This window comes from Anastrepha obliqua, chromosome 1 (assembly GCF_027943255.1).
Source record: "Anastrepha obliqua isolate idAnaObli1 chromosome 1, idAnaObli1_1.0, whole genome shotgun sequence".
NCBI classification, from domain to species: Eukaryota; Metazoa; Arthropoda; class Insecta; order Diptera; family Tephritidae; genus Anastrepha; species Anastrepha obliqua.
The window spans coordinates 41029768-41101856 of record NC_072892.1 but is presented as its reverse complement, the minus strand read 5'-3'; the positions used below and the strand labels follow the sequence as shown (position 1 = coordinate 41101856).

Sequence of the window (72089 nt, the reverse complement as noted above, 5' to 3'; positions counted from 1 at the left end):
CTGAAATAGTGAAATCCTGAAAATCTAACTATTGGACAATACGTTTTTGAAGGAGTACAGAGTTTCAAGTACCTGGGGATACTACTAAAAAATGGTAATAGTGCTCGAATGCATCCCAAATCAACTCGTTGCAGCAAACAGAGCTTTCTATACCCACCTGAAACTATCTAATAAAATCCATACTACTCTCGCGCAGCTGTAAATCCAGTATTTAGAAAACAGTAATATCACCAGTTTTGACGTATGGCTGTTAGTCATGGGTAATGTCAATCAAGGATAAACAAAATCTTCGAACTTTCGAAAGAAGGGTCTGGTCCAATTCGGCTTGAAGATGGTTGTTATAGAATCAGATACTACGAGATGCTACTGCGGATTTGGAACGGGGAAGATGTTGTTAAATTCATCAAATCACCATGACTCCAATGGTTAGGTCATGTCATGCGCATAAGAAAGGAACGACCTGAAAAATTCTTCTTAAATTACAACGTGCATACCACCAGATGTAAAGGAAGGAACGCTGGTTCGACTACGTCATCGAAGATATCAAGAAGCTGAAAATACATAACTTGTGGTCTGCTGCCTTGAATCGCGTAACTTGGAGAAGGCTAGTAGATGAAGCAAAAGTTCACCCCGAGCTGTAAGGCTGCCTGATGTTAATGATGATTGTGATATTCGAAGTCATTATATTCATAAATAAATATATTTTTTTTAATTATGCGCTGGTCTGTATTTGTATTAGACTAAATATAAATAAATAAATTACAATAAATAAGTATAAGATGAGGAACAAAATAAAAATTTTCCGTTTTCTACCTATACAGCAGCCTGTTTCTGCGCCACATAGAGTAAAGTGTGAAAAATTCTGCAAATATCGTAAAAAAGATATTCTTTCCTTTGGGGCTACAAACCCTCATTCGCATATTATTTGCTATTATTCTCAAGCTCGGAGAAAGACTTTCGCACTTTAAGTAGCTGATTGGGTTAGCCTTACGGTCACACTTGTGGCAAATTCCAAAAATAGCTTAAACGAAATACATTTTTTAGTAATCTTCATAAAATCTTGCAGCGTGTATACTATATATATATGTATTGAAAATCTAAAACACACTCGAATTTTCAATAACTATATGAATTTATGGGGCTACATATGTATTTGTGTATACATATGTATTTTTGTAAGTATGAATGTATGCATGGACTCATAGATATCTTTGGCATTTGTTGTACTGTGTAATAGTTGTAGAAATACACATTTTTTCTGAATTTTATGAATTTAATGTGAAAATTTGCAAACAAGGTGAGGTGTTGCCGACGCGCCAAACACTCTGGCCGAGTGTCGTTGCTATTGTCAGCAACAGCAATTGCTCGCCAACCGACTGTTGTTAGTACTCATAGTTTGGCTCTTGTCTGTTGTTTGTTGGCCACAAAAGTCTGGAACGAAAACCGCAAATGTTGCAGCAGCCACAGCTAAATGCCTGCGATTGCTGCTTTGCAATTCTAATTGATAGTTTCGCTGTTGTTGTTTTTGCAGCATTTTCAGAATTTTAGATAAGCTCAACACAACGCGTTCACTATATTGATTGTTTTTGTTTTGCATTTTTTTTTTGTTTTTTTTTTCTTTTCGTTTAAAAATGTTTTATACAACTACATATTTCGTGCCACACCCCCTCGCTGCTGCGGCACGCAAACTGATTCATATGCTTACTTTCAATGACAATGTATTCCAACAATAAAAATACCACTTTCCTACACTAACATGTATATATGTACTCATATACCCTGTAGTAATACACCGAATTAGTCAGAAAAAATACTAATCGGACTAGTCCAAAAAAGACCTAATTTGTTTCGACTACCAAATGATTTATTCTTGCCTATTCTATTTAATCTCAACCTCATAGCGTTGTAAAGCTCATACAGCTCATTGCACCATCGCCTACGGGAAAAACCAGAGCTGTTGACGTAATGAAAAAGGTTGATGGGATTTAGCACTAGGTTGAAGCACTGCCCCATGCTGTCGAAGGAAAGGAGCACCCAGAGACCTTAGTCGTCTAGTCAAACTCGGGCATTTACAAAGAAAATGCTCAACAGTCTCCTCCTCTGAAAGGCTTCCATAGCTTCTGCAATGGGAATTAAATGGTAAACCTAGCTTTTCCGCGTGTTCGCCGGCTTAGCCGCGTATGTGGGTTGTTTGTGGCCAAAATTTTTACCCAGAATCTTCGCAGCCATAACCGAATCAAATCTTCACTTGAGGCATCACGTAAAAGTCGAATTAGCTTAAGTTTTGGTCTATAATTGGTCTAGTAAGTTTTGTCTAGTTTGAACTAGTATGAGACTGGTATATTTTTGAACGAAATCTGTAGATGACACCGCCACGTAAAAAATACCAATTGCCTGACTAGTTGGGCTTGCGACTAGTACATTTGACTACAGGGTAAGTGTATGTGCATGCATATTTTTGTGTGTATGTGTAAATGCACGTTTATTTGTTGGTTTAGTTACTTGCCAACCTTTAGCTGTGGGCTATTGTTTTGCAAACTTGTTGTTGTACTTATAAATTCTTAGAATCGTCGTCTTTTATTTATTAATAAGTATTGAACGCTTTTGAGTGGGAAAATTTTTCCAGTACTCATAATCTTGTATTGAACTGCATTAAAATAAAATAATTCCAATGGCACAGAGTTATTGTTGCTGGTGTTCTGTCATTCCAACTAATATTAATACGTGTACATATGTATGTGTTAGTGAAGAAAAACGATTTCAAAAGCCAGTTTCTATGCCTGCTGGTTATATTTTGATAATTTTTAATTTATAAGTCTTGTTGTAATGGTGAGCAACAAATATCATTTGGCTACTTATGAAGAAAAAGTCAGCAGCACCTGTTGTCGAAATTATAATTCGCTGTTATAATAGGCAGATACTCGTAAATAAAGTGGCCACCAAGAGGCAACACTTTGAAGACAAAACAAGGAGTACCCCTAATGGTTATATAGATTTTTTGTCGGTTTCATGTCATGAACCAATTGATGCACCTTAGGTTATTCTTCACCTCCTTATCCTAGTATAGGGTGATCAATTAAGAGGAGTTTTTTTCATTTGCGTTTTTTTTACAGATCGCGCGCGAGTTGTGGCAAACTGTCATCGTGGATTTGTTGAACAGCGTTTGGCATTTCATCATGGAAAGACTCACACCGCAACAACGTCTACAAATTGTTCAACTGTATTATGAAAATCAGCGTTCTGTGACAAGCCACTTGCCATACAGCTCGTGAAACAATGACTTTATTGAGAAGTCAATTCGGAGAGCAGCTGATTTCACGTTTAGGACCTGTGAGTTGGCCACCAAGATCTTGTGATATCACACCTTTGGACTTTTTTCTTTGGGGATTCGTGAAGTCCAAGGTCTATGCTGATAAACCAGCTACGATTGAAGCTCTGGAAGCCAACATTACGCGTGTTATTCACGACATACCAGTCGAAATGCTCGAACGAGTGATTGAAAATTGGACCATCAGAATGGACCACCTTAAGCGTAGTTGCGGCCAACATTTGAATGAAGTCATATTCAAAAAGTAAATGTCAAGGAATGTCCTTTCAAATGATAAATAAAGGTTTTGAACATAATTTGCATTTTTTTTTTTAACTATTGAAAAAAGCACCTCATGATTGATCACCCTATATAAACGACGTAATTAAGAATTACAGAACCTGCAATTTCCAATACAAGAGAAAGATATTTTCTTCTTCCAGGTGTCGTCGTTTCAGGTAAAAAATATTAAAACAGAGCTAACAAGTGATTTCGGAATGATTCATAAGAAATTAAAGGCAAACAATGGTAAATTGGCTTTAATTCCGACACCACTTTGATATTGGGTCTTAGCCAAGACTTTTCCTCAAAGCCTTCCACTTAATAAGCGAACCGAAGCCGCTTTGTTTTTCGGAATGAAGTCGGATTGACAAATGCCTCATGACCTAGTGTTTGATAAATATAATAATATCCAAAAGAGTGAATGTAGGCATAAGAGATCCATTGTGTTACGCAAAAGGTACTGAAATGGACGATTATGCGGTCTGTAATCGGGTCGAAGGGTGAGTTTGTGTGGTGTGAAGTGTAAGTTTTGCGAAAAGATGAGTTTGGAAAGTGATTTCTACGATTTGTAATCTATACTCGGCTGTAAGTCCTTACAGAGTATATTAAAAAAATATCAAAGACTAATTTTAATGAAGTCTGTCCTCAGTAGGATACTGCAAGCTGCACTTACGGGTCTGTATAAAAAGTAAAAACCTTATTAATCTCCTCCCAAACACTAACTAGTCCCATCCAATCATATTCTAAACATATGGGTAGAGTACTTTGATCTGAGGATTCGTAATTCCAGAACTCGATTTTAATGTTCACAGAGTCCACAGGAGCACTCCACAGGGGGGAGTATTATCTTCACTCCTCTTAGTAAAAGCTTAAAAAAACTTAATGGAGGTGGGGTAAAAGTGGTCGCGTACGCTGATGAACGTATGGCTCGGTAATTTGCTGGAAAGCTCTAGAGAGAGAATACAACATCAAATTACTTGGCAGAATACAAAGATCAGCCTGTGCAATAACAGGCGGTGTAATCAGACCATGTCCTAGGGAGGCCTTGAACGCTTTAACACACGTTATTCCGGTAGATCTATATATCAAGAAGATGACAACCATGAGTGCATTTAGGTTAAATGAAGCGGGTCACTGGAAGGAAAAAGTTCATGGCCGTGCCAGTCTATTACTGCGACAAACCCAGTACACCTCGAAGAGAGCTGACTACATCGTCCCGACGCTAACTTTCAGTAGAAATTTTGTCACTCCCTTTCCATCTAGGAATGAATGGAATAAGGGATTCTCACTAAACAATTTCGACACTACAGTCTATACGGATGGCAGTAAAATGGATTGTGGTGTTGGAGCCAGTATATATTCTCATAGACTTAAAATTGAAATATCTGTGCGTCTCTCTAATGATTGCAGTGCCTTTTAGGCGGAAGTACTGGCAATTGGGGAAGCTTGTAGGCTACTAATCGCAGATACCTCTTTTAAGAGCAATATCGCTATTCTTTCGGATAGCCAAGGCCCTGGGTTCGGCTACAACAACCTCTCAAGTGGTGGAACAAAGCTGGACTAGCCGTACCACCTTGAGCGAAAACCATAAAGTTACCTTAATCTGGGTCCCGGGACATCGGAGCATTGAAGGTAATGAAAAAGCGGATGAACAGGCAAGGAGGGGATATGCCATGAATAACGCTCTGTAGAATCAGTATTCACACCATTAGGTGCAGTCAAGAGTGCAATTTCCCTAAAATACCTCCGAATCGCGGATTGTAGATGGAGAGATCAGACGAAATGCAAAATTAACAGAACGTTATGGCCCACCTACAACCTTAAGCAATCGTCGCCTGGAGACTAACGGCAATCGTAACTGGCTTTTGGTCTGTGGGAGAAGAAGCAGCCAAAATGAGCATCCCTCACAATACATACTCTCACAGTTGTAAACAACCGAAGAAAAAGGAAACAATCTTCCATTTCCTCTGCGAATGCCCTGCCCTATGGAAGGACAGAATTTTAAAATTGGATAAACCGCTTTTCAAGAGTCTGGGACAGCTGTCTGGCTTAGATGTCAACAATCTGACATATGCAGATGATGATGATGATGACATTATAGCAACATCCATTGATGATTTTAAAGGACCAAAGGACCAACAGTGCAGAACATGAGCCAGAGTCTTAAAATGGGTCTCTACATTTTCGAAATTGTTCAGGAATTCAAATACATTCGTGTCAAAATCGACAATAAAAACAACATAACGACTGAAATTGATCAAAGAATACTTGCCACAAACCGATGCTGCTTGGCGTTACAAAGACACCGAAATCATCTTCTTCTTGGAAGACAAGCAGAAATAACAATTTATCGCACTCTTCTCGTACCAATACTTATATACGCTAGTGAAACTTGCACACTAAACAAGGCCGATGAGTAAAAACTCAACGTTTTTGAGCGTAAAATCCTACGAAAAATATTTGGTCCTGCTTGCGAAAACAGCATTTGGACAATACGATTCAAAGACTGTATGAACACCAGGATATTGTCACGACAATAAAGCTGAACCGCCTACGATGAGCTGGTCACGTTATAAGGGCAGACAAAGCATACCCACCGAAGAAAGTCTTTCTAGGTACGCGCAGATGAAAAAGAGACAAAGGAAGACCAAAACTCCGATAGATTGATAGTGTAGATCAGGTCATTGAGTTTTTTGGCAAACATTGTTGGAGAACTTAAGCGAGGGATGAATCAAGCTATAGACAGTAAGTCAAGACCTGGATCGGGCTGTTGAGCTAACGATGATGATGATGATGAACTATCAGTACCTGTAGATTGACTTTAGTCACAATTTCGTTCAACTTTGCAACAGAAGAGTCTATTAATCTAATATTGCTCTAAGCCGTAAGTGCTCCATGACTCAATAAAATCAATTAACTAAGTTAACGAGGTAGGTTTTGCTACCAATATGAGTAATAGTTGAATTGGATTGGACAACTGCAAAGTCTCACATTCAGTAGACTGAGCTTGAGCCGCGGTTCGTAAATATGAGTACACGGTGTTTAAGCGAGTTACACGTAATTACCTTCCCACTACGCGTCCAGTTGTACTTGCCGACTAGATAGCTGAATTTCTCAGAGGGCTTAGAAAATGGTAAATTGCAAGGTGCATATTACAGACATTCATCGCATCCTAGTAAGAAAGACTCACCTTTATGAAAATGTGAGCACTACACTGGTCGGCGCTAACAAACCACCCCCTAGCTAAACAGCTAACATGATAAAAAAGTAAAAGAAAATAAAATGAGAGCAAGACTCATTATTAAATGCATTACATCAACAGCTCACTCCGATGCTGATGACGAGTACGCCAACGCATCGCGTCACGCTTTACTTCTACGAGTAAGAAGTATCGCAAGAGTCATCGAGCCACAAAACTCTATAAATTTATCAAGCTATACATATTTAGGCGTATCCACAAACCTTACGATTTATCAAGCTCAAATAAATAAAGCCGTAGACAAACTCACCCCGCAGCTCAGTTAACACTATCGCTATTCTCGGTTGCCCCAATCTTCCTAAGCTATTAATACGACTTCTGATGAGCATACCAAAGGAGAACTGCACTATGATAATTTTTATATTATACATTTTTTGGAGCACTGAAACTCGTTTTCTGTAAGAGCTAAAAAAGCAAGAACCGGGTAGAGTCAACTCTACCTAATGACTCTTACTAACCTATCTAAACTTTTTGAATGCGTCATCGAAGATAAAATATATTTCTCAGTTAAGAGTTCAATTTGCCCAAATCAACACGGGTTTATATCAGGTCGTTCCACACTTACAAGTCAGGTTGTCTTTAGTTAGTATTGTGCCAAGTTGATTGTATTTACACTGACTTTTCTAAAGCCTTCGACAAAGTTTCAAATATGGTGTTGATCGACAAGCTCGGTTGCCTGGGTTTTCATTACACTTTTCTGCAATGACTTAAATCCTATTTGAGTCAAAGGCGTTGCGTTGTCACACTCGATGATTTTCAATTTGAATTTTTTTTCGCTACTTCTAGCGTACCACATGGCAGCATTCCAGGTCCATAGCCGTTTATTCTGTTTATAAATAAAATCGAATCTTGCTTTTCGCTCGCCAACTTTCTATTATACGCTGACGATCTGAATTCTCATTCAGTCGTTAAGAATACTGCACATATGTTGAAATTCCAATCGGAACTTGATGAATTATATTCTTCAAAAATCACCCAGTTTATTAAAAACTTAATACAGCGTCTCTGGATGAATCTTGCAAGGATCTTGGCGTTATTTTTGTTATTAAATTTTCATTCACCATTCATTTTAATTTGTTCGTTTCAAAGGCATACGCAATGTTTGGTTTTGTACGACGTAATTTCTCTGGATTTTCCGATCCGTACAGAGCGCATGCAGAAGGTATTTCTCAAATTTCCCTTACACAGGGAACCCTGGAGACGGTTTCATCGCAAAATGAGAGGATTGGGGTTGCCTTGAGAGCCTGTGGTCTTCCCTTAGAAAAATGGGCCTTGCATCAACTCAGCGAGCGCTGTGTTAGTGCACAAAAGTGCAAAGTCGCAAAATCCTTCTGGCCAGGATTGGATGGGGGACGTTGACGGGAACTTCTAAATCTAAGAAAGCTGCAACTCTCTAATTTAGTATGTATCCTTACCGCACATTATCCGTTAGGTGTCCATGTGGTGAGACTTGGGGTTACCTCAAATCCTTTCTGCAGAAGCTGTCTGGAGAACGAAATGGAATCATCTCAGCACCTTCTTCTCAGCTGCCCTGCTCTCGTCGGGCAAATATTTAAATGTCTGATCTCTGCCTTTTTTGCTACACCTGCAGATATTGCGGGTTTAAATATCACACATCTGGTTGGTCGTCATCCTCTAATTCCAAGGCCCCTTCTTCTTTTCTGCACCTGTCTAGTTCCTTTCCTTCTCCTTTGCCCTGTCACAACGGACGATTTCTGAATATTTGTCTCGCAAGGGAAACCATTTATCCTAACACTGCGTTTCGTTCATTGGGTTCCTCGGATCCTATACCTTGGTATAGTGCACGTTTAGCACTGCTCAATTTGAAATCGCTCGACAAAAGAAGGTCAATATTATCTTTAACTGTTATTTTTTGGAGTTTCTGACTGTCAGTCACTTTTAGAAAGAATAAATTTTAATGTTTCGCTGATGTATCTACGTGCTTCGTTGCCTTTTTATGCAAATAATGCTAGAACGAATTATACCCGTAAGACACCTATTTTACACGCGCAAAAACCCATACACATAAGAGCAACAATTTTATCACCCAAAGAAGGGAAATCTATACTATTTACATCCCTGATCAAAAAGTTCCCGGAACAATCGCGAGATGACCCTCTAACTTAACTGATTTGAGTTCAGTGTTTTTGTTAGGTTGCCACAAACTTTGCCTACCAAATTGTATCGCCATTGCTTGACATTTGTAAAAGTTACGCCGTCTTCTGCAAGTGCCTTCGAGTTTTTATATTTCTAAGAATGGATTTGAATTTGCAACAAAAGTTTGTATGTAAAGAAAACCGCCATTTACGAGTGGCATAGACGCTTTAAAAACATTGTGAGTCCATCGAGGATGACGAATGTAGAGGCCAGGCGTAAACATCGAAAACTGATGACAACATCAAGTGAAAGAAAGGTTGATCAGTAACCGCACATTAAACATCAGACTGGCGGAGCACTTGAACATTACGTGTGGGTTCGTTCAGAGTTAATGATTTGGGCTTGCACCGTGCTGTTGCAAAGTTAGTCCTAAAGGACCTGAAGGGGACCGCGTTGATATCGCCAAAGACTTGATTTCCAAGGCTCAATCCGACCCAACATTCATCAAAGGCATCTTTTCTGTATACGAAGCGAAGTTTTATTACACGCAATCCAGATATTAAGCGACTGAGTGCAGAGCTTCGAAAGAACCAAGACCAAAAAACTGCTACATTTTCGATCAAAAAAGAAAGTGATACTCACGGGTTTTATGGTTTACAACGGTATTGTCCTCCACGAACTTTTGTCAGAAAGTCAAACAGCTAATAAGTACTATTATTTGGCAGTTATCCGTGAATTTTTGACCAAGGTCGAAAAAAAACTATCCAATAGCCGCATTCACCTGGTATGGCTCGCTGCTATTTTTATCTGTTCGATCGAGTCAAAAAAAGTGCTACGGGGAACGTGTTTTAAGTAAGTATTTAAAAAAATTCAAGACAGCTCGGGTGGCTAAACAGTAAATAAAGTTCCAGAAATGTTTCGCCAGCAGTTATGTCAGTTGCGTTGTAGATGAGAGTGATTCCTTTGAAGGCAATATCTTTTTTGAGGAATAAACTTGTATTTTGAATTTTATGAATATATTCCGGGAACTTTTTGATCAGGGTGGTATATCTACTTCTTAACCTTACCTACTCGCATACAAAACTCTTAAAACGTAGCAACCTATGAATGTCGATACATATGAAAAAAAGCAATAAATATGTTGTGACTTGTGGAAGCGCCTGAGATGTGGGTGCAGAATGTCGTGACCCCGATGTGAATGCGTTTTTAAATGTGCGCTTAAGTGAATTTTTTGCGGTCATAAAAAGTTAAAAATAAATAGTTTTATAGGTAAAAAGCAACAAAAACAAGGCATTCAGTGTACTACTCTTTTCGCACTGCAGTTTCGAAATCGTATTTGAGCAAAATTTGTTAAAAAAAAATCCCGCAGATCTTTAAGAGAGCGAATTTAGTTGAAGGTTTTTTGTTTTTGTTGCGTTTTCATTTCGCTTTTTTTTCACTACATTTACTCTTAACCTTTTTCTCTCCTACTTTTTGTCCATTTCTAATTCTTTAAGTGCAAATGTACTAAGCAGCACAAAAATTATGCAAGACTAAGTAAATAAGAAAACTGGCCAGTTAGTATTTAAATGTCGCTATTCGCGTGTATGCATTTGTTTGTTTGTGTTTATAGGCATATGTGTGTGTGAATTTATATGCATTGTCAACCAAATTTCCCTCCATCGCCGCATTTTCCAGCGCGAAACGGAAAAAATGCCAAAAATTACAAAAGCCAAAAAGGAGAAGCAAAACACAAAAACAAAAATCACAGTTCTCCGCCAGCTCCTTGTGGTGGACTGCAAAAGGCGTTGGATTGTAGTCAAAGCGCCCTACGTCACAAACAGTCACAACTGCCAACTCCTTACTAGCTGACATTCCCTCTACCAGTCACACACCTCGCCACACATTTCTCACAGCATTCGCTCATCTCCTTACGTTTCTACAAAGCATGGCTCCTCTTCACAATCCCTTACTTTGCTGATTTTTTCTGTATATTCTGCTTCTGCTTCTTTTTTTCGTTTAGTTTATTGCTGTTATTGTTGCTGTTTTTGTTGTTGTTGTCGCGCATTTGCATACAATGAGGTGCACAGCATGTTATCTCTCTTATTGTGACCTACACCAATATTTCTGGGAATGCTGCTGTTCAATACCGCAGCCCACCCTCACTCCATCCGCCTCCGTCGTTTAGCTGGCGCAATGAGCTTGGCGCGAATAGCTTGCGACCACCGTCCAACGAGCAACGGCCAACGTCGGCGACGATCGACGTCATCACCATCAGCAACGCCATCGCCAACTTCACTCTCGCCGGGTAATGCCGTTCAACTTCCAACTATACGTAGCCACTCTGTGACGCGTAAGCATCCTTAGGCTCTTGGGTGCGATTGTCCGGTGTCCATCTGCCAAACAGATGCCTGGATGCCCTTTTTTCTTGTTTATTTAATTTTTTTTTTTACAAATTTTACCCTTTGATTCATTTTTTCCTCTTTTCATTTGGATATTTGTATGATCTCTGGGATCATCGTCATTGTGGTCTACGTCTCATTCCCTACACCGTAGTTGTCTACCGTTCGACTGGCTTCTACTGCCTCAACGTCATCTTAGCAATCCGCGTATCTGTCTTTTGGTTTGTCTGTCTGTCTGTTCCTGGCGTCTCTTTGCGTCATGAAGGAGCCCACAAGAAAAAAAAGATAAAACATTTGTCTGCGCATGCGCAAATGCCACCAATGCCACGAGCACGTTGAGCGCTCCCAAGCGCCCCCAATACTGTTTATTTTGTCATACAAATGCAATGCAACGTATATTTTGTTGTTGTTATCATTTTATTTTAATTTTCGCATTTATGCAACGCGTAACAATTGGAAGCTGTGCTGTACCGAACTCTTTGGCTCTTGCGCTCTGTCTGTCCAATGCTTCTAAATATTTCGATTTTCCGCCATCGGTTCGTAAACACTCTTATGTGCCATTGTTATTGTTTTTTTTTATGTACATAGTTTACGAATATTTGTCTGCAGTTTTTGGCCACTTTTGGTGGCAAATGCAGAGCAGTTGTCGAATTTTCACCATTTTTGGTTAGACCGGGCATTCGAAAATATCCCAGGAAAATCTACTTCACTTTGAATAACTTGTTTATTTTAATGCACTCCAATTTCAAAATACTAACATATTTGAGTATTTAGATTTCATATCATTAACTTCACTGAAGCTCTGAGAAGATAATAAATAATTGTCATATCACACTCCACTTGTGGAAGTAGCAGAAATAATGAAAGCCCAGGTACAAAATTATCCTAGGAGCAGTACTGGGAATATTGAAATTGACTTTACTGACACACAGGAACCATTGACTGGCGTAGGCGTACAATATTTACATATTCAGGCTAAAGCCAAATTCTTCACTAGCAAACGTTAACACCACATAAGACAGGTAGTAGTCACGCAAACTGACTCTCCGCCGGCAAACAACGAACTCAACGAAATTAAAGAAATGATGAAGCAATTAATGTCCCAAATTTCAAAACATGATTACCCTGCTTGTTTCGAAAATAAAGGACAAAATAAATCATCTGAAACTAGTTCTTTGGAATGCAAATGGCCTTGGAAATTAAATTAAAACAAAATAGATATCCTACTAGTTTCAGGATCATACTTTACGGAAAACAACTATATACAAATTCCATACTACATACCGCTATTAGAAATAATTTTGTTGTTTCACCGAGGTTCGAACCTACGGTCTCTCTGTGAATTCCCAGTGGTAGTCACGCACCAACCCATTCGGCTACGGTGGGTAGACAGCTATAATATTACGAAAATCAGTCAAATGTGTCGAAATGGACCCATACAAAAAAGGCAACATCCAAGCTACAACTGTCCAGATTGAAGACCAAATGGGCCCCTGATAATATTAGCTGCATATTGTCCACCGAAACACAACAGCTCGACGACGCAATACTTAGACTATCTTACAACTCTCGACAGCAGGTTTAGTATTTGCGGAGGTGACTATAACGCAAAAAACACAGCGTGGAGATAAAGACTGGCAAACACCAACGGAAAAAATCTAATGGCATGCATTACAAGTAAAGTAAAAAAGTAAAAGCGACTTCATAAGTACAGGTGACCCTACCTGCTGGCCTACCGATATGAATGAAAAGCCAGATCTTATTGACTTTTTTATTTACAAAGGTGTATATAAAAATCACCTCACAATTAAACCTAACTTCGACTTGTCATCATCATGCCCTCAAAATTATACAATAAAATCACAGATTACGAAATTGTCCTAGAAACTATTAAAAGCACAATTGACTGCAATGTACCACTTAAAAATGAGAAACAAATCGACGGCGCTATTTCGCTTTTCACCAATGCAATCATACACGCAATAACCTTATCAACACCAACAGTCAAACACACAACCAAAAGAGAATATATTCCGAACTACATTAGACAGAAGATAATACTTAAAAAAAAGCTAATGAAATACTGGCAAACTACAAGACATCCAGACGACAAAACAATCTTAAACAAGATGACTAAGGATATTAAACAGATGTTAAACGAATTTGAAAATAAAAAGCTACAATCTTATTTGGCAAGTTTAGACTTTACAAAAAATGACTAATTTCTACTATGGAAAACGACGAAGAACATTAACAAACCAATATGCAATTCTAACTGAAAACTGAAAATAATACGTGAGCTTGCAAAACACTTCAAAAATACTTTCTAAAATCCAAAAAATATGCAATAAAATAACTATCTGATACATTTGAATTCAAAGATGGAATAATCAGAAAAGTGACCATACATGAAATACAGACAAAAATTAAGAATATAAACAACAAAAAATCTCCAGGCTACGACAGAATTAATGGAAAATTTGTAAAGAAGCTACCCGGCGATGGAATGAAATATCTAAGGAATATTTTTAGCTCCTCATATTTCCTTTGCCTTGAAAAGTTTCTGAAATAATTGCTGTGCTAAAACCAAACAAAGATGTCAACAAGCCTTCAACATACAGGCCGATAAGTCTCTTGCCTATTTTGTCGACGCTATTTTAACAATTGATTTATAACCGTCTTGATCCCCTACCAGGTACACAGAGTAACACACAAAATAGAAAAGGAAGTTGACAACAAAAATTATTGCGTCGCAGTCTATCTTGACGTAGCTAAGGCTTTTGGCAGTGTATGGCATCCGAAATTTATTGTACAAATTACAAAATAATACTTCCAACTGATTATTACCATTTTTATGGATTTACCTTAATGAAATATACATATAAATATCCGGACGAATACTCTGACTTACTCCGTATGGAACCAGTATTCCACAACGAAGCGTTTTGGCCAAGTGATAATAGCATGATTGCAACCTTTGCTGATGGCACCGTTTTAATGACCTCTAACAAAAACATAAATGTTGCCACAAATAAACCACAACAGCAACTTATCTCAACGATGACCCGATTCAATACATGGAGAAACGAAGTTAGAACAAATAAAACTATCCAAGTAATATACTCAAATAGAAAATGTGATCCACAAATATTGACTATAAATAATAAAGTCATTAAATATGACAATGATGGTTCCATGTGTAGAAGTCCACGCAAGTGGGGAAAGTTACTGATCGCCATTCACTTGGGAATGGCCAGGACGATTCTTCTGCATATGGTTCAAGCAGCTCACAACGGCCGGGATTAGCCCACGTATCCTCTGGGTAGCTTCCGAACACCCGTTCGGGAGTGAGCTAAAGTGAGAAGGCGAAACATTCCAGGATAGCTGGTTGTGCGTTGGGTTTGGGACCCGCCACTTAAAAATCCCCCCCAATGAAAACTTTAAAAAAGCCTCGGATGAGACCTCCCTATACTGATGACGACCCCTGCAAACGAACTAAGGACTATGATTTGAGGGCATGCACCTGGAATGTCCGGTCCCTTAATGGGGAAGGTGCCTCTGCCCGGCTGGTTGATGTCCTCGTGAGAGTAAAGGCTGACATCACTGCCATCCAAGAGATGCGATGGACGGGGCAAGGAAAGAAAACCATAGGGCCTTGCGACGTCTACTACAGCTGCCATGTAAAGGAGCGCAAATTCGGTGTCGGATTTGTTGTGGGAGAGAGACTTCGTCGCCAAGTACTGTCGTTCACCCCGGTGGACGAGCGTCTCGCAACAATCCGCATCAAAGCACGTTTTTTCAACATATCGCTAATTTGCGCCCACGCCCCGACGGAAGAGAAGGACGATGCGACCAAAGATTCTTTCTACGAGCGCCTGGAACGTTCCTATGAGCGCTGCCCCCGCCACGACATAAAAATCGTGCTTGGCGACTTCAACGCCAGGGTGGGCAAGGAGGGAATTTTTGGTCCCACAGTCGGAAAATTCAGCCTGCACAACGAAACATCCGGTAACGGACAGAGGCTGATCGACTTCGCCGGGGCCCGAAACATGGTAGTCTGCAGCACCAGATTCCAGCATAAGAAGATTCACCAAGCCACCTGGCTGTCTCCTGATCGAAAAACACGAAACCAGATCGATCATGTTGTGATAGATGGAAGACACGCTTCTAGTGTATTAGATGTACGTACGATCCGAGGACCCAACATTGACTCGGATCACTACCTTGTTGCAGCCAAACTGCGCACCCGCCTCTGTGCAGCAAAAAACGTGCATCTACCTACGCAAAGAATGTTCGACATCGAAAATCTGCAATCACAACAGACAGCCAGAAGATTCGCCACTCGACTCTCACTCCTGCTCTCGGAGAGCACTGCCCAACAAACCGGCATCCACGAACAATGGAGCAACATTTCTCGTTCTCTACGTACCGCCGCCGAAGAAGAAATCGGATTCCGGCGAGCCCGAAAAAACAATTGGTACGACGAGGAATGTCATGCTGCCGCAGAAAGAAAGGATGCCGCCTATAGAGCCACGCTGCGATCGGGCGCAACGCGAGCCATGTGGGATCGCTACAGAGAGCTGAAAAAGGAAGAGAGACGTACTATCCGAAAGAAGAAACGAGAGGCCGAAATACGTGAGTGCGAAGAGCTTGAGATGCTGGCCAACAGGAACAACGCCCGAAAATTCTACCAGAAAGTTCGGCGGCTTACAGAAGGTTTCAAGACCGGGGCGTTTTCCTGTAAGAACAAAGACGGCGAACTGGTGACTGACGTACAGAGCAATCTTAGATTATGGAGGGAACACTTCTCGAACCTATTGAACAGTGACAGCTGCGCATGTCACCGAGAAAGTGAAGATCCCGATACCCCAATCGTTGACGACGGAATTGTCGTTCCGCTACCCGATCATGACGAGGTGAGAATAGCGATAATGCGGCTAAAAAACAACAAAGCCGCGGGCGCCGACGGACTACCGGGTGAGCTATTCAAACATGGCGGCGAGGAGCTGGTAAGGTGCATGCATCAGCTTCTATGCAAAATATGGTCGGATGAAAGCATGCCTGCCGATTGGAATTTAAGTGTGCTCTGCCCAATCCATAAGAAGGGCGATCCTGCAATTTGTGCCAATTACCGCGGGATTAGTCTTCTAAATATCGCCTATAAGGTTCTAGCGAGCGTATTGTGTGAAAGGCTGAAGCCCACCGTCAACCAACTGATTGGACCTTATCAGTGTGGCTTCAGACCTGGAAAGTCTACCATCGACCAAATATTCTCAATACGCCAAATCTTGGAAAAGACCCATGAAAGGAGAATCGACACACACCACCTTTTCGTCGATTTCAAAGCTGCATTCGACAGTACGGAAAGGAGTTACCTGTATGCCGCGATGTCTGAATTTGGTATCCCCGCAAAACTAATACGGCTATGTAAGATGACGTTGCTCAATACCAGTAGCGCCGTCAGAATTGGGAAGGACCTCTCCGAGCCGTTTGATACCAAACGAGGTTTCAGACAGGGTGACTCGCTGTCGTGTGACTTCTTTAACCTGATGTTGGAGAGCATCGTACGAGCCGCAGAACTTAATCGCTCAGGCACAATTTTTTATAAGAGCGTACAATTGCTGGCGTATGCCGATGATATTGACATTATCGGCCTTAACAACCGCGCTGTTAGTTCTGCCTTCTCCAAACTGGATAAAGAGGCAAAGCGAATGGGTTTGGTGGTGAACGAGGACAAAACGAAGTACCTCCTGTCTTCAAACAAACAGTCGGCGCACTCGCGTATCGGCACCCACGTCACTGTAGACAGTTATAATTTCGAGGTTGTAAAAGACTTCGTCTATTTAGGAACCAGCATTAACACCGATAACAATGTCAGCCTTGAAATCCAACGTAGAATCTCTCTTGCCAACAAGTGCTACTTTGGACTAAGTAGGCAACTGAGTAGTAAAGTCCTCTCTCGACGAACAAAACTAACACTCTACAAGACTCTCATCATGCCCGTCCTAACGTATGGCGCAGAAGCTTGGACGATGACAACATCCGATGAAGCGACGCTTGGAGTGTTCGAGAGAAAGATTCTGCGTAAGATTTTTGGACCTTTGCACGTTGGCAACGGCGAATATCGCAGACGATGGAACGATGAGCTGTATGAGCTTTACAACGACATAGACATAGCGCAGCGAATAAAGATCCAGCGGCTACGTTGGCTGGGTCATGTCGTCCGAATGGATACAAACGCTCCGGCTTTGAAAGTATTCGATGCGGTACCAGCTGGTGGTAGCAGAGGAAGAGGGCGGCCTCCACTGCGTTGGAAAGATCAGGTGGAGAAGGACTTGGCTTCACTTGGTGTGTCCAACTGGCGCCGGTTAGCACGAGAAAGAAACGACTGGCGCGCTTTGTTAAACTCGGCCAAAATCGCGTAAGCGGTTATAGCGCCAATTAAGAAGAAGAAATATGACACAAAAGCCAAATATTTAGGCATAATAATTGATGCAAAACTGACCTGGAGGAGCAAAAGAGAAATGAAGTTAAAAAATCTACTGGCTACTACGAAACAACTCGCGACTTTCACTTGGTAATAAATTGTAAATCTACAAAACTCTTACATACTACTTTGGGCAAAAAGTAAGGCGAATTTATTTGTCAAACTTCGCGGTATTAAAATTTCGCTCTACTGTGGGCAAAAAGTAAGGTGAATTTGGTTTTAAAATGAAAAATCGTCATTTATTCTTGTAAATCAATTTCATCCCCTTCAAAATAATCCCCTCTCGATGAAATACACTTATGCCAACGATTTTTCCAATCCCCGAAACATGCCAAATAGTCCATTTCCGGTATAGCCATCAGCACCTTCTTCGACTCAGCTTTTATCTCCTCAATCGACTCGAAACGCGTTCCCCGGAGTGGTCTCTTGAGTTTTGGGAATAGCCAGAAGTCACACGGAGCCAAATCAGGCGATTACGGTGGTTGCGGAACGATATGCGTGGAATTTTTGGCGAAATGGTCACGAAGAACGAATGCAGTGTGAGACGGTGTATTATCGTGATGCCAAAACCAAGAGTTGTTGGCCCATAATTCTGGTCTTTTTAGACGAATTGCTTCACGTAAACGACGCATAACGCTCAAATAATATTCCAATCTGGTAATATGCCATCTAACTATGAAGCACAGCAAGCAAATCAAAGCTTAAAATATGCAACGACTACAATCAAGAATCTTAAGGACAATCACAAAGGCATGCTGGTACATAACCAATGACGATATACGCAGGGACCTCAAAATTAAATTTATTGAAAACATCAATCGAGAATGCAGCTCATATCATATTCACAGACTACTAACACACACAAACGAAGAAATGCTGAAAGTTCCACATTCAGAACTGCAAAAACCAAGCTAAAAAGAAATAACTCCGGCAACCCTAGCAGATCCTTCATTCCTTAAATAGATATCAGCTATAATTCTTATGTGAACCTATTCTCAGTTCTAAGTCATATAATTCTTATGTATATTGCCCCTATTGTGCTTTAAAAATAAATGTACCATATTTTAAATACTAATTTCATGTTACGCTTATATTTCCACTATTGTTATAAAAATCACTAAGTGTCGAAAGTTGCAAGATGTAATAAATTGGAATAAAACAAAAACAAAAAAACATAACCGTGCTATATTTTTGAATCCCAAGTGCTCCTATGCCCAGCTGGTACAAAAGCACAACCGATGTGCAATTACTAAGCAGTTAACCCATGGCCGTAGTGGGCTAGCTTAGGTGGACTGCTCTTGACCCCCTCGTGATCAAATTTTTTTTAATAAAAAAAGTGTATTTGTGTTGAATTCATGCTAAAAGTAATATATATACATATAAATATATATATAATTTGCGCTTACACCTTTTTTGAGTGCTTGGCCGAGCTCTTCCTCCTATTTTTGGCGTAGGTCTTGATATTGTTCCATAAATGGAGTTTCAAGCCCACTCCGAACAGCACATATTTTTTATGAGGAGCTTTTTCATGGCAGAAAACCTTTTTCTTCGTTTTAATCTTTAATATTTATATCAAATTTTATTATTATTTTTTTTATTTCAGATTAAATTTTATTCAAAAATATTTTTGGTTATTAACAGATAGTTTTTTCTGATTCCTGTATACTACTCGTATGCCAAAATATCGCCCAATTAAGCTCAAGCACGCTTGATTAAATTATTTTAAATTTTTCTAATTTCGTCGACTGGATGATGCCATCGAAAAGCTGCAATCACAACAGACAGCCAGAAGATTCGCCCCTCGACTCTCACTCCTGCCCTCAGAGAGTACTGCCCAACAAACTGGCATGCACGAACAATGGAGCAACATTTCTCGTTCTCTATGTATCGCCGCCGAAGAAGAAATCGGATTCCGGCAAGCCCGAAAAAATAGTTGGTACGATGAGGAATGTTATGCTACCGCAGAAACAAAGGATGCCGCCTATAGAGCCATGCTGCGATCGGGCGCAACGCGAGCCATGTGGGATCGCTACAGAGAGCTAATAAAGGGAAAGAAACGTATTATCGGAAAAAAGAAACGAGAGGCCGAAATACGTGAGTGCGAGGAGCTCGAGATGCTGGCCAATAGAAACAACGCCCGAAAATTCTACAAGAAAGTTCGGTGGCTTACAGAAGGTTTTAAGACCAGGGCGTTTTCCTGTAAGAACAAAGACGGCGATCTGGTGACTGATATCCGGAGCATTCTTAAATTACGAAGGGAACACTTCTCTAACCTATTAAATAGTGACAGCTGCGCATGTCACAGAGAATGTGAAGGTCCCGATACCCCAATCGTTGACGACGGAATTGTCGTTACGCTACCCGACCATGACGAGGTGAGAATAGCGTCAACCAACTGATTGGACCTTATCAGTGTGGCTTTAGACCTGGAAAGTCTACCATCGACCAAATATTCACAATACGCCAAATCTTGGAAAAGACCCATGAAAGGGGAATCGACACACACCATCTTATCGTCGATTTTAAAGCTGCATTCGACAGTACGTACAATTGTTATTAACAACCGCGCTGTTACTTCTGCCTTCTCCAAACTGAATAAAGAGGCAAAGCGAATGGGTCTGGTAGTGAAGGAGGAAAAAACGAAGTACCTCCTGTCTTCAAACAAACAGTCGGCGCACTCGCGTATCGGTACCCACGTCCCTGTAGACAGTTATAATTTCGAGGTTGTAAAAGACTTCGTTTGTTTAGGAACCATTAACACCGATAACTATGTCAGCCTGGACATCCAACGTAGAATCTCTCTTGCCCACAAGTGCTACTTTGGACTAAGTAGGCAACTGAGCAGTAAAGTCCTCTCTCGACGAACAAAACTAACACTCTACAAGACTCTCATTATGCCCTTCTAAACGTATGGCGCAGAAGTGTGGACGATGACAACATCCGATGAAGCGACGCTTGGAGTGTTTGAGAGAAAGATTCCGCGTAAGATTTTTGGACCTCTGCACGTTGGCAACGGCGAATATCGCAGGCGGTGGAACGATAAGCTGTATGAGCTTTGCGACGACATAGACATAGCGCAGCGAATAAAGATCCAGCGGCTACGTTGGCTGGGTCATGTCGTCCGAATGGATACAAACGCTCCGGCTCTGAAAGTATTCAATGCGGTACCAGTCGGTGGTAGCAGAAGAAGAGGAAGGCGTCCTTTGCGTTGGAAAGATCAGGTGGAGAAGGACTTGGCTTCACTTGGTGTGTCCAATTGGCGCTGGTTAGCACGAGAAAGAAACGACTGGCGCGCTTTGTTTAACTCGGCCAAAATCGCGTAAGCGGTTATCGCGCCAATTAAGAAGAAGAAGAAGGATAATACCAGTTACAATAGAAGCATCAGAATTTTTCGAAAAAATGTTGTTTAGTCGATAGTTTTGTAGTCCTGTAGCCATGCACATCACCAACACAAGCATACTCATTCGTATTACACCCAAAATTACTCCAATATAACTCAAGTTAATTAGACGTAAAAACAAGTGAACATTTTACTGCTTTAAAATTTATGAGAGTACTCTATTTTTACAATATTGTAACTATCCACATACATTACTCAGCTCAAATGGCTTTGAAAGCATACAGGGCGTATTTAACAAATATTTGCATTCATTTATTAAATTACATAATCCACTCCCACCAGTAAGTCAATGCCACACACAGACTAAAGCAGCAGTAGTGCCGTGAACGGAACAAACACAGATGGGGAAATATGAATTATTTAGTTACTGCGTGTGTATATGTATGAGTGAGTATGTGAGTATTTTGTGTAATTGCATAACACTCAGATGGATGCGGGCGCAATTGTGGGGCAGATTAGCGAGGTTAGTTATGAGTGAATAATTTCCTTAGCAAATTTTTTCTTCTACTATAATTTACGCGCCCGCGTCCAGTTAAAATTTATTTACTTGCCTTGAACTGCGTAATATGTATTTTATTTTCTACAGATGACGACCGTACCGGCTGTTGGTTGTTCACTAAAGGAAAGTTCAACTAAAAGTAAAATAGTTCGAAAAATAGCAGGTATTCTGTATTTTTTTTTTAGGCGGCCGCCGTAGCCGAATGGGTTGGTGCGTGATTACCATTCGGAATTCACAGAGAGATCGTTGGTTCGAATCTCGGAGAAACACCAAAATTAATAAAAACATTTTTCTAATAGCGATCGCCCCTCGACAGGCAATGGCAAACCTCCGAGTGTATTTCTGCCATGAAAAAGCTCCTCATAAAAATATCTGCCGTTCGGAGTCGGCTTGAAACTGTAGGTCCCTCCATTTGTGGAACAACATCAACACGCACACCATAAATAGAAGGAGGAGCTCGGCCAAGCACCTAACAGAAGTGTACGCGCCAATTATTTATTTTATTTTTTTTTTTATTCCGTATTTTTTTACTTTGTTTTTCAACTTTCAAATGAAAATTTGTATGTTAGAAAATTTTGTTAAAAAATCATTTATTTCAGCAAACTGCTCAAATGCCTTGGCCACGACACATGAAGCGCCACTTGCAGAATGCCGATACAATTTTCAAGTTGTTGCCGACGCTGTGCTTTTTACATAAATACATACATACTTACATATGTTTCAGCTTTTGCATCAGTTGTTGTTGATATGTTGCCCGGCTGCTCTGTTGCTCTTTTCTCAGCGTAATTTAAAGTAAATCGGTGCGCAACTCCTTCGAATTGTTGGCAGATGAAGCTGCGCCACAATGATGATGAGCAATTCAGCAACACAGGAGGCGTATATCCACACACAAATTCCCATATAGCATTGGCGCATGCGTAGCCAACAAACCAGCGCTCCTGCGCCTGTGCCATAACATACGATGACCAATACGAGTGCATATATGAAATAGTTACATGAATGCGCGCGCGCACATTCAATTGCCATTCCATTCCATTGCTGGCGAGTGCGCGCGCGCTCATATGTCTTCTGCTCACACACTCACTCGCGCTCAGTTACTTCGTAATAATCAATTATTTCTGTGTAATTTATGGTAATGTTCAGCCATGATGGATTGACTGCTCTAATGTCGCTCTAAATCTCTGTGTGCGCATTACCGTAGTGCAGGCGCACAAGCGCGTCGATGCGGTACATCTTTTCGCGCTTAAACGTTTACGAGCGCCGGTGTACCATAAGCTGGTGTATGAGTATGTACGACGAGGCAAAAACCACAAAACAAAATGATTACGCACAGTGGGCAATGAGAAGTGTTCGCAATACGATTCTCAATTGTCAAATATATTGGAACGAGGTCAATACTCACCACGACACCCACTCCGGGCAATTCATATTGGGAGCTTAGTATCAGCCGAAGTACTTACTCGTCTCTTACTCATCTCTAACTCGTACCCTACTCGTCTAACTATATACGAGGGCCGTTTGGAAAGTTCATGCAGAGTCAGAGAGATGTCTCTTGGAAGGACACACATCAAATCTCAGCCAGATCGGTCCAATTTTTTGTGTTTGGCATTCGTTTGAATCGAGAAAGTCAAGTGAGCTTAAGAACTTTTATTCTTTCACGGAGTTTTCAAAAATCCCCTCAATTCTATTGTATTCCTCATTCGCTTTTAAATCAACGTTAGTTTTTCTTTTGTTACAGAGGCCATTGGCGACCTACTGAATGTTTATCTGGTTGTTTTCACCAAACTAATAGGCGTTTTCCTTGATTTTTCTATATTCTGGGTCACGTACGGAGAGAGACTAAAAGAGGCATACTCTAAAGGACTAGCCTTTTTTCGGTGACTCGGTGATTTTAGCGACATTTGGTTGCCTCCGAAAAGGAACATCTTCGAAGCCAGGGAATGTTTATTTTCAAGCTGAATAATGAAATTCCGGAATATATTTTTTATAATTGCGTTATTCTCTCAATCGAGATATGGAATTGAAATTCCGAGGAAATATATAAATTTTCCATAATTAGCCAAATTAACTCTCACCTGCTAGAATTAGTCATGCAAGCCATAGTGAATGACCATCATAGAATAATTCTGGAATAGACTACTGTAAAGCTAGCCGAGGTAGTCGTTTGTAGGAAACTGTTAATGGCATGGTTGCTCTTCCTTATAAGAAGACATGCACTGAGAAACATTCAAAGTTACTTTCCAAAACTCGCTAGCCAATGGTATTCACGTCTTCTTTTTTGAATTTAAATTTGAACAAAAATACTGTCACTCCAAAAATCCCAGAAAGCAGTCACATGCTCAGGAAATATTATATTAGCTCGTATATGAGTAGGCGTGGGCTTTCTGCACCTCAAAAGATACAATTTTTAACGCGATGCCTGTAACCGCCGAGACAAAAATTCTCCTCATATGAGTATGACAAAATAAAATATGTTTTTTTTTTAAGAAAATTTTCGTAAGGCCGCGTTTATATAGAGCAACTTTTGCTGAAGCAAGCAAAAGAGCATTGAGTTGCTCGTGCTCGGGCAACTCGCTTTGAATTTTCCTTCTTCTGGTTGTTGTTATTGCTGGTTGGAGACTAAAAACTAAAACAATTGCAAGCAACTTAGTTGCTCTGTGTGAACAACAGCAAATTTCAAGCACTAAAAGTTTCCCTGTCTCAGCTAATTATAAACTTATATATGTAAGCGACATCGAAGCGAACAAGCATTTGCTCTCAATAATTTCCAAAACTCCTTGTACCTCGTTTTTAGCTAAAGAAAACCTATATGGTGACGTTCTTTATATTTTTAGTTGTTAATAAATACATAGCCAAAAAAAAAATGTTAATGCCATAAAAAAGTAATGCCCTTATGCATAAGTATGGGCGGGTATAAAGGCCTTTAAAGTGAAGATTTGAATTAGTTTGCAGCATTTGAAATAGTTTCTAATAATTTGTAAACAAATTTTTAATTTTTGTAGGACAACCAGGTATCTACGCCTCACCAAAAAAGGTGCGGTTTATATATATATGTATATATATAATTGGCGCGTACACCCTTTTTGGGTGTTTGGCCGAGCTCCTCCTCCTATTTGTGTGTGTGTGCGTCTTGATGTTGTTCCACAAATGAAGGGACCTACAGTTTCAAGCCGACTCCGAACGGCAGATATTTTTATGAGGAGATTTTTCAAGGCAGAAATACACTCGGAGGGTTGCCATTGCTTGCCGAGGAGCGACTGCTATTAGAAAAATGTTTTTCTTAATTTTGGTGTTTCACCGAGACTCGAACCTACGTTCTCTCTGTGAATTCCGAATGGTAGCCACGCACCAACCCATTCGACTACGGCGGCCGCCAAAGCGGTTTGCCAAACGGAATTATAAAATTTATTATTATTTTAAGATTTCTACCAAAATATTTTAGGAAAATGTTAAGATTTACGTAAATTACACCGACTTTAAAATACCGCCAAAAATCGAGCTTTTCAAAAATTAAATTAGTTTTAAACAAAATTGTTTTCCTAAAAATTACTGAATTCGATTAGAACTTTGTGTGGATCGGAAAATAATAATTAATAGAACAGGAAATCAAATGTACAAAACACAAAAGCTAACAAAGCTGGTCTTTTTGTAAGTAAAGCCGAAATACAGCCGAAAAAAATCCCGATATTCAGATATTTTTTGTTACAAAACTTACTCTGGTTTACAAATTTGTATACCCAAGAACCAAGGTGAGGTTAACTTATGGTGGCTACCACTCTCCATAAGGGTTTAGAGTGAATCCACTTAGTCCTATAGGTCCATTGTGATACCGCTAATTTAAACTCAAGTCTTCCTCTAATTCCCTTTGTGGTGAAACCACTTTGTCTCTCAGATAAACGATAAAATACTGTGGATAACAGCCGATTCCAAGTCAGCTAGATATCCAAAGAAATTAGAGTTTAGACAGCGATATCGGGTTTTGACAAAAACGAGGCAGTGAAAGACGAAGAGTTCAATGCTTTCCACCTCTTTCTCGTTCCTGCAGCTGCGACAGAAGTCATTTGAGGGAAACCTCTCACATATTTCCATATGTTTCCGTATGCAGTACCCGGTGATGATACCAACTACCTTACTAATGGAAGACCGATCTAGATTGATGAGGAACTATTTCTGTGCTCATTTCTTATAGGCCAAACTTGTATAGTTGGCTCCCAAGTGGGTTCCGTGCTGCATCTACTGTTGGCACGCGCGATATGGACAGGCCTGATCCAGAACTTGGCACATACTAGGCAAAGCTGACTGATTTAAGATAAGTTCGCATCCTAGCCAGGTCATCCGCAATGCAATTTAAAGGAATGCCTCTGTATCCAGGAACCCAGAAAATGTTCTAGATGCGCTCTTTACATTGCACATTAGAGATTTCATAGCAGCTTGGCTCTCAGAGTGAATGGTGATCAGTTGTGCTGCAACAGAAGAGTTCCTGACCCAAAAAGGAGGCCTGCTTTATAGCTTGGAATACGCTGTTATTTGCCGATATCTTGAAAACTACAGGACAGAAAATAAAGTTATGTGGATTTCCGAGTTGTTGGATATTGGGTAAAAAAAGCATTCATTGTTTGTAAGCCAGTGTAATTTTTTTTCGAACAAAAAATATCTTTAAAAATAACTTAGGATTTTTTTTTTATTTAAAACCTTCAAAACATATATTATATTTGCGATGAGAAACAACTTGTTTCGCTGTTTACGATTTCTGTTTTTAGTTTTTTTTTTTTTTGGAAAATCTCATCTTCACTTCTCACATTTTTGACATTTTTCTGGCAACACTGCCTACCACTTGTAAATACTCGTTCTATTCCCACAGTGCACCTGTCTAACTAACAGTTGCTTACTGCAGTAATAGCAGTAGTTATTGTTTTTGTTGTTGTTAGTGCTGTTATTAACTGTTGCGCTGGTTGCATATGTTTTAGCAACTTTGATTGCGGCTAAGGTTACATGTGCAGCATAACGCAGAAAAGTGGCTGCTGTTGCAAGCAAGCAAGCAACTAAACGGCGTCCAACAGCACTAACAACAAGCAGCCAATACAGCGACTACTTAACTTACTACGTGTACCTTTAAAATCGTCCGTTGCATTCGCCACATATCCTTCCCTTCAGCTCTCCCTTCAACTCCTAACACGCGAAATCGACAGTTTGGCGCATCGTAGACGATTCCCATGCGTTTTAATGGTGCCTTTCCAACAAAAGCGCATATTCGTATATACATAACTAGTGCATAAATATATTGGTATGTGTGCGCTTTCATTTTTGATTTTTATCCTTTTCTTGCGGTGAAATTATGCTCTGCAAATTTCATTGCGAAATTGATGTATGATTTTTGTTTAGTTTATGTACACAACACTGCTGAATTATAAACATTCTACAAGAGTATTTTGTTGTTGTTATTGTTACTGCTCATTGTCCGCCGTTTTCTGTTAGTTGTATGTTGTTAGCTGTATGTTGTAAGTTGATTTGTTGGTTCATTATTATTATTGTTTGTAATCTTTTATTCGGTGGAAGAGTTTAGCTTGAACACATCTAATACATTATTTCATATCCGCATACGGCGCTACACTTGCTGCAACGGGGAACAGTGGTGAATAAGCGCCTGAATTGCGGTTCATTGTGTGAATGGTAAAAAATACGCGTAGCTATGAAATTTCACAAATATTTGTCAGCAAGGAAACCCGAAATATTTATCGAGCAGCTCCCAGCTTCCTAGAGGGTCGCAAGAATTCAACGCAACTTTATCCGATCTGCTCTACAATCTCTCCTTTTGAAAGAGTCATTCCCATCTTATGGGGCCCTTTATAACGGGTGGGCCATATAGCGTTTGCTTTTTGAACCACCTATTTTTTTGAGAATGGTAACACAAATGACATGTCAAGTGTGTTCATAATTTACTTAAAGGTTTGACATTTACGAAATGGGACGCTATACGCTTCAACAAAATTGGGAAATATTGAAAACCTATTTCCAAAGTGGTGAGTACTCTTCTTCTTTTCTGATTTTCACATCGGTGGCTACGTCAATAAGCAAAATTGTCAGATTTGAGGCTCAGAAAATCCACATGTTACTGTAGAAAAGCAAATGCATCCACAACGAGTCACTGTTTGGTGCGGTTTTTGGTCTGGCGGCATCATCGGGCCATTTTTTTTTTCGAAAATGAGCGCGGAGCCGCGGTTACAGTAAATGGCGAGCGTTACCGTGACATGCTCAACGAGTTGTTTCCAAAAATTGAAGAGAATGACATGGACGAGATTTGGTTTCAACATTCACACAGCCAAAGTTACACTCGAACTTTTGGCTACCGTTTTTTGAATTCCGATATCAATTGGCCGCCTCGGAGCTGTGATTTAAGCCCGTTGGACTATTTTTTGTGGGGAGCCGTTAAGGACAAATGCTATGCGAGTCATCCAGAGACGATTGATGCTTTAAAACACGAAATCGAAGTTGCCATTCATGAAATTGAAGCCCAAACAATCAAAAATGTGCTTAAAAATTGAGTTGATCGAATGGCCTACTGTAAAGCCAGTCGTGGCAGTCATTTGAACGATATTATTTTTCATTCATAAATGACAATATTCAATCTTCAAAATAAAAAAAAAGTTTTAAAAAATATTGATTAGTTTTTTTTTATAGCCGATTCAAAAAACAAATTTTACATGGCCCACCCTATACTTAATTTAAAACCACTTTCTCTAAGGCGTATAGTACACTCACAGAAAACGAAGAACTATTTGAACGAATAAAGGCCCACATTGAGAACGACTTGGAAACAATGCAATTTATGTATGTGGGCGGTGAAGTTGAACTTGAAGTCAAAATAAACACCCAAGCCTTTTCATTCACTAATTGTCTTTAGCGGCGAATTTGAGATGTAGTAAGATATTGGAACAATATTGAAAATTGAAGTATAGTGACATTTACTAATGTTAAGGTACAAACGACTGTGATCGAACGGGATAGCTGAGATGCGCGAAACGTGCAATAAAACAAGAAGACGATCACAGTATTCGAAGAACTACCGACAGAATTTAGATTCATACTGACTGAAGTTAAGGAAAGCTATAGAAGCAAGGATAAATCGATGTTTCAAAAAAATGATCGACGACACGGATGACAACCCATGGGGTATTGCCTATAAAACAGTCATGTCCAAAGTAAGAGGTCTCCGAGCTCCGCAACCAACTTGCACAGAACTGCTTGAAAAGGTGGTAGTCTCAGTTCTGCCGGAGGGAGGCAGCAGAATTTGTACGCAACTGAGAGAAAATGAGAATATTCATGCGGTTAGAGTGCCAGAAGTATTAAGCACTTTGGCGTGAATTAATGATAACAAATCATCTGGGCCCAATGGCCTCCCGAATATCGTATTTAAAGCTGCGGTGTACTCAAATCCGGCCGTTTTTACAACCTTGTGTAGTTTATGCCTAAACGAAGGTACATTCCCAAAGAGGTGAAAAAAGCACCGTCTAGTATTATTGCTAAAACCGGGAAAGCAGCCTGATGAGCCATCAGCATACAGGCCTCTGTGTATGCTCGATACCATTGGGAAGGTATTCGAAAGAATGTTAAGCGAAAGGTTACAGGAGTATCTGGAGGGACCAGGAGGCCACTCAGACAATCAGATCGGTTTTCGCAAGGCCAGATCTACTGTTGATGCAATAGGGATTCTAGTTGATTTGGCAAAAAAGACTGAAATAAACTCAACCAAAGTATCTTATTAGAATCATCCGCAGCTACTTAAACCAGAGAGTACTGTAGTATAATACAGGGGAGGGCACAAACAGCTACTGCGTGTCAGGCGGTGTACTGCAAGGATGGAAATGGCATTCTTAAAATCGAAATGCCCGCTAACACAACCATAGGGGGATACTCCGACGATATCATACTCATAGTGATTGACAAGCATATAGATAGCATGCAACATGTATGTAATGATGCCACAAAAGAATACAAAGATGGTTGAATAACGCCAGCCTGGAACTAGCTGCCCAACAGAGTTGGCAGCAGAAAGAAAAGCTATCAATATCAGTTAGTGGCCACTATGTGGAATCCCAAGAGTATATAAAATATCTTGATATATGTATATTGAGTACGGGAATAAGTTTCCGCCCTCGTAAAAGAGGTGTCGCTGCTGATACTATTTTTTTGTTCGCTCTAGTAATATATTGGTGATTTGAAGATGTATATGTGAGGTCTCGGTCGCAGTAGTTGACATTCGTTTGAAGCGTAAAGATCCTTTTTTATCTGCCTCAAAAATATCTACGTTCGTCCCGAAAAACAGCGTTTGCGGGAAGTCATGCTTCATTATTACCTTTTAAAGAAAACTGCAGCTGAAACGTGTCGAATATTCATTAATATAATATTTACGGTAATCACGCTACATCAAATACAAATTGTAAAAAGTGGTTTCGACGCTTCCAACGTGACAATTTCGACGTGAGAGATAAAGATCGCGAAGGGGCACTGAAAAAATCCGAAGATACTCAACTACAACACAATTATTGGATGCAAACGCATGTCGAACGCTTGATGATATGTCTAAAGAGTTGGATGTTGACACATTAACCGTCGGTAAACGTTTGCTAGTTATGGAAATGGCCCAGAAAGTAGGTAACTGGAATTGGTAATTCAATTGAAGGAGAGGGATATCGAGAGACGTTTGGTGACGTGTGAGATGCTTCTTGAACGGGCAGAAAAGAAAAGATTTTCTGCATGGCATCGCCACTGAAGATGAAAAACGGATCTATTATGAGCATCGAAAATGTTGGAGCCTGCCAGGTGAACTAAATTCATCGACAAAAAACGGTAATGTTGTGCATCTGGTGTAATCAGAAGGGTGTCATCTATTATGAACTCCTCAAAACATCTGAAACCATCACTGGCGATCATTACCGACTACAGCTAATGCGTTTGAATCGAGCTCTCAAAGAAAAGCCGCCGGAATGGGACGCTAGATATGACAAACTGATTATTTCTGTATGAAAACGCCAGGCCATACGTTGCTAAATCGGTCCAGAAATATTTAGAGCGACTGAATTGGGAAACCTTGGCCCACCCGCCGTATTTCCCAGACATTGCACCTTCGGATTAGCATCTGTTCCGACCAATGCAGTCAGACCTTATAGGAGAGCGACTCACTTCTTACGAGAACATAGCAAACTAGCTGAATGAATGGATCAAGTCATAAGAACTCGAATTTTTCGTCAGAGGAATTCGTATGCTACCTGAAAGATGAAGTAAAGTTGTAGCTTGCACATGCTTCACATAATATGAACTAATTGTTTAAATAATTCATAACTTTGGCTAAGAAAGGGCGGAATCTTATTCCCAAACCTAATAAATTGATGCCATTCTAAAAGGTTAACAACGCGCTTATGGGCATGTTACCGAACATAAGAGGACCACGGGGCATTAGAAGAAAAATTCTTTCCACTGGGACGGACTGTACACCTCTCTAATCTGGGCTGGAGCGAAAAAGTATCATTTAAAAGAAGTACAGCAGGTCAGTAGAACAAGTACGTTGAGGACCGCCTATAGAACGGTGTTGGACGATGGAATCTGCGTCATAGCTAGCAAAACATAAGCATCCGGGCAAATTTACAGAAGAGGTTGTACTGCTCGCAAGGTATCAAACCAACAGAGGAACTCAAACAAGCAGAACGTTCTACCTCGATAGCTGAATGGCAATGAAAATGGGACCAGTCATCAAAAGGCCGGTGGACGCACAGGTTGATCCCACTGATTAACGATGGGATCTGTCGAAAACACGGAGACGTTGATTTCTTCCTAACGCAGCTATTGAGAGAATACGGATGCCTCCAAAAATATCTGAATCGCCTAGACTTAGCTGGTAGTCCTTATTGTCACGAATGCTTGGACGAAGAAGAGACGGTCGAACATCTGGCTTTTTATTGCAGCAGGTTCGTTAAGGAATGCGATGACAACTAGTGTCTTTCTGACGCCCAATAACCTAGTTCCGCAAATGCTCCAGCCGAATGAAAAATGGGGGGGCGGTGCAAGCTTTTGCAACACAAATTATCGTGGAACTTCGCAACATTGATTGGAGGAGAAGGAATGATGCGAGACGAACGCGGCAGCAGCAACAACTGTCGCATTAATAAAATGCAGCAAGCCGAACAGCAGACGAATGTAACTGATTATTGAGCTTATTGCTCACGACGGCCTCCAGACGTAATTACCACAACGGTATCCATGTAGGATGAGCCGTCAGACTTGAGGTCATCTTAGTGGCGTTAAAGTCCCACACTGACCGAGGCTCGTTAAAAAAAGTTATTCAACTCACACTGGAGAATGGATGAATGGATAAATATTCAGGGCATTTAATTTCATAATAGATTTTCAGATCGTCCGCTTATTGAAGAAAATTACACTTGGAAAAATAGGAAGAAATATCTTTAATGAAGAGGACAAATAGTAAAGGGCCTGTGACACTATATTGTCATTTCTGCGACAAATTCGCGGAAACTCCAACACCTTTTTCTCGAATGCGATCCCATGATGAGAAGAAGGAGTAAACATCTCGGCCTTGTACGATCGAAAGAAAGGGACATACGCTCAGCCCAATCCAGCTACACCTAAGGTCTATTGAGAGAGTTGCGTTTGGATGAGGTGCTGTGGTGAGTAGAAGGTCGAAAAATCTTAATTCATGGTCTCCTTTTAGACCACTTTCATAATCATGGCCACTTATGGAGTGTCCTCGAAAAATAGTCAATACCTGAAGTTGAGTGATCTCCATTAGAAAAGAATTATTATTATAAATTGATGTTTTTATATCGGTAATTGGCATGAAGTCTAGGACTACCCGACCAACCACTCTCGGTTACGGCAACCTAATTATGCGTTCACATTTTCCAATTCACAGTCACTGTGCATATTGAAGTCGTCGTCTGCCGGCCAAAACAAACTTTTTAATCGGCGTCAATGCGCTTGTAAGCGTTACACTTAGAATTTTACCCTTACCAACAAGCAAACAAAAACAAAGAATGAACTCTGCGCGGCAATCACTTTAAACTATTTTTCTTCGTTTATATTTAGCTAGCAGGAATATGTTTACTATTTTGTAAGCTTCGACAAATACTGGCACTCGTATATATGTATATACCACAAGGATATATATATATATATATATGTATATATATGTTAGTGCAAGTGTACTTATAAGCCAAGTAGTGTGTGTTCTCGGGGTCGCCGTGCTGAGGCTTGTCACTAGAGCTATGAATATCGTCATGGAATTGATGTGCAGCGGCAATTGAAATTATCAATCTTGTGTGGATGGTAAATGTGCGCCCGTACAACTATTACAATTATAAAACAAGCAACAGCAAAAACAACAATAATTGCCGTAACAACCATTACAAGCACAATAAATGTTTTGTACGAAAGTAAAGAAGCAGCAGCAACGGCAGCATCGAGAGAAACCGCAAAAAAGTTGTAAGAAAGTGCGCAGTGCGCAACTACAACAGCAATAACTACAACTATTGCAACTACCGCAGCGGCAACAGTTGTAAAAATATTACAACAACAACGGAGAATTGATCAGTAGTTGTCAGGTGTGGGAATATCGCAAGTGTGTCCAACAACACAACGGTTATTTCAGTATTATACGATTAAGTCGCATAATTTGCGTTAACCGGTATCTACTCTAGACTATGGGAATATTTATGTATATAAGAGTATTGAATTTGGAAGTCAATTCATTTAACAACAATTGGTGCTCGCTTAGTAAATGCTGAGAAAGAAATGTGTGAAGGTAACTCCGGAATAGCTCGCCATCTACAGTTATATTTTTACATTTATTTTACAGGGTTGCATTTACAGAACTTCTTACGCTGTACAACAGAGCAAAAATTGCAATGGCTTATGGCAAAGAGGGCCGTCCTGTTTTTCGCAATGCGTCATTTTTCAAAAGCGAAAATCTTGAAAATGTGATGTTTTTTCTTGATGCGGAACAAACATTTTGTTCGTTATTTTTAAATTTACGCCCTTCACTGGCGAAAATATAAGCTTTTATCACTAAGTATTATCATTCCTATTGAATATATAATTTTAGCAATGCCATTTTCGTGAGTTTTTTCGATCAGTTATTTTTTTATTTTTTCACAAAATTTGAAACTTGAATTTAAGAGGTTTTTATTATATACTTCTATCAAAAAAATATCGGGAATGATTCATTTGAAAAGCGCGCGTTACACATACCCTACGGCCAGAAAGTACTGGGAATGTTTAAATAAAACAAAATAGAGTTAAATTTCAGGCAAATTTATTTTATCTCCTTCAAAATATGACCCGTCTGAAGCAACACTTATGTGCCAACGTTTAACCCAGACCTCTATGCACCTCTGATAGACCGACGAAGGGATGGCCTTTAGCTCCTTCGTCGCATTCTCTTTGACCTCCTCTATCGACTGAAATCTCCTTCCACGAAGTGGTAACTTCAACTTGGGAAACAAAAAGAAGTCGCACGGGGCCATATCAGGTGAACACGGTGCGTGTCCGATGGTATTTAATTGGTGTTTGGTCAAATAACTCAGCACAATTTGGACTCGGTGCGATGGCGCGTGATCATCATGCAAAATCCAAGAATTGTTTGCCCACATTTCTGACCGTTTGCGACGCCAGGCAGACAGTAATGATCTGATGGCACTAAGGAGTCTAAAGAGAGTGTGTCTTACAGTCCTACCAACTTGTACGGCCCCTGAGCGGCATATTTTTTTTTTTTTTTTTTTTTTTAAAGAAGTTGAAATCAAAATGTCAGAAACATCTCAAAGGTGCCATCACACCAATGGTATGTGAGGCACGCTCCCACTAATACTATAACAATCCTCCACCTCGGCTAGTTCTACCCTGGGACCACAAAAGTATAACCTCTGGGTAGAGCCGCGTTTATGTCCGAAGACACAACAGGTACCCGCGTCCAGGTTCCTCTCCTGTAGGCGTACGAAGGTTATACACCGTCGATAGTCTCAATTACGGGCCCTGTCCGGCATTGGAAAACAGAGAAGGCATGGACTTCCATCCAAGGATTTTCTCTATGCCCCTTGACTCCATGCCATCAAAAGTCGTACTTGAAAAGAGATACGGTGTGGGGGTGCTAGAGGCTCAATTGTGGTCAAACACTGAAATTGTGGTGAAACACTGTTTTCGCATTTTCACGGATGGTTGCAGGACCAAGCACGGCTCCGGCTCTGGGGTATACGTGGAATCCAGCGGGACAAAACTGCACCTTGCTCTTGGAATGCATACATCTGTGTTTTAATCGGAGGTGTATGATGTTCAAGAAACGATGAACCTTGTTGTGGAAAACAGATATAGAAGCAGATCTATATGTGTCTACAGCGACAGCCAAGCTGCGCTCATGGCCTTATACGGCCCCTCAACTACATCAGGGGTAGTCGAGTACTGTAAATCCAGGCTGAACTATCGCGGTAGACATAATAGCCTGATGCTAACATAGGTCCCGGGATACGTGGGTATCGTGGGTAACGAGACCTCTGAGTCCTTAGTTAAGATAAGTTCTGAAGCCAACTTCTTTGGCCCGTTCTGCCACTCCCTTCTGCAGTCATCAAAGCCACGGTTAGCAAATGGGTTACTACAACCCACAAGCGAGCTTGGAAGGCTGAGAGAGGCTGCAGATGGACTAAACTGATTTACCTGTCATGTCCGACCGACTGTCGCAAATCCTCCTATCATTAAGCAGAAGGAAGTGCAGACAGCTGGTTGGACTGATAACGGGTCACTTTCCGTGGACAAAGCACATGGAAAAGGGGGGCATCTCAGGCAGTATGCTCTGCCCAGCTTGTGAAGAGGAGGATGAGACGGCGGACCACTTTCTGTGCGTCTGCCCCGCCTACGCTCGAATCGGGTTTGAGGTCTTTGGCACTGATGTGTTAAGAAGCGACCACCTTGACTCCTTGGCACAACAAGATCTACTCAGCTTTCTTCGGAGGTTGGGTAGATTTAAATAAAATTAAAAGGGAAACCGAGTGCAGTACAATGAACTTAATTGTGTCTGAGTGCATCGTTTGCGTCGCATATTTACTGATTGGGCTCATTTTAATTTATTTTTCCGATTTATTGGAAAAAGTAGTGGAAATTTGGACTATGTAACTCGTAGCTGCTGTGAGCATTTGCCAGATCTAATATTCAAAAAATAAATGCCAATATTTCTGTTTTGTATTATCATTTTATGTTCCCAAGCTCTTAAAAAAAACACTCTATACATATATGTTTGAAAATTTTTGCCGCAAATGGGGTATTAGAGGATATTATTTTCAAAGTAGAAAGTGGTCCATATTTGGCTCGAAAACTAATTCACCTATCAGATTGTCGAATTCGGTGCATCTATTTCGCAGACTACTGCGTTCAAATGAGGCAATAGCCAAACAAAAATTAAAAAAAACTCCATTTAGGTTTCTTGAAAGTACAAAGACGAAAGTCGTTTTATTTTAATAAAGTTTTAAACACAGTTTTGGTTTAGAATAAATGTTTAATATTGCAAAGATCAACCAGAAAAAATGTAATCTTAGTACACAATTTTTTTTTTAATCTAATTTTGATATAATAATAAAAAACTTTCCAATCTTTTGAATTGAAGCAATCCAAACAGATGATAGTCTCTCAAAGCATTTATTTTACTATTACCTTAACAAGTTGTATATCTATGTGTATAAAATACTATATTCAAAAATTATGTTTCCCCAAAAAATGTTGCTACCTTTTGCGCGATAGATTATCAGCAACACGACACGCATCAGCTACAGCAGCAAGAGCAGCATGCAACGCAGATACACAGATGCCACAATGGCGCAATAAAAGACAATGTCATTGAATTCTCGACGATGAACAGTTGGTGAAAATTATTCAGAACACCAACAACTACATGCATATGTTTGTATGTATATAAACAGCTCAGCTGCAAATCTCACTTCTTAGATTTGACTAACTGAAAAACAAAAATTGTTTAGGTATAGCGAAAAATTCTTAGTAAAAAATAACAATAGAGTAAAAATAATAATAAAAAGCATTAAAAATGCTTAAACACCGATTTTCGAATTTTCGAATTACAGCAGCAATATCAACAGCAGTGGCAGCCACAATAGGAGCTGCTGCTTGAATACAAATCAATACAAACAGAGCAACAACAGCTGAAGTTCATTGTCAGAGGTCAAACGTGTTGTTGCTTGGCACGCTAAATGCCTGAATGGCTAGCCGAGCACACCAAACCAAAGTCAAGCAAATAAAAAGCCAAATCGGAAAAAGCTTCTGGGCGTGTTGTGGTCGTTTAACTGAAGCGTTGCAAATATTCGATGCAGTGGTGTTGCCTGCCACTGCTGCTGTGCAGACTGCTTGCTGCTAGTTGTAGCTGTTGTTATAGTTATTGTTACTGTTGTTGTTGTAAGCCTTAACACGAACCGCAAACAATCAACAGCTGCAACATCAGCCGTCACAACAACCAGCAAGAGCAGCAGCAGCAAGGCAGGCGTTTGGTCAGCGATCGCGTCGGATGCAAATTAGCGCAGGGTCAAGTTTTGCTCAATGCCAGGCCAAACTGTAGGTATATGAAAATCAACAAAACGACCTCTGTGGCTAAGTCAGCAACAACACTAACAACGCCAGCAATATTGGCAAATATTGCAAATGCACAGCCAACTTAGACGCATAGATTGTTTGATGAAAGTTGGCCGTGGCATCAACAAATCAATTTTCGAAAGTTTTTTCTTTACTTTTTCCGCTATATATACCTGTATATGTATGTATGCTTACTTGTTTATATGTATGTACCTATTTATTACATTTTCCCATACAACTACGCATCATCGTTTAGTTTATGTTCCAAAGTCCTTTGCGATTTAGCCACCAATTTTTCCTTTATTATGATTTTTTTTTGTGATTTTATTGGGGGGCGGCAGCCACATCCATCACCTACGGTTGTGTTTCTAATTACGAAGCGTAGCTTATCGTTTGAGATTTTGAGAGATTACATTTGTTGCGGACATCGATTTCATGCTAAAGGCCCTACCCCTTACCATTCTTGACAGCAAATAGGCAGCAGCATTTTGGCGCAATTTTTCCGCTGATCATCTTTGGTGATGATGCTATTGGCATTGAATGTCACAGATTAACTGACTCAGTGGCAGTTATGGTGGCTAGGCGTTAGTCAGTCAGTTTAGTGAAAAGATTAGATTTTGGTGGAAAGATACAGTGAATGGATGGGTAGCTCAGGAGATCACAGTACAGATTTGCATTAATTTAATTTTCGAATATTAGCGAATTGGTTGTATCGGGTAAGTGGAAAATAATATATTCCCTCAAGACTTGCTGGAATAAGATATTTGGTAGAATTGCAGTCGAGCTTTGTGCGAGACTTTTCTGCTTTTTGTGGGAATGCCTTAAAATACTAGGAAGCGATTCTTTCTCTTCTTCTGCCTCTTCTTCTTATTCCTCTTCGTCTTGTTCATTTATCTTTTTTTTTCTTCTTCTTATTGATTTATTATTTTTCTTTTCCTTCTTCCTCTTCTTGTGCATTTCTTATTATTATTATTTTTGCTTCTTCTTCTTAGTGTTCTTGTTCTTATTATTCTTCTTATTCTTGTTCGTCTTATTTTTCTTCTTCTTGATTGGTGCGGTAACTCTTTTTACTGGGTTCCATAAAGCGTTTCTCTTCCGGCTAATCGGTCGCAGTTAAACACAAGAATTGCAACCAAGTTGTTCTCCACATTATCAAAGGAGATATTCCTCTTCCTGTGTTAACATCAGCAGGTACCACATCGAATACTTTGAGGCCTAGTATTCATTTCTACGACATGACATAGTCAGTGAAGCTGCCCATAAAGCTCATCGTTCCATAGTCTGCCATATTCAACATAGCCAGCGCGCATAGATTCATAAATCTGTATTTGTCCCGAATCCTCCAAGGGTCGCCTCATCGCATGCTTTTACCGTTCAGGTTCTTACCTCGCACAGTAGGACAGGCACGTTATGAGCCCACTAAAAAATATTATTTTATTGATTTTGCAGCCATAAATTTTAAAATTTCGTCAGATTCGTTAGAACCGTTTCCCAGAAATCAAAAGTGTTTGTCACTTTACTTAAGTTTTGAAAAAAACTCTTTTTTTTATAAAATTATTCACAATTATACCGGAATGAAACTATTTACGGCACCTTTAGTTTTATGACTATTTTGTATTTTAACGTTTTATAAAAAAAATTAGTGAAATAAAATTTACAAGTAGTATGTGCACAAGTATACACGTACCATTATATCATATCTTAAATTTTCAAAAAATCCACGAAACAAAAAATTATTTAGAAAATTAGATGGCAACCTTATTTCAAATATTTCTTATAAGCTTCCAGAAATGCATTTTATTTGATTCTTATGCTGTGATTTTCGATCTACTTTTTCTGTAATAAAATTTTAAATAGGTGGCAACCATTTAGCAATAATCCTAGAGATAAACTTATATATCTAAATTAACTTACAAAGTAAAAGAATAATTCTTTGCAAATCGTCAAAGCCCTTCACAAGAAAGCAATAGAGATACGAGTATATTAGATTGGGGAAAAATAAGTCCATTATTTTCTCGGTATATGGCTGCAGTGATCGATATGTCGTAAAGTATCGATCAAAAAACTTCAAATCTATAATGACTTATGGTGTTTATGGTGCCGATACTGTTACAGCTAATTACGTGCAATTTTGTTTCGTCAATTCCATTCAGGCATTTTTGATATTAAACAAAATGTTGATAATGTCGGAAATGTCGATAAAATTACAGAAACAATCGAAGTTGACCGGCATGTTAGTAGTCGTAGTCGTAGCATCGCCCAGGGGCTGAAGAGTGACCATAAAACAGTTTTAAACCATTGGCGCAAAAGTTTTACGCAACAAATTCTTTTTCCCACATAATATAAAGAGTGATTTTTTAAGGCTGCAGATTTTCCTTTATAAATAAAACACGAAACATTTTAGCGAAATATTTTTTCTAATGTTTTTTAGTCTACACGCAATGGGCATTAAATGCCCACCACGACACTTCTTACCATACAGATGGTGCACTAAAAATTATCCATGGCCTACAGCTATGCGGTATGTTAAAAAAATAAAGCTAATTTTCAAATTTCGCGGGCTACGTACATTCGACTATGGATTATTATTATTTTTATGTTGGTACTCTCGTCTCGGAAATATATTTTCATGGTTTTAGCAACCTAGTACATTATGTTTAGTTTGTTTGTAAGAGGAATAAATAAAACAAGTGTTTTGCGTTTCGGCGATTTTCTGCTATCGGAAAAAATGAATCAAAGAAGTTGCATCAAATTTTTAAACATGAATTTTAGAGCTCAAAAACACTTGAAATGTTAACAGTGGCATACGGTGAGTCAAAAAAATGTTTACAAGAGGTACAAGCTTTTCACAGAAGGTCGAGAAGATGTGAATGACGACGCTCGTTCTGGACACCCCAGCAAATCAACAATAGACGAAAATGTTGAGAAAGTAAGGAAAATTGTTATGGAGAATCGTCGAATGACCATTAGAGAAGTTGCTGAGGATATTGGCACATCGGTTGGCTCACGCCGTGCAATATTTTCGGGAATTTTGGGCATGAAGCGTGTAGCACCGAAGTTCGTTCCAAAATTGCTGAATTTTTACCAAAAACAATATCGCATGAGCATCCCTCAGGAATTGTTGTTGAATGGCGTCAACGAAGATCCAGATTTGCTTAAAAGGGTCATAGCTGGTGACGAGTCATGGGTATATGGTTAGGACATCGAAAAAGGCACTAAAAATATTTTTTTGCAGAAATTATATTTATTGAAAACATATAATTAAAAGTACATATATTGTTTTCAATTTAAATATTATATTAAAAATTAAACAGACTTATTTTACTTCTCTTGATAAGTCTTTAAATTTGGTGAATAATTCAGAAGCAGTCTTTTTTAATTCAGGATACTTCGATTCTGGTACACATTTGCAAAATTCAATAATAGAAGCCGACTTATATTCTCATTGTAGATCTTCTTCTTCTTGCATCTCTATTAATCCTTGTTCACCCATCTTCTCGTTGGATTCGATGCTCTTACACTACACCTTATATATACAGGGTGAACGATATGAAGTGTTACCAACTTCACACTGATTGTATCTGTAAAACAGCTCATGACATCAACGTCAAAATTGTTCTAATCAAAGTTCAATATATTATTTATAAGCCATCAAAAGCATTTGTGTCTCAGTTTTGTTGAATTTTTTTTCTGTGATGGAATTCAAACGTAATAGTGTGATTGCGTTATATTTGGCTGGAAAATCACAACCAGCCATTGTTCGTGAGCTCAGTTACCTCAAAGTGAATAAAATGTTTGTGTATCGTACTATAAAACGTTACAATGATACTGGTAGCATTGGAAAACGCTATGGAGGTGGACCAAAAAAAAAACCGCAACGCCAGAAATGGTTCGGAAAGTGAAGGCTCGACTTGAACGAAATCCAAGTCGAAGTGGAAGAAAAATGGCCAAAGAACTGAAAACATCGCAAGAAAGCATTCGACGCATATTGAAAAATGAGCTCAAGGTCAAGGCTTACAAGTTCCAAAAAGCACACGATCTTTACACCCAGCAAAAAAAAGTTCGGTGCGAAAGAGCAAAGGAGTTGTTGCGCTTGCACGAACGTGGCGAATTTCCTAACACTGTGTTTTCTGATGAAAAAAATTTCCCAATTGAGCAGTTCATAAACACTCAAAATGATCGTGTTTACTTGACCGAACGCTCATACGAGAATTTGAGCCTACATATGGCCACTCGAGCAATTTCCCATCACAAGTAATGGTTTGGGCCGCAGTGACCGCTGATGGACGCTCTCCAATCGTTTTTATCGAGCCTGGTGTCAAAGTGAATGCGACTTATTATCAGGAAAATGTTTTAGAAGCTGCTTTAGAGCCGTGAACACGCAAACATTTCGGTCGTAGACCATGGACGTTCCAACAGGACTCGACACCGTCTCATAAAGCTCGTGTGAACCAAGAAAAATTAAAAAAAATTAAAAAATTATGTTCCACACTTCACTTCGTCCACTTCAATGGCTTTCGAATTCGCCAGACGCAAATCCGGTGGACTATTCCATTTTGGAGAGCAAGGTGAGGACTAAAAAATATGTCAGTATGGATGCGCTGAAAAAAGCGATTATACGAGAATGGGCCAAAATACCTCAAGATCACATTCGTGCAGCATGCAACTCATTTTTTGACCGTTTGAAGGCAAAAGGTGGTCATATCGAGCTAAAGTGAATACTCGTATATGTTAAAATTGTAATCATTTTTGAACAATTTTGCCTTTGAAATCAATAAAAACTAATTTCACACAAAAAAGTTATGGTGTTCTGAATGGGTAACACTTCGTATCGTTCACCCTGTATATATAATTGGCGCGTACATCCTTTTTGGGTGTTTCGATATTATGTGAATTAGCAGACATACAACTCGATCTAACTAGCATAGAAAAATACATTGCAGCAGAAAACTCTTGGTATGGTGAACGGAACGTTTTCAGCAAACATAAAATTTTTAAGAACCCGCGATTGCTGCAATTCAAAATTGTACAAATTTGAAGTTGGCGTCCTTTATGCATGGATTCCGGTTTCATGGACATACACCCGCTAATTGCTTACAGAGAAACATCTAATGGTAGACACGATGAAGTGAATGAAGGCAGATCCAAGTAAATTTAGTCCATAAAAAGATTTTACTTCTACACAAACAATTTGCCATTTGGAGGCGGCAACATGACACGAACTCTGCTATAGACACCCATAATTGTATGCAATATTTTCCAGCTATTGTGGTATTATATTTAGACATTATCTTTTTTAAGCATCCATTCAAAAGATACCCACAAGGAGACACCCAAAACAGCTACAAAAACTAAATTCCAATAATATCAAAAATCAGTAAGCAATAAAATCCGATAAATGTCAATTTATTTATTTCCTCCTCATTATGCCATTAATCCTCAAGCACCAAAGACAAATCACTCAATCAATGTGGCGCTCCACCAGCGCCAACAAACCACACAACCTGAAATAACAAAACTTCAACAGCAAACAGCTACAACTTTTCAATACTGTTTGTTGAAAGAACGAAGGGTGGCAGCAAAAGCATACCAAAATCGGTTTGACTGCAGTGCCTAACAAACGGTGGACAGCACAGTCTGCACTGATATGGCCGAGCCACTCAGTTGGCTTTGACAATTTCTTCAACGTAAAGCTATCTTCCACCAATCGCAAAACGACATAAACTCTTTTTTGCTACAAATCCAAATCTGAGCACCGTAACAAAATCCAATGCCACAAAACCAACAACCGCACAACGCCACCGCTGCTTGACTAACTTAATTGATTGACCTGCTCAATGCATGAGGAAGCGGACAAGCGAAGTCGAAAGTCTGTTTATGGCAATACTTGAAAAACTAATATTCAAACTCAGCACCTAGAAAGCAAAAGCGGTGAGCCAAAAAGGCTTGCACTCTGCCCATATTACAAACTGACGCGGAAGTGCAATACGAAGACGCTGAGCGGGCAATAATAAAGATGGCCTGTCTGTTGATTTTGTCATTCAATCAATCGCATTTCGAAATTAATAACTGGGAAGTGCAGAATGGCCGCGCGCCTCTTCTAGAGTTGCAGAGTGACAGTGGCACAGCGGAACAGCGCCTCGCCAAAAAGGGTAGACAATTCGGCATAACAAAGGCGCACACACCCAAAAGTCCAAAAATGCAAAAACAAAGGCGACTACGTTGTAGTTCACTTTGAGGATCAATAGAAGGCGCGCACGCTTAATAAGTTTTTAGTATACACATACACTAACACACAGCAAAAGCAACAACAAGAACAATGAGAAAAGTCGCTACAGCTATGCCGTAAAGAATGACGATCGATGATGATGGCGATGCCTCAAAAGAAGGAGACAACTAAGAGTGATCGTCGACGACAGCGGACGCTCACTACTGCAGCGGCTCAGCGTTGATCACAAGTGACGATAATGTGTTGTCGCATTGGCGCTTCGTATGCCTACTTTAGTGATACAACAGCCATCAGCTACCAGCCTATTCGAGTAGGCAAATTGAATTTGGACCATATGAGTGGTCAATCAACTGGGAGTCAGCAAAACTTGGATGGTCGAATGTTATCGTTTTAGTGCCGCACTGACGCCACTAGCAAATCTCAAAGCTATAAAAAAAGAAAACAAAAAAATAGAATCAAAAAAGAAAAAAATTCACAAATCTGTGCCAGCATAAATCCTTTTACTTTTCCCACTAGTTACTCTGAAGTAAGAACGAGCGATTGCTCGAAAGAAACTCACTTGTCCGTAATATCGCTTTTGCCAAATCGGCATCTACGAGCTTAGTCATACACGTCTCCAGTCATCCACTTACTTAGCCATCTATGTACGTCCCCGGCATCCACGTCGTCAGCCAGCTCTACCCTTACTTCACCTTTTTTTCTACTGATTCCACTTTTGACAGTTGTAGTAATTTCATCTTGGTCTACAGTTAATCGTTTGATGCATCTCTACGCCACCAACAATAATTTTTATTACTTCATTTTCCACATACTCCATTCCGCTCTCATTCTATCATTGACGAAAATTGCGTCTGAATTGCAACAAGATTGAGCGGCAATAGAAACAAAACCATAAATAACTGAGCATCTGCGCGAACTATTTGGGTAACCTTCTTTCTAATCATTACTTTTCTGTATATTGAAGCCACCTTAATTTAGTTTTTGCTTGTTTGCTATAATTTTTCGAAATTGATCATCAATCTAAGAAATTCCAAGGAGTCTACGAATCCAAGTGCTCACAAAGCGCTTAGAAATGCAGGCGCACTGTTGCCAGATCCATGAAATTTTGCGTAAACCTTTCCGTGGATTCGATTATATTTGGAGAACCCTGCCAGATGCAATCATGGTTATACTTAAAACAAACGGATTCTGGACCGCTCTTGTGGTAAATTGGGCATACTACCCTCAAATTCTAACTTAATGACAGGCATGCATTCAGATCATGTTCTGCACACGAGTTACGGCAGGAATCTTAACAGTTCTTCACCGTCATATTTGAACAGCTTAGCCGATCCGTCAACTCCCTTGGGCTGTTAAAGAACTGTCTCTCCCGTGGTTAACGCTTCTGATCTATATCTTCTCTGTGATTTCCGCTACTATCACCATTTATCAGGGTGTGAAAGGGTGCTCTACTTAAGTGAAGGTTTGTCTAGACCTGGATAACTCTTCTTAGAGGAAATCGCCGAGATATTACACTATAGGCCATCAAATTTACCGTCGGCCAGCATTTCAAGCACTTTCCACTCACGTATTTTAACATATTTCTTATTTACACGGAAAATATGTCTCTGTCTCCGGTAGTGCTCCCACAGGGCTCGAGTCACGCCTGATCATAGTATGGTTCTACGTGAATTCACTTTGTAACCTTCAATAGCGGCATCGCTGAAACCTTCGGTGACATTACTCAGGCTGTGATAAATGTGTCCTTATGGCTTGCTATGGGGCATTTTGTTAAGCAGTCCTCTCTGAGAGCACGAGTGAGAGTGGAGTATCGAATTTGTGGGTTATATGCCGCCAATTCAGCTTTCGATAGCCAAGTTTTAATTGTTTTGTTAGACGTATAGTATATTTATTGCAGTACAGAGGCGTGTGCAGATCTTGATTTAAGGACCTCGTATCATACGTGCGTCTAGGGCACTGAAAAATTCTCTTCCATATACTGCAAAATGATCGATCTGCCATGTAGGCTGAAGGAACTTTGCTCACTGAAGCCAGTGCTTCAGACTACCATATAGCATTTCGAGTCCTCAACTTCATTCATGTCACAAAGTGCGGTGGTGCTTCTCTTACCGCGCTTCATAAGAATACTGAACATTCCAGATTCATGCTCTCAGACATTCTCTTAAAACATTGAATGTGTCCAAAAGAGACTCCCTTATTGCAAGCTGTATTTGATCTTTTTTTTTGCGGAAGGCCACTCTGACTGTTGTGAATAGTTCCAAAAACCTCTTTTACATGGTAATGCTGATATACCATAAATAAATAAAAATTATGAAGAAAGAATCTGCGAGAGATCTTAAATAATCGAGACCAAACATGCAAGCGCCTGGACGTCTGCAGAGTAAAATACGTAACTGACTTAGAAACCCGAAAACGATATGGCTTCTTACTGTAATATTAAAATTGAAGGACTACTGGCCATGTGGCCGCCCGGTTTTGAGCCCAAAGTAATGACTTCTATAAGAGCTGTAAAAATTACGAAATTTGTTTGAGGAGGGGCCTAAACAGATTGAACGCAATCTAGTGAGAGGAGCTGGGTGAATCGGCAAAAATCCGAAATGGTTTCAGACAAGCTCAAAAGAATTCAGGCCGTTAACCGGTTCACAGCGAAATTTAAAGTATCAGCTTATTTGCTGACGTAACAAGGAAAGTATAACAACGACTGATTAGACCGGAGTAAGAATACCCCCAATAACATGGCAGCCGAAGTCACTCTCATAATTTTGCTTCGGTTTAAGGCAGTTATGCCCGACGTCAATGTAAGCAATTTTTAACGAATGTGTTAGGTACACGTAAAAGCTTATACTCGTATGTGGAAACTTCCCTGTTCGCCGCTGCAATTGTACATTTATAATTATAAATAATTTTCGTGAGTGCATGTAAATACACAAAATCTATTTTCGCGTAAGAGCTGAAGGGTTGAGCCTAATAGGTTGAAAGACATAGTATAGAGTTAGTACATATTTATTAGAGACATAGTCACACACCATATTGACTGCCATTTTTATTAGAGTTCATTTCTTTTGATTGCCCCACACGAGATATAAGGTCATGTAATCTACTTCGTATTCCTCATTATAAGACCAATTACTCCTTAAATAAACTACTCCATCGATATTTTAGGCCCGCTAATGTAAAGGATTTTCCAATAAGAGGTGTTATTTATGTAAAATATCAATGGTTTCGTTGCTTGTGTGGCACGTAGCGCCGTCTTGTTGAAAATAGACGTTGTCCAGGATATGGTTTTAAAACTAAGTTAATTGCAATGTTACATTGTTCGTTTTGCTCTTAATTACACCTTCTATTATTTTTTTACTTAAAATGGCAAAGTCTAGTCTATGCGTGTAAAAGCTAATTGCTGAAATGAGTTTTTCTCACTTTTTGAGCCACAAAAATGCAATTTATGCGCTTTAAATAGTCTGGCAACCCTGCACTGCAGATCATAAAAAGATATTATTTATTTATATGCACTTGCGCTCTTATTCTAACTCACATCACCTATAAATATGCACGCACACATACATACTTACATATTTACATTCGAATCTGACGCACCACAGGACAGTCACCGATTACAAGCACCTTAGCTCAGCCAGACGCACATGGTGGCTCCATCATATCACCATATCAGCGTAGAGTGCACCGCCACGTTATACAATCGCAGACTGCCCGTCGTTCGTTATTGACTCGGTTGGTATTTTTTGTTTTTATTTAAATTTTTTATTTTTCCTTGCTTTGTGATTGCACACTCATACATGCACATGCTTGCATGCATACAGAAATGGTTATTTTCCGTAAACTCTTAGATGTAGAGCGATGATTTGATGCAAGTTGGTCGAAACCTGTGTGTTGGGAACTCAATTCATTATTACCAAAGAGCGCAAAGACCACTCAATACAGCCTCCACAGGGTTGGCAGTAAAACCGCAAGTACTCGTATTGTCATTGGTATCAAGTCAGCTTGATATTGTTGTTGGCTGACGTTGTTGTTGCTGCTTTATTGCTGTGCTAAGTGATTGATTGGTGAAACTGATTGATTGAGTGATTGATTTAATGGGGAGAAGACAATAACGTCGCAGCGTATGCCACACTGCTGAATATGGTTGCCTTGGCTGCCTGGCTGACTGGCTGCCCGCCTGTGGCTATGGAAATTACTCGCCTTTATGGTTTTGTAGAGCGAATATTGTCTGGTTTTTGCTTTGTTTTTGTTTAATTCTTTGATTTTGTATTCAATTTTTTTCTTTTGTTTTCTTAGTTTCCTTCGTTCTGCTATTTATTTACTTATTGTTGTTTATTTGCGGCTGTCAATGCAGAAATTACGAGCTTTTGTTGATTTCTTCATATGTATATGTTAATTAGCCGCATTTTAGGCGCAATCCATCGAAATTAGAAGTAGATATACGCATATCTTTGGAAGTTTGAAAGCTATCGAAAATGCTTGGCTGTCATTTTATTGCACACTACACAAACAACTAATGATTTTGAACTAATTTTCCCTCTAGAATTGCTTTCATCTTAGCCGAATTGTTCATTATGCAGCCTTTCCATGGATTATGAAAATTATCGCATCTAATAGGTAAGTACATATTTCAAAATAGCACCAGCTTGGTGAAACCGTTGCACGTGAGCCTTGGCCAAGTAACAGCTCATCACATATATTGTACAGTTATTGCTTTAATTATATATCACGCGCTAAATAGCCACGTTTCACGCATGAGAGGAATGTATAGAGCCAACTATTAATATCAAATTCAAGAAATTATAGCATTGGACTTAGTGCATACATAAATTGTTATTGCAGGTGTTTGACTGGACGTATCTTGCAACTTGTGAGATGCGCTGTTATAGTGCATATATATATCTACAACTTTATTAATTACAATTGTTATAGTGCATATATATATTTACAACTTTATATGTATATTTGTCCAAATGCATGCAATTGTAAGCAGACATAAGGTCAGCATAAAATATTTAAGCGTGCCGGAAATGCAAACAAAGCATTTACATATGTATGTAATTACCAATATTTATCATATTTACCAATAAGTTCAATTAGGCAAAATAATTAAATTTCATATTTGTCCAAATGCATTTCCGCTAACGAAAATGCAACAGAAGCAAAATAATTGTATTAACTTTATTCTTTCTCCACAATATGTATCAATACGTAAAATTATTCGCAACAGAAGCAAAATAATTGTATTAACCTTATTAATTGTATTCTTTTTTCACAATACGTATCAATACGTAAAGTTATTTGTCCAAATGCATTTCCGCTAACGAAAATGCAACAGAAGCAAAATAATTGTATTAACTTTATTGATTGTATTCTTTTTTCCACAATATGTATCAATACCTAAAGTGCATTTCCGCTAACGAAAATGCAACAGTAAACAAAATAATAGTATTTAAGACAATGTAAAATAAAGAAAGACAGCTCATTATTGACTCAACGTAAAACTGTGTGTTTTATTTTTTTGTTGTTCTCCGCTCCGAGAATAAAATTATGCGCCTTGACGTTCTCGGTCGTACGGAAGGACCTAATATTTTTTTAAAAGTCTCGTTGATTTTTAATAATCGTATTTTTGCTGATGGTTTTTGCAAAGGCAATTTATAAAAATCAACGATGGAATATGTAGATGCGTTTTCTAGTTTGTTTGATAATCTTGTTTTTAATATTTAAGCTTTGCTAAAAACAAAAAATGCAGAACATAATGCAAAAATCCAGCAACAAACAAAAAGTTCTCAAAAACCAAATCGATTTATCGCAGCTTAAAACTTACGCTTGCTTTACTATAATTTCAAAAGCCATATTACGGCATACCCTAAAATTTTCTAAAAATGCAAATTAAAAAGTGTAAAACTTATATGAAGATTTTTTGAATTTTTCCAAATTTTGCAATTTTCAAAAAACAATGTAAGTATTAAAAAAGAAAAATTACAAGCATTCAATTTTTTTGCACTTCTTGATTTTTCAGCATTTTCGTAAAGAATGCCAGGGGCTCTAGGAATTTCGCGGCTTCTGGAAAATTCTAAGCGATATACCGAAACTCTAAATCCACTGTTAAATACGGTAGGGATTCTGTTATATGTTTCAGCGCAGGGAGCTGAAAAACTTGTTTTCTTGACTACGCAATGGGTAGGCATCTTTATCAGTCCATTGTCAAAGAAAATTGGGCATTTGACTGAGTTTTTCAATACTATAACGATTCCAAAAAAATAGCTTGTAAAAAGTTTATTAATAAATGTTAAAAAATACAAAAAATTGCAAATTTGGCCGACGGCAATGAATAGATGTTGTGCTGCCACTTGATAAGCTAGCGTTATTTAATCAAAGAAAGGGTTAAAATAATAATGATTTTTTGATTTAATAGCAATCGATGATTTTAAATCAATAAATCAATTTTTGAAGTGAAAACTTCTTTAGAATCGTTGGGAGTGATTTGAGAAAAAGTGAAACGAAAAAGCGACCCTCTTGGCTACGAAGCGTTATATTATATGTTGATATAAACGTAGCGACGAACTAAATAACTTTTATTTTTTCTTGTGATTCGAACCAAGGATTTTGGATCGGAAGCTCACATTGCTAGTCGCTCGGCTACCGCGCCATGCTGTCTGTGCTGGCCTAAAAGTTATTTAGTTACGAAGCGTTATATTATATGTTGATATAAATAATTTTTGTGAGCGTGTAATTCTCATCTGATAGATCCTCCATCGGAGGACAACAAATGTTAAACTGATTTTTGGAAATGGGCGGAGTGTTTTAAGGGCTTGCTCCACCTCTGCCACGGGTTGGCCCGGTATTGCAGTACCGCCGGGATTTCGGCCTTGAATAAATACAAGAAGAAATATACCAACATTTAGCTTTGGTGGGAAGAGACATAAATTTTTATATGAATACAAGTAGACGAAAATGGAATTTTTTTTTTTTTTTTTGAAATTTGCATTGCAGGACATTTCTGATTATTTATTGAAAACAGTTTTTTTTTTATTAAAATTTATTATAGAAGAAAATTGAATTTTTTCCAAGGTGAATTCATACACTAAGCTAAGTAAAACGTTTCGTAATTCAATTTTGTGTTGACATCCAAATGTACACGGCGGAAGAAAAAAATAACAAATCAGCTGTGCTATTGCTACCACCTTCAATAGATTCGCCTTGATTTTTCATATAAAAATTATACATATCATCACTTGTGACAACTGTACCCAGTCGGTCGACAGTGTGTGAATCATCTTTACATTCTGCAAGAATACCCCAACCTGCGCAGCGCACAGTAAAATCGACACAAAGCTGAGCGCAGAGCACAATCGTACATACACACTAACGTACATACATACATATATACGCTCGAATACATTTTCTTACTGTGCTCAGCCAAGGCTGGTAGTCATGCACTGCGGCGATATGAACGCACAAATGCACATACACAGGCACGAACATGAAATCAAACAGCTCGCCGTGTTTAAGTGAATCGGTATAAATATTTGGTACATTAATTTTTGAGAGCGTGTAATTCTCAAAAGGTTTATTAGAAAATGTAATGACAAGGTAGTTTGTTGGTTGTGTATGGTTATCGCTTCTCGGCCTTATGGCTAAGATCAAGTGTAGTATCTGTTCTTATCAGCTTAACATCTGATAGATCCTCCATCGGAGGACAACAAATGTTAAACTGATTTTTGAAAATGGGCGGAGTGTTTTCGGGACTTGCTCCACCTCTGCCACGGGTTGGCCCGGTATTGCAGTACCGCCGGGATTTCGGCCCAAATTATTGAATAAATACAAGAAGAAATATACTAATACATTTAGCTTTGGTGGGAAAAGACATAAATTTTTATATGAATACAAGTAGACGAAAATGGAAGAAATTTGTAAGTCTGTTTCTTCGGTCCGTTTGGGTATTTTTTTTGACAACATCGAAACCAAAGCATTTGTATCATATTTTATCTATCATAAGCCACTCGTATCATTTGTTGAAATTGAAAACATTGAGGATGAATAATAATAAAATGAAGAAAATAAAATATGAACTTTATAGCAATATTATAATGAACCTATAATTATCCTGCTCCTAATGCTGCTTTCATCTTATTCTCTCTCAGTTTGTTTTACGGAAGGTTTCACTTCTATCGCGTCTAACCGTTAGACTGGTATTTTTTTTTTTATATATTCTTCTCCTTGATTGGCGCGATAACCGCTTATGCAGATGAGGCCTTCCTCTTCCTCTGCTACTACCAGCTGGTAACGCATCGAAAATTTTGAGAACCGAAGCATTTGTTTGCAATCGGAAGGCACAATCCAACCAACGTTGAATCTTTATTCGCTGCACTATGTCTTATACAGCTCATTGATCCACACCTACTATACTCGCCGTCACGAATGTGCAAAGGTCTACCAAATCTCCGCAGAGTCTTTCTCTCAAACACTCCAAGGAACACCTCATCGGATGTTGTCATCGCCCAAGCCTCTGCGCCATGGGATGGGAGAAGGACACGATGAGAGAGAGAACTTCACTACTCAATTGCCTACTTAGTCCAAGGCAGCACTTGTTGGCGTACGAGATTCTCCGTTGGATTTATTTTTTATACAGCAAAAAATATCTATTTTGCTCAGCTATTTGAAAATTTCAGTAATATATACTAGCATGTGTTTGTTCAAACCCGATGGGTTTCGCTTATTTCGATTCATTTGAAAATCAAATGTCAGTGCTCGGACATAAACAAATTAATTTGCTGAAACAGAGATTTTTATAATAAGAAAAAATTGAGACCACAAGGAAATGCCAACAGAATTCAAAGTATTGAAGCCGCTTTTTATTTCCTTTAAATATTTCTTGACAGATGAGTTTCAAACTGTACTACCCGTTTAGTAGCCCCTCACTGGAATGAAAGATTTCAATCTCTCCCCATGCTCCAAAAGCTGTGCGTTAATATCACTCGTTAATATATGCCAGCTAAACCTCATAAATGGGTAGCAAAACTTGTCTCTATATGCGATTCGACCGGCTTCTCCTATGCTTTCGGAATTTACTCAGTCGCGGGAGGTAATATTATTCTTGAAAATACTCCCGACCTTGGCGCTGCATCAAATGTCGTTGTAGGATTTTCTCAAAACGTTCCGGACAAGGTCAATCATATTATCTATTTTGATGATTTTTACACTTCACTCGCCTTGGTTGTTTACCTTCGGAGGCACAGTATTTACAGTTTGGAGACTGTGCGAGTTAATCGAGTGCCAAACTGCAAGTTGTCTTCTAATGCTGCACTTGCTACAAAGAAATGTTTTCCGTGGCTATTCCGTAGAGTTTTTAGGTGCAGCTTTCAGTGTTGAACTCTCTAATATTCTATGGCGCGACACAAAAGTACTGCGTTGGATATCTTCGTACGTTGGTATTAAACAATTTTTTTCTCGAACAAAGTTTCAAAAAGAGACGCGATGGGATCAAAAAAATAAAGAAAATATCGCGAAAGATTGCCCAAATGTTGTAAAAGAATGTAATTGTCATATGAGCGGCTTGGATTTGATGGACGAACTCATTGGCCATTACCATATATGTATGAAGAGTAGAAAGTCGACAAATCGCATCTTTTAACGTATCTTGGATATGACAATGGTAAATGCCTATATTTTATCTGACGGACGTAGTGAAGTCGCTGAATCAATGTGTTTGTTTGGTTCTCTTCAGTCCAGTAATCGTAGACGTCCATTATCACATTCGCCCTTTCCTGTACTACAGCGATCGGTGTCGAAAAAAATTTATTTTCCAACGAATGATGTTTGTTACGACCAGATTGGTCATTGGTGAAGAAGGTTAGATCGATCGCGCAAAAAAATTTCATAATTAGCGGTTACAAATCTGGAACTCAGGCATTTTATTCAAAATGCAATACTCATTTATGAAATTCAAATACAAAAAGTTTTTGTTTTGGAGTACCACAACCAAAAATCTATACTATAAAGGTGAATGTCTGTACGTTGTACGCGCATCACTTCGAAACGACCACACCAAATGACGTAAAAATTTGTATACATTCACATTTTCTCCCAATGAAGGTTATAGGCATGTTTTTATGATGAAACTCCCTTCCCACAGCCCCCAGGCCGCGCCACCACTCTCATTTGTCACTAATAATCGAATATTTGCTTAAATTTAATCTAAAAAATCTTAGTTTTTCCTATTTCCCAAAATTTATAGCACACTCTAGACTTCATAATCCGCAACTATAACCCAAATGCAAAGTTCAAAAACGGTTTGAGATAGAAAATTAATAAAAATAATTTTGATTGATATTTTTCTGATTGATTGTTTTGATTTTATTCAACGAGGCATAGCAACGGATGCTGGGTATTGTAATATTATGGTTATTAATAAAAAATTATTTTCTATGAAATTATTGTTTGTAATTATTTTATATACATATCCTAAGTCCCTCAAAATTACTCTTACGCGAGCGGAGTAAAGCTAGTTCAGAATAAAATAAGAATTAATATCCTATACAAAACAATTATTAATTTGAAAAATTTAAGCGTAAATGCCCACTCCCTCCAAAAGGCGGGGTAGATATTTTTACTCGTACAAGATAAAGTGAGAGTCTAATAAAAAAAACGGACTTAAAATTTGTTCCTTTTGAGCACAAATGAGTATAAATTATTTTTTGAGCACAATAGAAAAATCAGGTATTTGAGGGTTCAGAACAACATATCACAAAATTCGTGATTTTTTTATGGAAATAATCGTCCAAATGACTCGACAGTTCAAATGCTGGTGAAAATTTTCAAGAAACTGGTTCCGTCGAGGATAGAACAACGACTGGCAGAATAAAAACTGGACTTTCTGTCGAGAATATTGCCGCTATGGCGGCCATTAAGCATTCATGAATCGACTGTTTGGCGGATTTTACCTGTAGACCTATCTATCTCATGGTGAACATTTAAATGACGACGTCAGTATTTAAGAGGTGAATTTTTAATAAAAGTAGAGATACGTGAAAAAAGCTATATTTTTATTTTATTTTAAAACAACATTTAAGCGCGTTTATTGAAAGGCCTTTTATATTGCTGCCACTTTGAAAATATTTTGGAAGCTGGCTTTGGGCGGCATTTGCAGAGAAGGGAATTTTTCTGTTGCTATTATGATAAATTACAAGATTACGTAGATTGAAACTGAAAAAACAGAACCATCAACTTTCCGCTACATTAGATACTGAACGTGAGCAAATACAATGTAGCGTAAATTAGGCACCCGAACAGACTGGAACCACACGAGATCTTGTAGACTGGTCATTCGGCCAAGAATATCGCGGCTATGGCCGCTGATGCTGCTGAAAGCGAAGCAAAAACAACCAGACGCCAAGCCATGCAATTGGGTGTCACCCACCAGACGAACCCTACCGTGAATTTTAGTGAAACGCAATAACGCCAGAAATAGTTCGGAAAGTGAAGGCTCGACTTGAACGAAATCCACGACGTACGGGAAGAAAAATGGCCAAAGAACTGAAAATATCGCAAAACAGCATTCGACGCATATTGAAAAATGAGCTCAAGGTCAAGGCTTACAAGTCCCAAAAAGCACGCGATCTTTCACCCCAGCAAAAAAAAAGTTCGGTGCGAAAGAGCAAAGGAGTTGTTCCGCTTGCACGAACGTGGCGAATTTCCTAACATTGTGTTTTCTGATGAAAAAAAAACGTATGACCACTCGAAGCAATTTCCCATCGCAAGTAATGGTTTGGGCCGCAGTGACCGCTGATGGACGCTCTCCAATCGTTTTTATCGAGCCTGGTGTCAAAGTGAATGCGACTTATTATCAGGAAAATGTTTTAGAAGCTGCTTTAGAGCCGTGGACACGCAAACATTTCGGTCGTAGACCATGGACGTTCCAACAGGACTCGGCACCGTCTCATAAAGCTCGTGGGTACCAAGAATGGTTAAAAAAATCATGTTCCACACTTCACTTCGTCCACACAATGGCTTTCGAATTCGCCAGACGCAAATCCGATGGACTATTCCATCTGGTCCACTTTGGAGAGCAAGGTGAGCACTAAAAAATATGTCAGTATGGATGCGCTGAAAAAAGCGATTATACGAGAATGGGCCAAAATACCCCAAGTTCACATTCGTGCAGCATGCAACTCATTTTTTGACCGTTTGAAGGCTATAGTCAAGGCAAAAGGTGGTCATATCGAGCTAAAGTGAATATATGTATGTAAAAATTATAATCATTTTTGAACAATTTTGTCTTTGAAATCAATAAAATCTATTTTCACACAAAAAAGTAATGTTGTTTTGAATAGGTAACACTCCATATCGTTCGCCCTGTTCTGTCGAGCCATCCTCAATATCTACGACAAGGAGGACGATTTTGTGTCGAAAAACATCATAAGGGACGAGGCGTATTTTCACTTAAGCGGTTACGACAATAAGCAAAATTTTCATTTTTTGGGCACTGTGTACGCTAATTATATCCGCTAAGAGCCACCGTGTGATGCAGCGTTCACGCAGGAGGAGTTATTTGACCGTAGTCTTTTGAGGATGTCATCGGCGATACGGTCACCGGTTACTGGTGAACACTACAAGGCCATGGTATGACTTCTTACTGCTGGAATTTAATGAGCGAAGCTCCGTGAACAACTCGGTGGTTACAATAAGACGGTGTATCCGCATATACAGCACGAGCTACAATGGATATTGTGAAGCAAGCGTTTTCTTGTCGCATTATCTCCAGCTGGCGTTACCAGTAAGATTGAGCGATTTAACTATCCCTTACTTCTTACGTCGAAGTTACCTGAAATTGCGGGCTAATACCAACAAGCCTCAGACAGTCGTGATTCCTGAGGGAAATATTCGGCAGGATTGCGAACAGTTATCACCGAAATCTTGCGGAAAGTCATGGAAAGTGCGATAAAATGGACACAAATATGTTTCAACACAACCAGATATTCTTTTTTGCACATAAAGGAAAAAATTTTAAAAGTCCAACTAAAGATTTCTATTACTCAAAATTTTTTTTTTTTGTTTATTTACTAAAAAATTGATTCAAAAACAATATTGGATGACTAATTTTCCGCCCACTATAATTGTATATATACATTCACAAATTTCTATCCTACCTAAAATTTTAATATTTCTTGTTTTTTTTTTTTAAGTTGAATGACCCCGCATTTATCGCCACATTGGCACACTTTTTTTTTAGTAAAAAGGAAGTACGAATCAAAAATCAGATCACAACATTTAACAACAATTACACCTTCATCCACACACACACACACTCATGCACTCGTACACTCAAATGCTAGCTCAAATGCATCCGTAGTTAATAAAAAAGCAAACACAAAAAGCGAGTGGCCTATTAAAAAAATGCAAATGTTCATATAAATAGCATTTATTTGAAATTCAAAAGAAAAGAATAAACGAATTAAACACAGAAAGCTGGAAAACATGAAAAACGTGTCCTTAAGTGTTTCGCCGACGGTTAGTCAATTTGGTCACCGCAACTATGTAGACGGCTCGACGAATTGTTCGTGCTTGGCATAAATAGCGCAGGAGCTGAGTTGAATTCAATTGAATTTAGTTGTGTTGAAAAGCGTTTCGGGGCGCACGCGTGTTACGCTATAATTGTTGTTGCTACAGCTGCATAAATACATATTTATCTACCATAAAAGTTTGGTTGTTCCGTTGTGGCCATGACTTTGTTCATTTAGTATTTGATGAGGGCGATTTGACCTGTGTCGGTTACAATTTTCTATTTACTTTTTATTAGTGACTTACTTTTTTATTTATATTTTATAGTTTTTTTTATCCAATAGGCCAATAAGTCATGGAAAGATGAAGATACATGTGTAACAGCTAGGCTACTATGGCCGCAAATAAACAAGAAAAGGACAAAGGAATTGCTTAGTCTCTCAAGAGATAAAGGTCGAGATGAAGGTCGTAGCTTGTTTAACCGGTCATTGGCTATTATCTTACAGAGCTGTCTGGCGTGGGGTTGGGATCAATTCTACATTTCATAAGACCCACAAAATGGTTCCACGAAGGAAAGTAAATGGGGTTTCCGTGCCGCACAGTAGTATCACAACGGACCTGAAAGGTCTAAGTGAGTTGGTTGTGCAGACCGACCACCACCATAACCTAACCTAACCTATAGTTTTTGAATATTTTTTTCTTAAATTATTATGTCGCCTCTTTAATAGCAACTGTCGCATTTTATGAACATTCGGTCTTGCGGTTTCCTTTTTTCTGTTAACGACTATGAAATACGAGTATGACAGACTGGGTAGGAGAAAATTGTTATATTTGATATTTAGCTGTCAAAAGCTGGCCAGCCCAATGGTCAGTGGTCGCGATCCCGATTAAAACTTTGCATACCCTTGCAACAACAACGATGTGGTCGTGATAGAGATCTGGCTCAATTTAAGATCCGTTCTGTTGGTCGTTGGTCGTTAGTTTACGCTGTTTAGCACTGACAAGCGAATATATAGATAAACATGAAATTATACATATAAAGGCATTTCCTGTCGAATAAGGTTTTGGCAAACAATTTTTACAACGGCAATTTAATAAAATTTGAATTATTGTAATTAACTCTGGGAAAACGTCGATTTTGAGTAGCAATATCGTTTTTTTGAAAATTACAAGTCCATTATCTTCTATTAAGGTTCGATCTTCTGTCCTTTGTCATATTCCAAACAGCAACAGTGAAAAATACGTTCATCTCGTTCCCACAACATTCAGCTCTGCATTACCGGAACCATCCGAATTTATATCCGGCCAATGACTATCACTCCAGCAGCATTTCCCAAACATTTTTGGGGAATATTTATGCTGTTTCAACAGCAAGAACAACAACAACTACAAGAAGAACATGATATTCACATATAATTATTTTAACGATTCAGTCCATTTTCCTTCAGTCGATACTTTCCTTCAATATAGCAATTGTCTGAATCTTTTTTAAATAACCCAAGTAAATTTTCGAGAACGATTTTATGGCAAATTCAACAAATTGTCTATGTTTTTTCTTCTTCTTACTACGAAAACACATGTTGCTCATAATGCCGTTTCGCTGCTCAATTCTGTACAAATACGTCACGGCAAAGTTACGATGGGTTTTCCACTTCAATAAACTTAAACTTAATCTTGCATTCTAATAATCTTGACGTTATAAAGATGCGCTTTTTCGCTACGCGATTCTCAGCGGATTTCATTGAACAGACACGGTGAGGTGAATGTGCACTAAGAGGCGAAAATCTTATGCCTTCCAACTTGGACTTTTTATTTCGTCTGAAAGCTAAAACTTGAAATAAAAAAAAGTCTACAACATACCCTGCATTAAAATAGGCCCGAAGCTTTACACATCAAATATAATTTATACACAACATTTCACTTCGAAGCTTGGTAGGTACAAATGTGTGGAAAAAGGCTTAGATGAACAAATGTACTTTTGTATAGATAATTAAGATGAACACAGAAATATATATTCCATTATAAAAAAAATTAATTATTTTTTTTAATATTTAAAGAAAACTAAAAAAAAAATATTAAAAAACAAAAAAAACAAACAAAAAAAAATTAATTTAATTAATTAAAAAAATAATATATTAATATTAAAAAAATAATTCATTTAAATAATAAAATATAATAATAATAAAAAATTTTATTTTTTTAATATTTCTTTTGAATATTAATTAAATCCGCATTTGAAGGTGCCAAACACCTAAAATTGTGAAAATTTAGAAACAAAAAAATCCTCATAAATTAGGTTTGAACTTTGATGAAATGAAAAACCAAAATTATGTGAGACTTGTCTTCACTAGTGATACAATATCAAACAGAAAGTATCGATATGGTAATCAAGACGATACTTACAACTCTTGTCATCCCCGGCGGGACATAGAGCATCTAAAAAACGCTTCCAACGGTTACGATCCTTCACAATGATCTCGACTTTTTTAAAGGATTTTTCTATAGCCTTAAGTTCTCTTTCGAGTGTTCTTTCCCAAGTGCGTGTAGAGCGCAATTTTTTTTTTACTGTCTTACGGGCTCTATTAGTGCGTTTGTCTGCATATTACTCCTTTCAAAGAGTATGGTCAGTACATCTCCACTTCCTTTGCTTTATTTCGGTCAGGATCGGTAGAGATCTGTAGCTTACATTTCGCCCTAGGTTCTTTGTTGTTGGTTGTATTGGGACACCAAATCCGCAACAAACGTCTCAAACATTTGTTGACAAAAACTTGCTGTTTATTTGCGAGCGAGTCTGTCATGAGCCAGTCCTTCCAACCATACAAAAGTATCGATCTTATATTTGAGTTGAAAATACGGAACCTTGTATGTATGGAAATCGATGTAGAATTCCGTATCTTGTTCAGATGAGCAAACGGTTTTTGCGATTCTGCTTTGTATGTCGTCTTCTGCACCTCCGTCTATAGATATTACGCTCCCCAGGGAGGTGAAGTTGGCAACAGTTTTGAATGCTGGAATTCGCCACTTCAAAACATCTTCTTCGACCAGCGACATTTACCTTAAGCGATTTAGTTTTTTCAGCATTAATCTTCAGCCCGAATTCTTTTGATTCTTTCACCAAAAAGGCGCGCTTCTTTTGCATGTTGGAATGCTTTGCTCAAAACAGACAGATGCCATCGGCGCATTCTAAATGTTCAAGGTGGTCGCTGAAATTCTATTTTAAAGCTCTGTGGCATCCGCCTACAGATGTCGAAGGCACGTCAGCACTATTAAGAATAGCACAGGAGAAATCAGACAATCTTGCTGAACACCAGATACACATAGAGTCGAAGGTTGACGATAGACTTCCATTATTTTGAATTCTACATTTGAAGCCGTCGTATTGGGCTTTAATTACCTCGATAATTTTCGGCGCAATGTTTCGTCGATATAGGGCGTCCCAGATACACTCTCTATTAATGCTGTCAAAATAGGTAATATAGACGAGGTGTAAAGCCGTTCTCCATTCTGTCGACGGCTCCACAATTATTCTTAACGTGTTAATTTGATCGTCACAAGAGCGGTTTGGTCGGAACCATGCTTGTTGCCCGCGCTTAGCAGTGTCGCACTTCTTGCTTATGCAGTTCAGAAGTACACTTGTAAAAACTTTCTACCAACATAATTTTCCTATAGTTTCGGCACTCACTTGGGACTCCCTTTTTTCACAGTAACTAAAACTACCTGCAACTGGTCATCCGGCCACTTATCCATTTTTTTTCCCTTTTAAATCGGACTTAGTATTTTAGCGGTAACTTTGGGGCATGCTTTGAACATTTCTGCTGCGATGCCATCACATCCAAGAGACTTATTGCTTTTTAGGAACAATATAGCATCCATAATCTCTTGAGAAGTTGGAGGTTGGGTAGCCAAACAACAACTCCTGCTTGGAAAGGAGGTGATAATAGCTAACCAAAGAAACTCAATGCCCAAAATATAGATATCAGCCCGTTGATCAAAGCTTTTTTTCTCCTTAATGAAAATTATTAGCAAAAGAACTTTGAAATATAACAAAAATAAATCTACCATATCATTAAAAATATAAAAAAATTATAAAAAAAAGATTTGAAAGTACAAATTCTTTAAATATAAAGCTCAACATATGGCCCACACTTCTTCAGGGTAATTGCTGATAAGTGTTAAACCAATCATTTTAGTCTTTCTCCCCCTGATCTTTCCAATGCCTAGAAGCCTTTCCTCTTCCTTCACTACAAACTGATAATATACTTTCACAGCGGTAACGTTTGTCTCAATAGACATGACATGACATAGCCAGCGGGCCCGCTGGATTTTTATTCGCTGCACTATGTCTATGCTGTCGTGAAGCACCAACAGCTCATTGTTCCCTCGCCTGCAAAAGTCCAAAAATCTTCTGGATAATCTTTCTCACAAACATTTCAAGGAACACCTTATCGGATGTTGTCATCGTCCCAGCCTCTGCGCCATAGGATAGGATGATGGCATGATGAGAGACTTATGAAGTGTTAGTTTTGTTCGACGAGAAAGGAATTTACTACTCAATCGCCTACTTAGTCAAGACTAGCACTTGCTGGCAAGAAAGATTCTTCGTTGGATTTCAAGTCTGACATTGTTATCAGCGTTAATGCTGATTCCTAAAAAAACTAGGTTTTTTACCACTTCGGAATCATAACCTTTTTTATAATTACGTATGCATTTTGTTGGGACACTTGTATTAAGAAGAAGCTATGTGAACACGGTTCTACATATATATGTATGTATATAATTGGCGCGTACACTCTTTTTGGGTGATTGGCCGAGTTCCTCCTCCTATTTGTGCCGTGCGTCTTGATATTGTACCGCAAATGGAGGGTCCTACAGTTTCAAGCCGACTCCGAACGGCTGTTATTTTTTATGAGGAGCTTTTTCATAGCGAAAATACACTCGGAGGTTTGCCATTGCCTGCCGAGGGGCGAGCGCTTTTAGAAAAATGTTTTTCTTAATTTTGTTATTTCACCGAGATTCGAACCTACGTTCTCTCTGTGAATTCCGAATGGTAGTCACGCACCGACAAATTCGGCTACGGCGGCCGCAGGGTTCTATCAAGTCAAAAAGAAAAGCTGGTCAACTCTTTTACGAACACTAAAAATGCAACAAAGGCATCTTAATAAATTTGTGTCTCTCAACGATTTGTCAAAATTTTGTTTGCTTGTCAAATCAAATTAATGAACCAAAATTGTATAACCGCCTGACGAAAATTAAGACTTTAAAAACTGGCGCTAGCTAACAAGCTGTGAAGAATTTCTACTTGAGTATTTTATTTTTAGCCAAATCGAATAGCGTAAAGATTCTCTCAAAAAGATATGAATATGCAGATAACGGCAATTGTTCGCTATCGCCACTTCTTAGATTGGAACAAGCAAAATTCTTCTTTCATTTACAAAAATTTATTTTTTTTTCTATGAAAGAGGAAGGCTAATAAGGCTTCCAACACCTCCAAACACACTATGAGTAGTTGTTGTACATTTGTACTTTTGCTTTCTTACAATTAAAACGCAAATCACTTATAAAAAATACTCCGAATCTCGGCGGTACCTAATACGTAGCCATAAATACACAAATGATTGCCACCACCCGCCTGTCAGCCCAAACAAAATCATCTCAAAGGTAATGCCATTAATTTCCATAGCTTTTTAGTAAAAAATGTTTCTCTATTTTACTTGTATATGAACATTTTTATTAAGTATCTAAGAAGATAAAAATTTGATCATTGGTCTACAACAAAAGCAAGTGCTCACTTGGCAAAAAACAACACACGGCTAGTTAGAAAGCACAATCGTACAGGCCAAGTGCCCAGGTCGACCTCCTGGTGCGTCAGCTGATTCAGCGAAAATTGTTATTTGTTTAGGATTTTTTCTCTGAAATTATTTTGTTTTAAAAATGTGTTAATTTGATATGCGTAGCCAACTGTTTTAATTGGCCTTTAGTAGTGTTTTTGCCTTTGCGCTTTTGTTTGATTTCTTTTTTTTTGTGATTTTTCCTAAGGCAAATTGGAAATACTCTTTTGTCGGTATGTATTGTAAGAAAAAACTACTGAGTATATGAGCATACAGTTAGACATACTATACCTTGAATATTGAAAACTTTGCTAAGCGCTCGCATATAATTTTTCTTTTGATTTCAAAGTCGCGCTTTAGAGCATGTTGAGTCTGGAATTTTCACTACGACGGCCGGCGTGGCCGAATGACTTGGTCGGCCCCGGCATGCAACATCAAATGATAGAAAAAGTTGTTTCTAATAGCTTTCGCCCCTCGGCAGCCAATCGCAAACTTCCGAGTACATATCTGCTATGAAAAAGCTCCTTATAAAAAACCACCTGCAGTTCGGAGGCGGCATAAAGCTGTAGGAAAACATCAAAGCGCGCACCACAAATAGGAGGAGAAGCTTGGCCAAACACCCAATAAAGGATATAAGCACCACTTATATATTGGCTTGGAGAATAAGTTCATACCGTTTTTATATTTTCTTTTATTTTACAACGATGTGTTTGCTGTTTAGCAAAGAGTAAGTATTCATTCAATAGAACCCTTTCTGCTCTACAAAACTATCCTAATTGTAGTTTTGAGCTATTTAATTTTTTATTAGTTTTGAGCCTTTTCTTCGAGGTCAAAAAGCGGCCGAAACAGCCCGGGACATTTGCGACGTGTTTGGAGAAGGTGTAATAGGCGAGTTTACAGCACGGTAATGAATTGCAAAGTTCAGAAATGGCGACTTTGACGTAGATGACACGTCCACAGCGAAAGGCCTTCTGAATTCGAAGAAGAACGTCTGAAATCAATTTTGAAGGAGAACGGACTCGAAACCATTCATGATTTGGCGGAAAAAATGAACTGCGATCATAAAACGATCAATCACCTTAATCGTCATCGAGTAACACGCGGTCATAAGCAGCGCTTTTTGTACCGAATCGTACGATTCACCGCGTGAATGAGGCTATTCGACTGAAAATAACTAATCGACATAATCAAACCATATTTCTGGAGACTATTCCACCGAAAATACCTAATTGACGTGATCAAACCACACTCCTTCACTCCAACGCACAGCCCCTTGTTGAACAAGTCGTTAAAGCCGCACTCGAAGAATTCGAATGGGAAGTCCTTCAGCATCCGCCGTATCTTTTCCACTCCCTGTCAAACCATATGATAACAAAGAGGTCCTTAAGAACTGGCCCAACAACTTCCTTGGCACCAGACCAGGCGATTTTTGGCGGAACAATCCACAAATTGGTCAAAAGGTAGAAAGAGGTTGTAAAGAGAAACAGCGAATATATAATTGATTGACTTGTTGATATAATTATTGTTTTTTGTTTAAATAAAAGTCTTCAGTAAACTTATTCTTCTTCTCTTCTTAATTGGCGCGATAACCGCTTACGCGACGTTGGCCGAGTTTAACAAAGCGCGCCAGTCGTTTCCTTCTCGTGCTAACCGGCGCCAGTTGGACACACCAAGTGAAGCCAAGACTTTCTCCACCAGATCTTTCCTCTGCTACCACCAGCTTCTACCGCATCGAATAGTCTCAGAGCCGGAGCGTCGGATGAGAACTTCCTAAACTGATGACGGTAAACTTATTCTCCAACCTAGTAAATGAAATTGTGATTCATTTTAGATCTGGAAATCGATAGAAGTCGCTTGGAGCCAAATCTGGTGTATACGGTGGATGCACCAACAATTCGAAGTTTAATTCATGGATTTTAGCTATTGTCAAAATGCTCTTATGACACGAAGTATTGTCCTGATGAAAAATATTTTTTTCCTTTGAAAACTGTTAGGTTAGATTAGGTTAAATGGCTGCCCTAGCTAAAGGGCTCACTTGGACAAATGTTAGGAAATTCGTCCGTTGTGGTGCCATACATGGGAGAGGAGGAAGGAGATGGGAAGGAATAAGGAGCCTTGGGATTGGAAACGATGATGACCATACATTTTTACGACGGCGCCGACGGGGGCTGATTTTCGTTCGTAGTTAGCCGTAACAAGCTATTAATAAACTTCACCAAATTTATGATAGCTACACCGGCTATATCCGCAAGCGTAGCGAAAAAGTGAGAGCCCAGATTTCTAAAGTCTTTGCCAGACGACAGCAGGGCAGCTGAGAAGAAGGTGTTGAGATGATTCCACCTCGTCCTCCAGACAGTTTCTGTAGAACGGACTTGAGGCAATCCCAAGTCTTGCGGCGTGAACACCTAACGGACAATGTCCGGTAAGGATGCCCACCAAATTTGAGAGCTGGGGCTTTGTTAGCCTTAGGAGCTCCCTTGAGCGTCCCCGATCTACCCGTGGCCAGAAGGATCTCGCGACCTTGCACGTTTGCGCACTAGCCCAGCGCTCGCTGAGTTGAATCGAGGCCCATCTTTCCAGGAGCAGACCAGGGGAACCCCAATTCTCACATTTCGCGACGAAACCGTCTCCAAAGTTCCCTGTCTAGCCAGCTCATCAGCCCAACAGTTTCCCTCTATGCCGCTGTGCCCGGGAACCCAAATGAGCCTGATGATGAAGTATTCGGATGCAATCGAGAGAGAAGCCAGACATTCCCCGACCAATCTCGAGCGCACAAACAGCGAGCCCAAGGCCCTAATTGCCGATTGGCTATCGGAGTAGATATTTACTTCCTTAACGGTAATTACCGAATTGAGCAACCAGTCCACCGCTTCCTTAATTGCGGATACCTCCGCTTGGAAAACACTACAGTGGTCCGGGAGCCTAAATTTAAGTTGGTTTGGGAGACTCCTTACAGAATACTCCCCCACCAACCCTTCCGTCCAACTTCGAGCCATCCGTGAACATGTTTGCCATGCCTTGCCGTCGAATGTTGCACCCCGCCCACTCATCCCTTGAGGGAATATGAGTAGAAAAAGGTCCGCTCGGACCTAGCGTGGGTGTACAGTGGTCCAGCACCGTAGGGATGAACTCAAAGTTTTTAAGAATGCTAGAGTGTCCGTAACTTAAGTCTAGCCTATGGCCCGAACACCTTAATCTGATTGCGGCGCGTGCAGCGGTAGTTTTTCCTACAATGTCCACGGGCGCCACATTCAGCATAGCGTTAAGCGCTAGAGTAGGAATGGTACGCAGAGCCCCACTGATTCTAATGAGGGCAAACCTTTGTACCCTCTCCAGCTTCTTAACTGTCTAATTTCACGAATTTTTTCCTTCAGCTAGTCTAGAAGTTTATTATATACTAGTTTGCAATTAATCCACAAACGAAATTGCTTTCACATTATGAAAAACGGATACTTACAACTTCTAGGATGATGTCTGGAAACGAAATCGTTTCGGAGCCGAAGAACCAGGTTCATACCACTCTTTAGCCTGATTTAGGATCATTGTGAAAGACCCACGTCTCATCCAGAGGGATGAATCGACACACAAAATCCACTTTATCCTTTTGAAAAAGCTTGAAATGTTACTGGGAAAGTCACATTCGAATATGTTTTTGGTCCATTGTAAGAGAATTCGGCACCCATTATGCACATAACTTTCTGTAAATGAAAATATTGCTTGCACTACCCAATGAGCTACCTAGGACTCCTAGTAAATCTTTTTCAGTCACTCGACAATTTTTCAATCTGATATCCTGTATTTTTTCTACGATTTTTTGTGTTGTTACTGTTTCTGGATGTCCTTGACGTGGATCTTTTTCACAGCTTGTACGAGCACCTTTAAATTCAGCAACCCATCTTTATACTGTACTAATTGATGACGAAAAGTCCTTATACACTTTCAATATTCGTTCATAAATTTCCTTTGCTTTTAAATCATCCAACAATAAAAATTGAAACACTGCACGATTTTTGATTTTTTCCATTATAGAAAATACTGCGACACGTCGATTCTAAATGGCTTGTACACCCAGAAAGATTTGGGATTTCAATCTACCAAACTTCAAGTAAGAACACTAACATAACAAGAAAAAATTTGCACTATTAGCAATGCCCTCCCCTATCACCGCAAAACTTATTGAACAACCCAGTAAATAAATATTCTCGTGATATACCTATGCTAAACCCTGCCAAAAATGCCATCAATGTCTTATAATATGTATATTCGTAGAAGGTACAGCGTTCAAATTAAATTAAAGGCTTTGGGGTAATTTTTGACTAAAAATTTGTTGATTTTTTGTTTAATTTCGCATAAAGTAAGAAGCTTTAAGCTTGTGGCTTTAGGTTTTTTGTGGTAATATAAGCCATATTTTTGTACAAAAAAATAAAAAAATAGATAAAACTTTGAAATATGCAGCGCTGCTATTATTGTGAAATAAATTGAATCCATTTATGTAAAAACTAAATTTGAAATCGAATTATCGCAGCTATCAACCCATTGAGTACCATCTCAAGCGGTTTTTGTGCCTCACCTCGAACGAAAAGATACGACCGGAAATTCTTCATGCGACACTATATGCAATTTTTTATGTTTTTACGGTAAGGTGGAATTTGGGAAAAAAATGTTGAGCCGCTTTACACAGGCTATGATGATTTTTACGATTCAAGTACCCTCTTGCAGTGCCATGTCGTAAAAAATACTTGAAACTCAACCAATGTTACAAATAAAGATATTCTTTTTACAAGAAGGAGAATTTATGTGAAGCAAATTTAACTAAATGTAATTAATGTAAAACAAACACTGAAAAAATTTAACGAATAATCAAGTAGCTAATCATATCTCTCTACGGTTATATGGGTCCAATTAATCTAATACACACATACATATTTACAGATATGCGACTTACCGCCATTATCATAGTTTCATTTTTTATTGGTGTATACACCTATGTATGTATGTATAAGCGCGCATGCTATTCTCTTTGTTTTCTATTGTTTGTCAAACCACGCCCATGCAGCAACAATAGCTGAGCTTTACTACAAATACACATACCTACTCGTACATGCATGCATGTCTTTCCATTGTAGGAAATAGTTTTTATTCCTATTTTTTCTAATTGTCTAAGCACTTCATGTCTGATTTTATTGCTTTACTTAGAATTGAATAAAAATTTAATTTGTTTTATGAAATTAACATTTGCGATGTCAATGGTAGACAAAAATTGTTTTTATTTTTTTTATTTTATAAGTCCCTTTAGAATATCACTCTACGTAGACACTTAAAAGCTTTGTAATGTTTCTTGTTTTTTCCACTGAAATTTCACTTTGACATTAACATTCATATGTACCTAAATATGTCTATACTTACACCAATTGGATATTTCCATTATTTCTTTCCAATATTTGATCCACTCCTATTCAATAATTTCCGGTTCACGCTTTTGCGCATTTTTCCATCTGTTTAAGATTACATTTAGTTATTTCGTTAGTTCTTACGTCTTGCGATTCGTACGAAGTGATAAGCGAGAATGTGTATAGAAATCACTAATTAATTGTTAACACATTTTAATTGAGTAACCAATTGATTCTAGTTAAAATTAGCTGGTATTGGATTTAATTAACACGTTTGCGGATATAGTTTTTGCAATGTTAGAAGAAAGAAACCAACTGTGGGTTTTTCATATACAACTAGAAGTGGGACAGCGGACTGCTAAAGAAATTATTTGCAACATTTTTCGCAAAAATGCTGATGTAATCAATACAAATTTTGGATTCAAGAAAGTAAACACATTGGTAGTTTTGTTTTAAGTAACTTTCTTTTAAAGATTCTAGGTTATTCACTAAGTTTTGCGGTTCGATAAGTGAGGGCGTTGCAACAAGCCTTTTTGTTTTTTTTTTGCTATGTTGGTGCACTCCTCATATGGACGCATGTTCCATTTATTTAGTATCGACGTGCCACTGTACTTTCAACAACAGAAAAAATCAAATGCACAATAAGTGATTGAATTTTTATTTTAGACAAGTTTAAATGCAAAGAAAATTCATGAACGAATGTTAAAAGGGTATAAAGACTTTTCGCCATTAATTAGTGCAAAAGAAAGATGGGTTGCTGAACTTAAACGTGGTCGTGCAAGCTTTGAAGACGATCCACGTCAAGGACGTCCAAAAGCAGCAACAACACCATAGAAAAAGTACAGGATATCGGATTGGAAAATCGTCGAGTGACTAAAAGAGATTTAATAAAAGCCCATCAAGGCATCTCATTGCGTAGGGTAAGCAATATTCTAATTTTAGGAGAGGGCGATGTAAGTTTTGTAGAGCTCAACAGGCAACCTTCCCATTCGGTAATTGTTTTATTGCAGCAAAGATTTCAGCCAGATTTGGTAGTGATGTTTGCATTCTCGAATTTATTTCGATATTATCGTTGCGAACCGCGGACTGGTCGGTATAGGCATCAAATACGTTGTAGAGCACTGCCGAGCTCAAATGCTCTTTCCACCGACGAAGTTGCTGTTCCTCAGTTATTTGGATGTTACCATTCAGATCTTTTATAGGCTGCTCAACAGTGAGGCATCTGTCAACCAACTTTTTGGTAATAGATATCAAATAGCGACCAGGAGTCACCAGCACTGGCTGCACGTTCGGTGTCGCAGGCGAGGTTGTTGATATGGCGTCTTTTGTCTTCGCGAACGGAACGTTGCACAGTCTTCGGCATATTGCGATACTGCTATTTCAGCTGTCTGACTTGTGGAACATTAAGATTTGCTTTACTCGTGATTCGTTCTTTATCGACTTGCGAATTTTTTAATTAATTTTTTATTTCTACTCTTCTAAATGGGTGTGATGAAAGCTAATTTCATATACTTTCGGTACAAAAGCATTGCTTTAAAATGCTGAAAACTTAAATTTCTAGAATCTTAGGCGGATTTTTCTCGTACATCTTTTGTCTTGTGAATTAAAATACTATAATAGGCTGCTTTTATATGCTTTATACTTTTTAACAAAAAACTTTAACAAAATCAAAACGTATTAATTTCGGGACAGTCCCGGCATGCCGAAAATTACGGGTCCAATTAAGTTTCGAAAATTTGCATTCCTAGCATGAAAACGGAATTTTTAAGCTAAAAAACACGCTTTTCTTGCACGAAATTGGCGTCACATTTTCATTGAAAGGGTGATAGAATTAATACTCTGATGGAATTACTCATCAATGCTTCATCGTTTGAGTAGACTACCAGATGTTCCAGTTTTCCAGAACATGTCCAAATTTAAAACGGTTTCTCCCGGTTTACGTTTAAACGTCCTGAGTTAAAGATTAAATTGTAAACAAGGAACATTTTTATTTCGTTATCCGAGTTTTTGCCCTCTGTACACCATATTCGACTTTTTTGGGTCACCTTTATGTTTGTTCATTAATAAAATTAAATGAAAATTTGTTCAAAATTTATTGCTTGTTCATTAATAAAATGAATGAAACTACATAGTTTCCTTTTCAAAAGAAAAAGGTTTTTCAAAAATCCGGTTTATTTTTATCTACCGGCTGACTACATTTAGCTCCATTTTTTTAATCTTTATATATAAAAATGAATGTTTGTCTGTATGTCATCGATGTACTCAAAAACTACTGGATCGATTATTATAAAAATTGGTATATGGTATATATGTATTTTTCCACGGAGAAGGTTTGTAGAACATGCTCATTGTGCCACTCGCCACCAGGTGGCGCTGCAGAGTAGGAACTCCTGCCTCATTCAACCGATTGTCATAAAAATTAGTATGACCATGTATTTTTACGGAGAGGAAACGAATGTGAATAAAATAAATATTTAGGAAAAACAGAATTTTTAACTTATTCGTGGAGATCTATTTCCGGTCCAACTCCAGGTGCTTTCTAGTATTAAACCTTCACTACTCACCGGCATTTCTTAAGTCTAGGCCTGATCCATTTATTTGGTATAGAACAAGACAAAGGGAAGCTTCATTCCTAAATGATAGGTGGACAAGAAAGATAGATTACCAGTTTGGCCATTCGAAGCAAAATTGTGAGAGTAGTTTCCGCTGCGGGTACTCAGCAGCTAAATTCTGCCCGCTCATTTCACACGTACAGGGTTTGATTAAAAAGTAATGAGTCTTCCCGCTCGGAGCGTCTGCCAAGCGATCAACCGAATCGGCTGGTGGAGGAAAATGATCGTTGGACCTTCTCCTTCCACTAGAAACCAGACCCAGTTCGCTGGCAACAGCGGTGCAGTCAACATCGCTCCGCGCGTGAAAGCTGTATTAAAAGTGTGTTAGGATTTTGCAGTGGCGAAAATGCAGCGATCGTTGGAGCAACGTTACTTGTTCAAATTTTGCGTAAAGCTAAACAAAACGAGTACCGAAACCATTGGGCTACTCAAGGAGGCTTACGGGGACCAATCTCTGTCCAGTGCCCAAGAAAAACCGCGTCGCCCGGGCTCGGCCCGACCTCGTCAACAATTGGACCCTTCATCACGACAATGCGCCGGCGCACACCGCCTTCCTCTGCACCTCTGCATTGGCCAAGATGGGGGTTCCGGTGCTTCCCCACCCTCCCAACAGCCCAGACCTGTCCCCTCCGGACTTCTTCTTGTTCCCGCGCCTGAAAAGAAAGCTGAAGGGGAGGCGTTTCGACTCCATCGAGGCGATCCAAAAAACTGTGACAGCCGAATTGAACGGGATTCCGGCGGATGAGTTTAAAAAATGTTTCCTGCAGTGGAAGGACCGCTACCAGCGGTGTATTGACGCTCAAGGGTCCTATTTTGAAGAATATTCGTTGTATGAGCCAAAAGATTTAATAAAACTGCTTAAAAAAAATAAGCCTCATTACTTTTCAATCAAAACCTGTATTCACACACTCGTCCAATCAGTCGTTGTTCAGACGGCAACGAAGTTACATACATAGGTGAGACTGTGCTTATTTTTTTCGTTTATCACCAACACAATCTCAGCTTTTTCGTAAACAAGCCGCTATTATGACTCCGGTGACGTCGGCCAATCCGCTGGTTCCTTCAAAATCGCTGAGAGTCGGTTAACGGTCTGAAGTTAGCCCCACTTCCACCTCTCAAAAGAAAATAAGAAAAATACATAGCCATTGTTGTAACTTAAATATATAGGATAATTATTAGGAGGTTGAA

General features: G+C 39.0%; 1 non-coding gene and 1 pseudogene across 1 annotated transcript; both read left to right on the top strand.

Moving 5' to 3' along the window:
* Window positions 1-50232: 50232 nt before the first annotated feature.
* On the top strand, window positions 50233-50448 carry LOC129236608 (U2 spliceosomal RNA; annotated as a pseudogene).
* A 740-nt stretch (window positions 50449-51188) lies between these two features.
* On the top strand, window positions 51189-51385 carry LOC129236638 (U2 spliceosomal RNA). The gene has a single exon (XR_008581695.1). It is a non-coding gene; the product is annotated as a U2 spliceosomal RNA (small nuclear RNA).
* The last annotated feature ends 20704 nt before the right edge of the window (window positions 51386-72089 follow it).